Source organism: Mustela erminea, chromosome X (assembly GCF_009829155.1).
Source record: "Mustela erminea isolate mMusErm1 chromosome X, mMusErm1.Pri, whole genome shotgun sequence".
Classification (NCBI taxonomy): domain Eukaryota; kingdom Metazoa; phylum Chordata; class Mammalia; order Carnivora; family Mustelidae; genus Mustela; species Mustela erminea.
In genome coordinates, this window is record NC_045635.1 from 28,729,965 (window position 1) to 28,802,053 (window position 72,089).

A 72,089-nucleotide genomic window follows, 5' to 3' on the forward strand; every position below is an offset into this window, starting at 1 on the left:
AAACCACAGAGAGCATTTTATTTGACTTTAAATGAGGTTTCAAAAATGGTCTGAATTTAGAGGAGGATTACAGAAAAAGAGTTGATAGAGGGTTACATCACATATTACATTTAATTTTTTAAAAAGTGTTTAAAAATTCCAAAGTGAAATTACTTGAAAATAGCCTCTAACCCGTATTGTATGTATTAAATGGGATTGCTTACACATACCTATAATATGTTGGATTCAAGCGATGTCTCAAAATAACTAAAGCATTCATATTTCCTTAATCATTTTTTAGGAGAGTAAAATTTTTATTGTTAAGATTCAGCCTTAGCTTTATTTTTTAGATTTATTTGGGATATTGGGAAGTCTATTGAGTTACTAACCTGAGTTTCCTATGTGTGCAGGTGTGTGTGCATAGGCCTTTTTCATGATTAATTATATTTGTCTTCAAAGCTACATTTAAAAAAAAAAAACATTTATTTTTTAAAGTAATCTTTACATCCAACCTGGGGCTTTGAACTCACGACCCTGAGATCAAAAGTCTCATGACTGAGTCTTTCAGGTACCCCTAAAGCTATATGTTTCTTGTCACGTTCATGAATGAAGTACTTTTTAGGCTTTCAAAGTTCTGAGGTAATACCTTTGAGAAGGAGAAGAGAATAAGACTAAAGATGGGTATAAATCCCTATTTTTTAAAAACAAAGAAAAAAGGCGGATTTGGGAGATAGGCTACCTCAACAAATCCTCAATTTGAAAATAGGGAAATCTAATAATACAACTGATTCTTGAAAAGGAGGTCTGCAGAACAAAATATTAAATCTGTAGACTGAGACAAGTCTAGAAGTAGCAGTTAAATCCATTAGAAAAGATAAACTGTGTAAGGTTCTAACCTCCACTATATAGTCCCCATTTTTTAAAATTTTCATTCAGTTATGGGGAGAAGAATAAAATGAAATAATTTATGGTTCAAACTAAGTGAAGTTGAACTTGAACTAGCTTGGTGTCGGTTCTGACCTTGACTGAAGTAGGGAATTGTGACATTTTCTCTTTGCTCCCCCCTCCAATCAATTTTTCCCCACTGTTAGTACAGCTACCTTATAACACAATATTCTACTTTCCTCCTTCTCAAGAGTTATAACATGGCTGCCATTCATTTATTTTAGCAGTAAGCCCTAATCACCAAATGCATTATTGCTCTTATGATTTTGAACAGCTATTTATTACATCCTGGGGAGAATGAAAATTAAAAGATTTTATTTTATTTTCATTTAGTCCTTCTCTAATGTTCTCTCCTTTATGTAGATCCAATTTTCTGACCTACATCATTTTCTTTCTCTCTGAAGTACTTCTGACATTTCTTGTAAGGCAGATCTACTGGCAACAAGTTCCCTCAGTGTTGGTTTGTCTAATAAAGTATTTATTCCTCCTTCACTTATGTAAGATAATTTCAGTGATACAGAATTCTAGGTCGGTGGATTGTTGTTGTTTTCTTTTAATGCCTAAATATTTCACTCTACTCTCCTCTTGCTGGCATGAACCCAAGCCATTTTTATGCCCCTGTTTTTGTTTTGCTCTGTGCCTCCAAGTCTGATCTTCATACATTTCATCACCTCCCTTGCTGACTATTCTTTGTTGATTTTGGCCAATGGGTGGCACACATATCAAACAGAACAGCAGGGAGAGAGAAAGGCTTTTATTCCCCATTCCACTCCATCTTCTTTGAGCCTTATGTCTTACATTCCTAAGTCTCCTGTTAGGAATCCACTCCTCCATTGCCCTATTTCTTACTGAATTTAGAAAATGCTACCTCCTTTGCTTGACCCTTCAGACTTAGGAAGGCAGAGACATGTAAAAACATCCTATAGCTGGTAACCTATAGGCACCCTAACAGCCCTTTTATTTCAAACTTGCCCACACGTCGAAAGTAGTCCCATTACTGGGTTTTCTTGGACCATTTGTGTCAGGTCCTATCTCTCGCTGGGGTCATGGCCAATACAGGGAGATCAGAAATATCAATAGCTTCCCCCTTTGAAGTAATAAGGTATAAGATAAAAATGATTGGGATTCATATTAACTTTAATAAAATGTTTCTATATATATAAACAATCTCTACATTTTCCATGGCTTTATCTGGTGGCTTTAGTATGAAATATTTATCACCACTTAAAATAAAAGTTTGGCACCTCCATACTGATTTGTATATGAAGTTTTCCCTCCAGAAGTAAGGACTGAAAGCAATGGACTGTCTCAAAATTTAAAACAGGAATCAGGTAATGATTCTCCTGTTGACAGTATACTCTGGTCACTGATAAAAGGTCTAAAATTATCTGTGTGCCTGTGTATGTATGAATAGGCCACTCTACACATAAACAAATGTCACTGTGTAAGAACAGGACAGATCAAAGACCTTATTACAGTGTTGCAGAATATGTAGCAAGTACCCAGTGGCCTGATTCCAAACTGTTTTATTTTTTTCAGGCCTCTATGCCCTAAAGCTATCAAATAAGCTAGCACATTTTCCCACAGCACTTAACTAAAGAGATGCTTTAAAATCAAAACTTAAAAAATATATGTCATCGGGGTGCCTGGGTGGCTCAGTGGGTTGGGCCGCTGCCTTCGGCTCAGGTCATGATCTCAGGGTCCTGGGATCGAGTCCCACATCGGGCTCTCTGCTCGGTGGGGAGCCTGCTTCCCTTTCTCTCTCTCTCTCTCTCTGCCAGCCTCTCTACCTACTTGTGAACTCTCTCTGTCAAATAAATAAATAAAATCTTTAAAAAAAATATATGTCATCATAAGAGAAACATTTTAATAAATATGGACCACTATAGAAAAGAGAAGCCAAAATGGCCAATTTTATTTCTCATCTCCATAAAGCTGGGAATTTTATATAACTATCTTAGCTATCAAGCTTGTGTTTTTCCAGGTTATTACCTGTGAAGCTGTATTAATCTGAATGTTTTAAATTAAGCTAAATAATTGATTAAATGGAGAAAATGATTCAGATCCTTCACAATTTATGTAAAAGAATGTCTCTAGGGTTTTCAATTACTTAAGAATTCATTTCTTCTTCACTTTTAAATTTAGTACACTGAGTTCTAATTAATTTGTTGTCCATTTTATGATCCAGGGATTATTCATAAACATTAGAATATAAACAAGGACCAGTCTTCATTTTACAACATGAATCATAAAACTGTAGGTTAAAGAAGAGTGATTAAAAAACACCCTGATGCATGACTTTAATGTAATTAGAAAGATGTTATGCATTCATGAAAAATTATAGGTCTCTATCAATCCATCTATAAACAATTATAACCTTATCATTTAAAATTACTGCAACATCAAAAGTAAAATAAAATTTCTGCAATATCATACACATATGGTACATATTTAGCTACAGTGATTGAAATTTTTAAAAAGTGGTTCCCTTTCAAAAGTACAATTTTCGGCCCTTTTCTGTTTTCCCCTTCTTTTTGTAATCACATGCATAATAGACAATAACACCATTATAAGTGTATGAGAAATTAAAAAAAAAAAACACAATCTAATCCCAATGCAAAGCACTGTTAAAAAAACAAAGCACCATGTAAGGAATCAGATTTTATAAGTGGGGAGATATGCTGTGTTAATGGATTGGAAGACTCACCATGGCAAAAATGTTGATACTCTCTAGACTGATGTACAGATTTAATGAAATTCCTACCAGAATATGAGCAAGGTCTTTTTTGTAGATACAAAGAATCCCATTCTAAAATTTATATGGAATGAAACAGCCCTGTCACAGCTAAAACAATCTTGACAAAGAAGAACAAAGTGAGAGGAATCATACCACTCAATATTAAAACGTACTATATAACTGTAGTGATCAAGAGAGTTGGAAATGGTGGAGGGAAGGGTTATATAGATCAATGCAATGAAACAAAGAACCCAGCAATAAACCTGTGCAAATACACCCAACAAGTTCTGAAGAAGCTGTACAAGCAATCCAATAAAGGAATGGTATTCTCTTCAAGAAAGGGCACTAGAACAAGCAGACATTGACAAAAAAAAAAAACCTGACTTAAATCTAACACTATGCTAAACTAATACAAATATTAATTATACAACTATACATCTTTTAGAAATATATATACAAGGTATTATTTGTGACTTAAGTGAAGACAATTTTTGCTTGACATACAGCATAACCCACGAACAGAAAAATCGATTAAAGAAATTACATCAAAATTTTAAGTTTTGCTGTGCTGAGGAACCTGTTAAGATAAAATACTAGGGCACCTGGGTAGCCCAGTTGGTTAAGCACCTGACTCTTGATTTCAGCTCAGGGTCAGGATCTCAGGGTCCTGTAAGGTTCCATGGTTAGCAGGGAGTCTGCTTCTCCCTACTCCCTCTGTCCCAACCCCTGGGCTCATGCACACCTTCTCGCTCTCTCTTTCTCTTTCTCAAATAAATTATTAAAAAAAAAAAAATAAGAAAGCGGGCAGCGCCCGGGTGGCTCAGTTGATTAAGCATCTGCCTTCAGCTCAGGTCATGATCCCAAGGTGCTAGGATCCAGCCCCATAGCGGTTCTTTGCTCAGCGGGGAGTCTGCTTCTCCTTCTCCCTCTGGCCCTGCTCCTCTCTCTCACATACACTCTACCTTTAATAAATAAATTTAAAAATCAATAGAAAATGAAATACAAGTTACAGACTTTTAAAAAAATCTGCATATCTCCTGTAAAGACACAGATTTAGTAACTAGAATATATAACTCAGAAGTCAGAAGTAAAAAAAAAAAAACCTCAGAAAATAGGGCAAAATTTGTAAAGATACATTCTTCTGAAGAGTATATACAGACAACAAATAAATACATTAAAAATATAGTCATTATCACTAGGTATTAGAGAACTGCAAATTAAAGCCACAGTGAGACAAAACTACAAACTTCTCAGAAAAAAATAGTGAAAACACTAAAAGCTGACAAGGATGTAGAGAAATTGGATCACTTATACATTGTTGGTGAGAATGTAAAATGCTACACAGCCATCTCTGGAAAAGAGTTTCATAGGCTTTTAAAAGCAAGCGAACAAACAACAACAAAACAAAATATGAAACCACCATATTACCCAGAAATGCACTCATGGGCATTTTTCCCAGAGAAATGAAAATTTATCTTTACACAAAACCCTGCACATGATGGTGCATGGGAGCTTTCTTCATACTAACTCCAGACTTAAAACAACTAAACAATCTGTCGAACGAGGTTTAATCAACTATGGGATATCCATATTTAATGAATCAGCAATATATATTAGCAAGTACCAAATGATTTATCTTACATATGGAATCTAAAAAAAAAAAGAGCAAAAAAAACCACAAACAAACAGACTTATGAATACAGAAAATAAACTGGTAGTTGGAAGAGGGGAGGGGTGAGGAGGAATGGGTGAAATATGTGAAGGAGATTAAGAGGTACAACCTTCCAGTTATAAAATAAGACAGGAGGATGAAAAGTACGGCATAGGGAACACAGGCAATAACACTGTAATAACTGTATGCTGACGGATGGTAACTATACTTATTGTGGTAAACACTGCATACTGTATAGAATTCTTGATTCACTATGTTGCATACCTGAACTATAACGTTGTATGTCAACTCTACTTCAATTTTTTTAAGTGGATTTTTTGTTACATGCAGTAGCTTATATGCATCTCAAGAAAACCAGGCTGAGTGATAAAGCCACCTCCAAAGTAGTACATTCTATAGTACTCCACTTGTATAATATTTTTGAAATAACACAATTACAGACATGAAATACAGATTCATTGTTGCCACAGGTTAGGGAGGGACAGGACAGGGTGGTAGGAGGGAAGTAGGCATTGTTATAAAAAGGCAGCAGGAAGGACCCTGTGGTCATGCAAGGGATCTGATTTTTGACTGCACTGGTGGAGGCACTATTCTCCATGTTTTAAAGTTGCATTGAATTCAACACAGACAGACAGACAGACACATACACACACACACACACACACACACCCCAAACAAGCACACAAATGAATACAGGAAAACTTGGGAACTCTAAAATGGATTCACTCTACAATGTCATGATACTGTACTATAATTTGCAAGATATCAGCAGTGAAGGGGAATTGGGTAAATGTTATGCAGTATCTGTTTGTATTATTTTTTACAATTGCCTATAATTCTACAATTAACTCCAAAGAAAATGTGTAATTAAAACAAATCTTTCATGGGGCACCTGGTGGGCTCTGTCGGTTAAGGGTCTGCCTTGGGCTCAGGTCATGAGCCCAGGGTCCTGGGATAAAGCCCCATGTTGGGCTCTAAGTGGGGAGTCTGCTTCTCCCCTGCTCCTTCCCTCCCTTGCTTGTTCTCTCTCTCTCTCTCCTCTCCTTCAAATAAATAAATAAAATCCAAAAAAAGTATCTTTCTTGAGCTCACTCTGCTAATGTTACAGCTGGGACTCAAATGCAGGTGAGAGGCAATGTCCATGCTTGTTGCCACTGCTCTCTCCTGGACCTCAGAGGTTCTGGACACAGGAAGGTAGGCCTAGAACTGGACTGCAGGCACAATCCAGCCATCCCACCAATTTCTTACACTCTAGGCTATCATAAGATTTTAAAGGCACCAATGGCTTAGAAATTGCTTTTGGGAAGGAATTTAGATCTTGTGATCTTGTTAAATTGTACAAGAATGTAATGGTCAGGACCATGCTACCCACCTCTGCCACCTAACTGGGCTTGTGTGTGTGTTGGGGGGCACCCGTGTGTGTGTGTGTGTGTGTGTGTGTGTGTGTGCGCACGCGCGCACGCATTTGACACTTTGGAGATGTAACCTTTCCATATCTCAGTCTCATCAACTGTTAAAAGAGGGACTATAACTATGCCTACCTCACAAAATAAACAATGAGTTCATACCCATGATGTACTTAGAAAAGCACTGGGAACATAGTAAACTGTATGTGTTAGCTAGCAGTAGTGATACTATTATGGGTGTTGTACATTCTGATTTCAGAAATGATAAATATGAAAAAATATGCTTTTCAAAAATGAGGGAATACAGGCAAATCAGTAACCTGATTCAATGGCCACTAACCACTAGATTGTACTTGTTGTCTTAAAATTTCAACATTTATGTCAACTAAACATTAGCCACCTCTGCCGCTGCTAGTTACCTTTATCTAAAATCCCAGAGGAAGAGGTTTTGTCCCTCCCATGTATTCCTAAGTCTGAGGCTACTGGTAGCTACTTCTCTGGGTGGGGTGCCCTCCCTGTCACTCTCGGAGACTGTTCCTTGTGAACCTGGCTCATTACCAAGCTTATCACCATGTGGAGCCACCATGTGGACAGTGGTCTTTCCTGGTGTCAGGCATCTGCAGGCCTGGGTCCCAGCTGTCAGGCAAAGTTGAAGCTGGCCTCACCACTCACCCCTGTGGTCTCCACAACTCCTCCACACATATCTGTGTAGGAACATTGGATTTGCTGCAGGGGTGAAGGCAGGGAGAACTAAAGAGAATTAGGGTGGACAGGAGGCAAAACTGTGAACTAAAAAAGGGCTTTTGCCTTAGTGTTATGCAACAGAAGAGTATGTGAGAATGACAGCCTACACAGGGTCCTTGTGGACTGTGTCCCATTTCTGTGTTTGCTCCTCCATATTGAAGGCTATAGTTACCCTCCTAGAAGGCCTCCATTTTCAAAGAGGGAAATACCATCTTCCCTTAGGGACATTCTATCCACTAATAGCAAAATTTGAGTACTTACTATGTGCCCAATATTGATGTAAGTACCTTATCAGTATTATCAACTAGATTTCATTGATTCTCAGATGAGGTATTTGACATTTTTATATTTCTAAAATTGAGTTGTGTCTTAAAATCATCAGTGTATAGAGTTTAGGGGTCCTTTTTTTTTCTTTTGTAGTGGTATACAAAATGATACTCTATCTTATAATCAATGATTTCTTAGATTCAATGAAACATGGCAACTGAATCCTCATAACTCCATCAGATAACCACTCACTTTTATCACCATTTGATAGATGATATAATTGAAGCTCAGTGAGGTTATGCTGGTGGAAATCTGAAGGTTGCTCAAGGACACAACATTAGTAAAAGGTAGATATGAACATAGGCAGCCTGACACCATACCCTTAGTATATCGTTTTCCCCTCGGATTTATATATCTCCCAGAGGCCCCATTTATTATTAAGGATAATTCAGATTAATTCATACTGAAATACACAATGAAGAAACATTTTCCAAGTTGCACACAACCTGCTCATTTGCCCCTGCCAACTTATGTTAAGTACCAGTATTTTGTTTCTCCTTGCCCTTTCAGAACATGCCCTGGAAGGCACTCCAGAAGCATAAAAAATGCTGTCTTTGCAGAGACACCTACCAGAAAGAGGACAACTCCTTTGACACACTAAATGCTAGCAAACTCTTGATTTTGGCGACCTGATCAGACTCCAGGACAGGACAATTTCCTGAAATCTCTAACAATGGAAGCTGAGTGATGATTTACATTCTTTTTGTCCTAGAAAAAACTCCTGGGATGATGAGGATAGGAATGGTTATTGTCCTTCAATTACATATATTTGTAAAACTACTCAATGTATCTTGCTGACTAAATATGAATACTTTATCAACTCATTCCCCACCTATCTGTGATAGAAAAAAGGAAGTTCAATACAAGTAATTAAATGTCTCTCAACATGTTTATGCATCAAAGTCAACAAAACACTAGAATACTTCAATTGAGGATACACGGTGTTAGCCCCCTTACCAAAAATCTGAGGGGAACAGTTGTATGACAGGAAATAATTTAGTAGTTTTAGAGCAGTCTATTCTAAGAATTTCAATATGCTTATCAAATGTGCAGTTGGTCTTCTTCCTTTTGCTACACAAACATTTGTGAAATAGGATTTTCATACCAGTGAGCAGTAACAACCAAATATAGGAATAAAGGAAATACTTCATTGACATGGGGATTGTTGAACTTTGTTTTGGATATGAAGTGAACATGGGTATTAAAAAAAAGACCATCTCAAAAAAAAAAAAAAGACCATCTCACAGTTCTCATTTTTTAGTATCTTGTGCCATATATACTTTGCATGAAAGCATAAATATGCATCACTTTACCTTAAAATATTTTGTATTTTTGTAAGTTTCAAAGATTTACTTCCTCTACTTAAAAATTCAGTAGTAAAACATAAATCAGCATGTGAATCACCTTCTTTCTCTCTCTCATGCACACACACACACACACACACACACACACACACACACACCATGGTACCTATCATTAGCCTACAGAGTTTTTAAGCTAAACATAATAGTTACCAAAAGGGATTCAGAGTTCTTGAATTGATCTCAAATTAACCTGCAGACCAGTTTCAAATGAATTTCCATTCCTATAATGTGAAAATTTTCCCATGACAAAACTTTCAGTAGGAAAAAATTCATTCCTTCTTGAGTCTATCATTTGCAGAGCACTATGGTGTATCACTTAGAAAAGGATCTAAATTAGAATTTTTCCCAAAACCCATAACCAGGTTATAAAATACAGAATTCAAAAGGGTACTGATGTTTGAACCCATTAAATTATATATATTAAATATGTGCAGTTTCTAGTGTCCCAATTATACCTCAATAAACCTGTTACAAATAAGGGTATTGATGAGTTCATCTTGAGGTCTGTATGCTCTTGAACTCATACATTTTACACCACTGAAGACCATCCTCTCTTTGCTTTGTTCTAGCTCACATGTCACATGTATGCTCTGGCATTGAAAATGCTCTATATCAGAAAAAGAAACTGCATATGTGTATGTGTATATATATACATATACATATGTACATATATATACACATATATATGTATTTATCTATATCTATCTGTAACACATAGATACAAACACACCCATAAATGCAGCGTTGTATGTGGGATGTGTAGAAGGTATCTGGCACTGTACATTACATGTTAGCTATTGTTCATTTTAGAAAATTCTTGTGGCATATTGAAACATCATCCCACTGTGATGTAGGTAGGATCATTTGCATTTTGCTGATAAGACAATGAATACTCAGTGAGTTAAGAAATTTGCCCAAAGTTGGAACGGAGGGTTTTTTAAAATTTAAATTCAATTAGCCAAGGTATATTACATTAATTTTTGATCTAGTGTTCAGTAATTCATTAGTTCAGCATAACACCCAGTGGTCCTCATATCACGTGCCCTTTTAATGCCCATTATCCAGTTACCCCTTCCCCCACCCACTTCCCTTTCCACAAACTTCAGTTTGTTTTCCAGAGTCAAGATTCTCATATGGTTTAATCTCCCTCCCTGATTTTTTCCCATTCAGTCCCCCACTCCCTGCCCCAACCCCTACCTCTGTACTACTCCTTATGTTCCACACATGAAAGAAACCATATGATAATTGTGTTTCTCTGATTGACTTATTTCACATAGCATAATACCTTCCAGTTCTATCCACTGAGGTTTTTGAATACTGTTATGTCCAACTCTAAATCTTTTTTTTTTAAAGATTTTATTTATTTATTTGACAGAGAGAAATCACAAGTAGACAGAGAGGCAGGCAGAGAAAGAGAGAGGGAAGCAGGCTCCCTGCTGAGCAGAGAGCCTGATGCGGGACTTGATCCCAGGACCCTGAGATCATGACCTGAGCCGAAGGCAGCAGCTTAACCCACTGAGCCACCCAGGCGCCCCCCAACTCTAAATCTTATGCTTCTTACTATCATAATCTTTATGAGGATTTGAGATAATGTTTAAAAAATCTGTTGAATTAAGGATTGGGCAGCAATTACCAAGGTCATTAAATGCTATCTAGGTTTAAGTGACAACTTTAATCAATACTGAAAATATGGGGAACCTAGTGGCTCATTGTGTTAAAGACATACTTTTTTAAAAATTTTATTTATTTATTTGACAGACAGAGATCACAAGTAGGCAGAGAGGCAGGCAGTGAAAGAGAGGGAAGCAGGCTCCCTGCTGAGCAGAGAGCCCGATGCTGGGCTTGATCCCAGGACCCTGGGATCATGACCTGAGCAAAAGGCAGAGGCTTTAACTGACTGGGCCACCCAGGCGCCCCAAAGACAGACATCTTTGGTTCAGGTCGTGATCTGAGGGTCCTGGGATCAAGACCAGTGACAGGCTCCCTGTTCAGCAGGAAGTCTCCTTCTCCCTTTACCTCTGCCCCTACCCTCTCACTTGTGCTCTACTCTCTCTCAAATAAATAAAATCTTAAAAAATATATTGAAAAGACACTGTCTACATATACCCTTGCTACTTATGAAGAAACAGCATCACCTTGCTAAAAATGCTGTATCTCAGGCATACTGCAAGCCTACAGTATCAGATTTTGAAGTTTAACAAAATCCTCAGGTGATTTGGGTTTAAAGTTTGAAAAGCACTTATATATACATCTGCTATTCTCCAGTTGCAGGAAAACAGCAAAATAAGGAATATTAACCAATCTAAACATTTCATATGCCTGAAACAAGTGTGGAAATCCCTGTGTTATTTCTGAAGAGATTTTATAACCATTCAGAAACTTGTACTAGCCCTGACCTGATGAATATTTGAGCTTAAGTAAAAAGGAATTTCAGAATAAAATCAATTTTTAAAAACTTCTTGCTTTTTGTTAAATATATTTTTTTAATTTATTTATTTGTCAGAGAGAGAGAAAGAGCAAGAGCAAGCACACGCAGACAGAGTGGCAGGCAGAGACAGAGAGAGAAGCAGGATCCCCACTGAGCAAGGAGCCAGATGTGGGACTCGATCCCAGGACGCTGGGATCATGACCTGAGCTGAAGACAGCCGCTTAACCAACTGAGCCACCCAGGCGTCCCAACTTCTTGCTTTTTAAATACTGTCATTCCTGGCTAACCACAGGTATGGATAGTTAGGTTTTGATTATATAAGGTAGATTACATTAATGAGCAAGAAAGTCATCAAAATCAAAATTTTGCTACTACCTGTGTAATTTAAAAAAGCATGTTGACAATAAAATGATCATCATAAAACCTGAAATACTCACATACAGATGTCAGCTTTCTCACGTAAGCATGGAGTCAGGTTGGATTAGTCAAACATAGTTAAAGCAAATAAGAGCAAAACAGAAAAATAAATATTTTTTAAGACTTTGAGTTCAGCTCTATTTATTCTCTGAGTTTACAAATAGATAATTTAAATTAAAACAATACTTTAGCTTGGTTTGTTTTCTCTTTGAATTGGTCAACTGTGGAATAAATTGTTTAATTGGATTAGTAGTTTTGTAATGGAGAAGGCAACATCTCAGAATTTACTTCCTCCAAAGACTAATACAGAAGAAATCAGTATCCACCCTGTTTACAGAAATATAGTTTCTTGAGTACAACTGAATTTATCTAATGTTGTACAACTAAAATGAAAAAAAGATTATATCACATTTGGTTGTGTTTTCACATGGCCTGACATAATCCAAATGAAGCTTCATTTTATAATGCACTACATAAGTAAAGTATACTGGAAAGTTCTGCTTTCTTGAAGCCATGCAAAATTATGGACATTGGGGAGGGTATGTGCTTTGGTGAGTGCTGTGAAATGTGTAAACCTGGTGATTCACAGACCTGTACCCCTGGGGATAAAAATATATGTTTATAAAAAATAAAAAAATTAATTAAAAAAAAACTGTTTTCAGGACACAGTATCAAGATGTTCTTGTGATTTGAAAAAACTTTTCAAACATATTATGATAAATGGGGGTAAATACAAATTTTTGGCCTACTCTTCCTGCCACCACACACAAAAAACCATTTTCTTTGTCTATTCTGTTATCAGATCTAACTTTTCTCTCATTCATAGTTTTAATTAATAAAAAACTATTTACCCTAAGAGAAACTAGCTTGATTTTTATTATAATATAATTTTCCCCCTGGAATGTGGTTTACAAACATAAAACGTTTTGTTCTTTCATTATTGTTTTGAACTAATCTAGTTCTGTAATACTTGCTTATCATAAATTGTACTAGTACATAAGCTACATGTACATGGTTATTTTTTTAGGGCTCAGGAAAGTGAGAAAGAATTAAAAAAATCAATGATCAAAAAACAATTTCTGGGAAAAAAACAGAGAGTGAATGGAAATAATTGGAATATTCAAAAACTTAATAAAATGGCATATATTGTATTTATCTTCTTTCCTGATAATAACTCACAAAAATCACCCTTTTTTCTATTCACTGACCGTGAGATAAAAGGAGAATTTACAAGGTAAATCAGATTTGTTCTATATTGTCTTCTATTAGTTTTCACTTCATCCTCTTTATTTTTAATGTAAGCAATGTTTTATGATGAGGCTCAAGTTACCAAAATAGCTAAGAGGACAAAATAGCTAAGAATTTTAATAAAATTGCATGCAAGTGCTAGAGTGTCAGTTTAAATGAGTATAGAAGCTATACGTATCATAACAGAAATAATCATAATTTCCCAACTTTTTAATGACTTTTGGGTGATTCTAACTTTTTCAGGAAAATTCTCCACATCTGGTGTATTTTGTAATCTACAAGGAAGACAACAAAGACTGTGAATGTTTGAAAATGTAGTCTGTTTCAACATTGTATAGATCAGAACACAAAACTAAGCATTTTTTTTTCTGGTAAGAGAAAAAGCCATTCAGAAAGATTACAAGTCTAGTTTCTGCAACTAAAATCACTGTAACATTGATTTAGCTTTGTTTTAAATCCATCTGGGAAATCCTAACTGGTAGAAAAGTAAAATGTCAGAGATTCTTGGTTTCTAAGCTTGCTAAGGCCTGTGGTTGCCTAAACTATAAGGAGTATTATTCATTTCTGTATTATATTCTACACAGTTAACTCTGTAATTAAATTCTGTAATATATATGTATGGATGTGTATATATACATATAGAAGACAAATATATAAATATGCATATAAGTATGTATTTTCTATTTTTTTCGATGTAAGTTCTGGAAAACAGGAAACAATGCTTTTTTAAGTATTCATTTATGAATATGGATATTTCCCTCAAAATATCAAGTGTGTTAAACAGTGGAGAAAAGAAAGCTACTCATATAGGGGCACCTGGGTGGCTCAGTTGGTTAAGCATCTGCCTTCGGCTTGGGTCATGATCTCAGGGTCCTGGGACTGAGCCCCACATGGGGCTCCCTGCTCAGCAAGGAGCCTGCTTCCCCCCTCCCTCTGCCTGCTGCTCTGCCTACTTGTGCTCTCTCTATTTCTCGTCAAATAAATAAATAAATAAAATCTTTAAAAAAAGAAAGTTATTCATATCAAAAATATTTCAAATATAATTACAAACCCATCACATATTCAAAATTATATTCCTTCGTATATGTACACAGTAATGCAGTTGTGAAGAAAAAAATAATTTTAGTTTTAACTTGGCAGAGACAGACTCTGTACCTTGAGATATACAAAACAGTACCAGACAAGAGGTGCATAGGTAACCCTAAGAATAAAACTCACATATTATTTGTGGGGGCTAAGCCCTTTGAAAGACATACTTGGCTTCCTAATTAACAATGGTAAAGATTAAATTTTATGTAAATCCTTTGGAATCCAAGTGCTTACTTTTTCTTTCTAATGGCTGAATCTATGCTTTGAAATGTTATGTTCCTATATTTTATTGTTTGCCATCTTTAATGTATTTGTCCAGAAAGCAAAATAAAACCAGATGACACCAAAGATTAAGAAAAGTCACAAAAATTGAGTAACTGATTTAATTTAGTGCACAGTATAGCAAGCTATTTCTCTGTCTACATTTCTCAATGCCTAATTCAAAAATAAAATAATAATCTTCACACTTGACCATCCAGATTCCTCACCTTTGTTATTAACAGAACTCTAATGCTGCTCATATATCTGGAGGCATCATGCTCAGAGAATATACCCATCCCAGAAAAACAAATCATGATTGGCCCAGGGAGTCACATTGATTCTGTTCCTTATTGCCAGTGACTGGCCAGAATGGAGTCATACTGACATGCCTAAATCAATGACAGGCACTCTACTTCTGGACTCCTTAGTACATAAGATAATGCACCTCTATTTCAAAACTACACTTAATCGGTGTTCAGGTCTATGGAATTATATGCTTTATATGTATAACACATAATTATTATTAATTATATATATATTCCATTAATTCCATTTATATATGTATATATATACACATAAATAAATAGAAGAAGAAAATGCAGTCATTTTGTGATTATTTATAAGAAACCATAAGACTAACAAACATCAAGGTGGCTATCAGAGAGATATGTTGACAATTTTTTAAAGTAGTTTTTTCATCTTCTTATCATATCTGCCTATCTCAGTTGCATTTTTTTTTTTTTACCTCAAGTTGCTTTCCTTTGCATACCACATTTGCCGATAACTCTCTCTTCAATAACAGTCACTTGGCTGTTTTGTCTGCCCTCCACAGCTCTTTGTTTCTCAGAGTTACCAAGGGACAACTGGGTAATTTCATTAATGGCTAAACTATTTGGAAAGTTGTGTTGCACATTATTTCTTTTAAAATGTGTGACCTTCATGTTGGCATTAGGAAGAACAGGTCCTCCTTGAGAATTGATGGCGATTTGGGGATGCACTTGAGGTTTAAAGTTTGTACTCTACTCATGAAGAGTCAAAGATAAGATATTTAATTTTATAGTTATACAGGACCTCATTTTAGTGGTCACAAACTTACATGGCAATTGAGTTACTTACAAAAAAAGTCATGCATCTTGTGATGGTTAATTTTATGTGTCACTGTACCAAGATATGGGATGCCCAGGTAGCTGGAAAAACATTATTTTTGGATGTGTCTATAAGAGTGTAACTAGAAGAGAATAGCATCTGAATCACTAGATGGAGGAAAGAGGAAACTCTCTTCACCAATGTTAGCGTGCATCTAACTCTTGGCGAACTTAGTAGAACAAAAAGATGGAGGAAGGGTGAATTCTCGTTCTCTTCTTGAGTTTATCCTCTCCTGCCCTTAGATATGGGAACTCCAGCTTCTTGGGGCCCTCAGATTCTGGCTTTTACTCCATTAGCCCCTCAGTTCTCAGTCCCTTGACCTGTCTGGGATCTATCCCCTTTGTTTCCTGGCTTGCAGGTCTTTGGACTCACTTTACTGAATTATACCATCAGTTTTCCTGGTTTTTCAGCTTTCAAATGTCACATTGTGAGACTTCTCAAACTCTGTAACTGCATGAGCCAATTTCTGTAAAAAATCTCCTCTTACTGGGGCACCTGGGTGGCTCAGTGGGTTAAAGCCTCTGCCTTCGGCTCAGGTCATGATCCCAGGTTCCTGGGATCGAGCCCCGCATCGGACTCTCTGCTCAGCAGGGAGCCTGCTTCCTCCTCTCTCTGACTGCCACTCTGCCTACTTGTAATCTCTGTCTGTCAAATAAATAAATAAAATTTAAAAAAAAAAACTCCTCTTATATATGTACCCATCTATATATCCTACTGGTTCTGTTTCTCTGGAGAGCTCTACTACATGACTTCCAGATTTTTTTTTTAATTTATTTTTTATTTATTTTCAGCATAACAGTATTCATTGTTTTTGCACCACACCCAGTGCTCCATGCAATCTGTGCCCTCTCTAATACCCACCACCTGGTTCCCCCAACCTCCACCCGCCCCCGCCACTTCAAACCCCTCAGATTGTTTTTCAGAGTCCATAGTCTCTCATGGTTCCAGATTTTTTTTTTAAACAACAAACACATACACACAAATTTTAAAAATCATCATATAGAAAATCATATTGTTTGCTTAATTTAATATTATTTAGGTATTTCCTCATCATTAAATAACCCCTGATAAGTATTTATAATCCTATATAAAAATGTGGAAAAAGACACTTGACTGTATTTGTTCAGGAAGAATGTTAAATTTTAGCCAGTAACAGATGATCTCTTTTAAAATCTACATTCTTGGGATGCCTGGATGGCTCAGTCAGTTAAGCGTCTGCCTCTGGCTCAGGTTATGATCTCAGGGTCCTGGGACTGAGCCCCACATTGAGCTCCCGGCTCAGTGGGTACTCTGCTTCTCCCTCTGCCCCTGCTGATCCCCCTACTTGTGCTCTTTTTCTGTCTCTCAGACAAATAAATAAAATCTTTAAAAAAATAAAATCACACTCTCAGTCACTTTGAAATGAGGATGTGACAAAAAGAAAATCAACCTAAAACTAATAATACTGACCATCAAGGTCCATATCCTGTTAAGAAACCATACTTATACCCAGTCTAGTATTTACATGTCAACTACATACTAGGAATAATCATTTAACTAGAAGTTTGGTCAGGACCAAGAGTAGCAAATGGAACTTTTTCTATATGTGTATCAAGACAAATTTCGTCTTGATGACAATCACTTAATAATGAACACACATACCCCTACACTGATTAAACAGAACCAGAAAGTCACAGAAAGGCAGCCTGTGCAGAAAGGGAAGTGTGAGAAATCATTATGGCATTAAAAACTTCATCCATTTAATAAAGGGTCAAAAAAGAGGTTTATTATTTTAGAGGTGAACCAAACAACTGCCAGTGAATGATCTTTAAACTACTGGGAAGTGTGGAGGTGTTTACAGTTAAACTGAAGGGAAAAAAAATATGTTTAGCAACAACTTCTGATCCATGAAACAGGACAAATGTGTTGGGCAAAAGAAAAACTGGGAGGATTTTAAGTGAACTCCCCCATTTAAGTGCCAAAATTCTGATGGAATCTTGCATTTCACAACAGATGTCAGCAGTGAGGAAATAAAAATTTCACCTTCTCCCAGAGTCCTCTCATCTGGGAAACCGATACATCCAGAAAGTACTAAGAGCATTTTTCCAACTCTATTTGGATCATCATTCTTATTAGTTTTGTTAGTTTAACCACAATTTATTCACAGAGAAAACCAGAAAATGCCATCATTAATTAGCAATGGCTCCTGACTAATGTTTTATGATAATTTGCAAACCAAATCTGAATATACCTAATAACATCTGCCTTTTAATAAGAAACTATCCATTTAAAAAAAGCTTTTATTCCTCTTCTACTGTTTACTTTTCCATAAATAGTAAACAGAAAATTCCATTAAAAATTATTTTTCATTTTTGTATTTGAATATTTGAGAATATATTCCCAGTATTCTTTTTTTAAAAGACTTTATTTATTTATTTGACAGACAGAGATCACAAGTAGGCAGAGGCAGGCAGAGAGAGGAGGAAGCAGACTCCCTGCTTAGCAGAGAGCCCAATTCGGGGCTCAATCCCAGGATCCCTGGGATCATGACCTGAGCCAAAAGTGGAGGCTTTAATCCACTGAGCCACCCAGGTGTGTGCTCCCCCCCCCAGTATTCTTGACATATTTGTGTATCTTATATCATTATAACAATTATGTATATATTTGTTGTATTTTCTACCACATGGATTTGGTTGTCTGCAACTTAAACTATTTATATATATATATTTTTCCCACAATGTATTTCTTTCCTTTTTGTTACAGCTTAGACACTTTTAAAATAGATTTGATAACCCATGAGCTGGGGAAGGGACAGAGGGAGAAGCAGACTCCCCACTGAGCAGGGAGCCGGATGTGGGGCTCCTGGGATCATGACCTGAGCTGAAGGCAAATGTTTAACAAACTGAGTCACCCAGGTACCCCCTACATAATGGAATAACCCAGCCATAAAAAATAATGAAATCTTGCCATTTGCAAATGATGTGGATGAGCTACAGTGTATTATGCTACATGAAGCAATCAGTCAGAGAAAGATAAATACCATATCATTTCACTCATAAGTGGAATTTAAGACATGAAACAAATTAAGAAAGGGAAAAAAAGAGAGAGAGGCAAAAGAAGAAATAGACTCTTAAATCTAGAGAATAAACTGATGGTTACCAGAGGAAAGATGGGGGGAGATGGGTGAAACAGGTGATAGGGATGAAGGAGAGCACTTGTGATGAGCGCCAGGTGATGCATGGAAGTGTTGAACCCCTATATTGTACACCTGAAACTAATATTACACTGTATGTTAACTCACTACAATTTAAATAAAATCTTTAAAAAAAAACACTGGCATCAAAAAAATTTTTTGAAAGACCCTTTTATGTTCATTTAAAAACATAGGGAATGCAAAATATGTCATATATTTGACACTATATTCAAAGAAACTTCTTGGAGTGATACTTGATCATGAGCAGACATTTACCAACTACCAAAAAAAAAAAATCATATAACATCAGTCAAAAGTCATCAGTCAAGTCATTAAAATCACCTCATATTGTTACAAACCTAAATAAATACCAGAAGAATTCTGAATAAATATCACTACTATACTGAAAAAAACAAAAGAGAAATAATTGTTATATTATTTGAGTTAAATGAACATATCAAATTTCTAAACAAATGGAGAAACCACTTTTTATCCGAGAATAACAATGTTAAAGATTACCTTTCACATTTTCGGGAAAAGTATTCCAGAAACACTTGTTATTGTTGGTGACAATCAAAGAATTTAATATTAGTCAAATGTGATTACACCTTCTTAAAACTAACTACATAACAAACACCACTGGATTCTCTTAAAAACAAAAATGGAGATAACACCAACAGGGAGACTAAGGAAAGGAGATATATGTCTGGTTTTGATGCTCCAGTAACTTCGAAGCTTTAAGCAGGTCACTTAACGCCTCTGACCTCCCAGTTTTCCCATCTGTAAACAGATTGGATGATCTTTCAAGTGAATTCCAACTGAAAAATTCTCTATGTCTGTGGCCTACCCTGAAGAATTCTTCAATTGAATAAAATGTTCACTTCTTTAATTTTTTTTTAAAGATTTTATTTATTTGGGGCGCCTGGGTGGCTCAGTGGGTTAAGCTGCTGCCTTCGGCTCAGGTCATGATCTCGGGGTCCTGGGATCGAGTCCCGCATCGGGCTCTCTGCTCAGCAGGGAGCCTGCTTCCCTCTCTCTCTCTCTCTGCCTGCCTCTCCGTCTACTTGTGATTTCTCTCTGTCAAATACATAAGTAATATCTTTTTTTTAAAAGATATTACTTATGTATTTGACAGACAGAGATCACAAGTAGGCAGAGAGGCAGGCAGGGAGAGAGAGGAGAAAGCAGGCTCCCTGCTGAGCAGAGAGCCCAATGTGGGGCTCGATCCCAGGACCCTGGAATCATGACCTGAGCCGAAGGCAGAGGCTTTAACCCATTGAGTCACCCAGGCGCCCCCATTTCTTTAATTTTATACAATGCTACACTGAAAACAGATTGATAAAATACCCTATCACCTATTAGTGATTTTTATTAACTGAACTATCATAAAAATGGCTGAACTTTTGACTAGTCCATACACATCTGCCTTCCTAGTAAAGTTTTTTAGTGGCACAGAACTCTGTGAAATCGTAGAGGTAGAATTTTAAACCTCTATTACTCTATTCCCTATTCAGTCAATCTATGCCTGGGACTTCTGATTCAGAAGACTTCAAAGATTGCATCCTCAGAGACATGTCATCACAGACTAATCCTCTCCTGTCCTGTACTCCTCATGCCTTTAGGACTTGTATCTGAGGCTTAAAATTATCCTATGGCTCCCTGTGTTGAATGGGTATTAGGTAAAGACTGATTTCTGGGTGATTATAGGTACCAAAGGAAAAAAACTTCAAATTTTAAGTAGGATTCTATTTTTTGACTTTTACTACTGACAGTTTAATCATAGGTTTGAGCCAGATTTTAGATTTCATAGACACTTAAGTTTATTGATAGTCTCACAGGCTCAGTTATACTTCATAATATTTATATCCATAATCAAGGGAAAGTATTTTACATATTTATATACAAAATATAAATGATCTCATATGTCCCCAATTGTCTAATTATTTCCATCTGCATATACAACATACATTATGTGGATACAGCAACATATTTCTTTCCAGATATTTCTGGTCTGGTTTAAAATATGAACAAACAGGTACAACTGAAGACATAACACTGAGTAGTCAATGTAATATAGTATAATAGATATTTAAAAATTAGTTTTCAACAGCCACACAAATAGAAGAAAATATGCTTTAGTTTGATGGTAACACTCTTTAAGCCTCAAGCAGAACTGTATTTCTCTAAAATATTCTTTTCTTAGCAAAGTATGGCTTCTAACTTATGTGATTAATCAAAATCCTTCAAAACCAATTTCATTCTGTGCTAGATGAGAAGAGGTATAACATGTATATTTGAGATCAATCATAAACTACACGTTAATTCTGATTTAAAATAGAAGCTGACTTTTCCACTGAGAATGTGTATCTGTCACATCTCTGAAGGAAAAGATATTCACATTTTAATTTTCAGGTTTCAGAGATCAATGTTTACTAGATCTTTGTTTTTTGTTTCATCTGAATATGTGCCTTGAGAAAGACATTTGAGAAAATGATGAAGTATACCTTACACAAAGTTATTTCCTCCAGATCTTAATTATTAAATGGTAAACACAATGTTTTACTTTTTAATAAGAGATACAGTATTTTGATCTTGAGATTATACATACCACTACTCATTTTTCCTATTGCTTCTTATATATGAGTTTCTTCCACATTAATGAAAAGCTACATTAGATGTCTTTAGCCCCTTTATAAATATATAAATGAGTTACACATTCCTAGTCATAATTTTATATGTGCAAAATTTCTGAGATTTTAAATGTAACTTACTTTCAGTTTTCCTATTTTCAAAAAATAGCTCCTGTTTTAGTGTGATTAATGGGTTTCTGGAGGCCAAGGGGAGAAAAGTTATCTATCAGGAAGGAACAGTCCCTGCAGGAAGGAGGGTGCTGTCTGCATTTAATGTAAATAACCACTTCCAGTCCCTTTAATTAAAAAAACAAACAAAACAAAACAAAACAAAACAAACAAACAAAACAGAAAAATCTGCACTCCTAACAAAAAATAAAACTTTCTTTTCCATATTATATTTGATTGCACAAAACCATTTTGTGTGTAGAGATGGTCCTTCCACCAATTATTTTTAGCATCATGCTATTTTCATTTAGAAAGGTCAGAGGAGTTCTTTGCTCAAACCAATGTGATTTTTCTAATAAGCTCACCATGCTAAGTGATCCAACAGAATTGCTCTGTATGTTAATAGGGAAAGTAAATGGCATTACTTGACAGAACTATTCCTTTAATGGTGGTTCATTCCAAGAGATTAATTTCTCAGTATTTGCCTAGTCCCATATATACACTATTAAATATCAACTGTGGCATCCTTCTTATTAGATTCTATAGTCTGCTCTTTTGTATTAATATTTGGAAACAAAATGTATCACTCCATCTGCTAGTAATCATGATGATGAAATTATGTGATACCATCCCAGAAGCCAATCCAATGTATCAGAATGCCATCCCTTTTTCTTACAGGATGTTCATTCCAATATTCTATTGTGCATAGTCACTATTCTTCCAAGCCTCTTGCCCTCTTTTGTTTAGTTAGTGGCCAATTCATTATCTGAGGAATGCATTTTGCTTTGTTTGTTTTCTGGCGGGTACTGAGGATGAGTAAAACTGAATCACCCTATCACTAAAGATTGCCATAGCCTCAATGCCCTCTTCCCTCTAGCTGCATTTACAGAGACTCCCAGCAGAACAAAGGATCAAACTATGGTATCTACAGATATAGTCAGAATGCCTTCCAGACAGGGGATCATTCACGCAGCAACTCTTCTTATTACCAGGTTCCAAGAGTCTGAGGAAAATGTTCCATTGTTTCCTACGGTTATTAGACTATTGGCTCCTAATGACATTATGGATATACAACTCACTATTGCTTCAGCACAGTGTTTTATGCATGATATTTTAAGAACTGTATAAAATACAACATTAGAATTCTAAAGTGAAAAATAATGGCATTATGGCTCATTACATCCTACATTGTGGTAGTCTGAACTGTGAGTAACTATACTGTCAACTTGCTCTAAGACATCTGCTATAATGTTTTACACAATGTCTTTTATTCCATAGATATAGCCACATCAAAGTGTTCCAGTTTGGAACCATATTGTAAATGTTTAAATCTGTGATCACACAGTCACCTGAGAACTACCTGCACCAAAAAATTGATCAACACCACCACCCAAAGTTCTACTGGTAGTAACAGTTTTGATCAAACACAAAACAACATACTGAGCATTACAATATCATTTTCCAACATTATTAATATCTTCCTCATTTGTTTTTTTTTTAAAGATTTTATTTATTTATTTGAGAGAGAGGAGGTAAGAGAGAGCATGAGCGAGGAGAAGGTCAGAGAGAGAAGCAGACTCCCCGTGAAGCTGGGAGCCCGATGCGGGACTCCATCCCGGGACTCCAGGATCATGACCTGAGCCGAAAGCAGTCGTCCAACCAACTGAGCCACCCAGGCGTCCCTTCCTCATTTGTTTAGAGAGAGAATTTCAAAGATTTCCCAAAGACATTGGGAGAAGATGCTATAAAATTTTATGGAAAAATATATTTTTTTTCTGGTGAAATGACTCACAAATGAATGACAGCATGTGGCCCCAGAGATACCTCTCTCCATGTTAGCCTGGGGTGTCCTTAAAGTCCTTGTATGAGTATATCATATGATATTCCAAGGCTGTTTGCTGCCATCACCACCAGCATTATTCCTTCACTCCCATCGAAGCTTTGCTCATAACCAAAGATCACCTGCCATTGATGACTTGTTCAGAATTTAATTCTATTATGTAGTATGTATTCAATTAAGACTCATGCTGGGGCAGGAATCTCTTGACTTCTGTGACTGCTTATTAAATAGCCAAGATGTTGTATAAGGAACAAGTGACAAATTAACAAACAGGTACGAGGCTTTGAATATCAGCCAGAATAATACCAGGTTGAATTAATTATCATATTAAATATATGTAGAAAGGCAAAATAAAATACCTGCTATTATATGGACAAATCTTATTTAAATATATTATCATATGGTTTTGTTCATTTGTGGAGCATAAGGAATAACACAGATGTCATTGGGAGATGGAGAGGAGAAGTGAGTTTGGGGAAATCAGAGGGGGAGATGAACCATGAGAGACTGTGGACTCTGAGAAACTAAACAGGGTTTTGGAGGGGAGGGGGGTGGGGGGTTGGGTGATCCCAGTGGTAGGTATTATGGAGGGCACGTACTGCATGGAGCACTGAGTGTGGTACAGAAACAATGAATTCTGGAACACTAAAAAGAAATAAAATAAAATGAAAAAAATTATTCAAAAAATATACATGTTTGAAGACAAGCAGTTTTAAAGGAATTATTGTACACTCATGGGCATAGGCTACTGTACTGTGCATGTTTTAATACTGGGTTTAAAACAACATGTTTTGTGCTGGTAAATATTTTTTTAAGTAGACTTTTTTCTACAGTTGTTTTAGGCTCACAGAAAGATTGAGAAGAATATAGAGAGATTTCCCATGTATCCCTTGCCCCACACAGCACAGCCTACCGCACTATCAAGATCCCACACTGGAGTTGTACATTTGTTAGAGGGCATGAACCTATAGTGATAAAGGATCACCCACAGTCTGTAGTTCACATTAGGTTTCATTTCTGGTGTTGTACATTCTACAGATTTTGAGAAGAGTATAATGATGCATACCCACCATTACAGTATCATAGAGTAGCTTCACTGCTCTAAAATTCCTCTGTGCGCCACATAGTCTTCCCTTCCTCCAAACCCTGGCAACCACTTATCCTTTTATTGTTTCTACAGTTTTGTTTTTTTCAGAATGACATGTGGTTGGACTCAGAAAGTATGTAGCCTCTTCAGACTGGCTTCTTACACTTAGTAATATGCATTTAGGTTTCCTCCATATCTTATTGTGGCTTAACAGCTCAATTCTTTTTAGTGATGAATACAGTCCCATTGTCTGGATGGACTCAGTTTATTCATCTATCAACCTACTGAAGGATGACTTGTTTGCTTAAACCTTTGGCAATTATGAATATGGCTGCTATAAAAATTTGTGGGCAGGTTTTTCTCTGGACATGTTTTCAACTCATTCAGGTAAATATCATGGTGTGAAATTACTGGCTTATATGGTAAGAATTTTTTTTATGCAAGTACATTTTGTTTATTAAGAAGCCACTTTTCCAAAGTGGCTGTACTTTGTGTGCCCAGCAGGAAACAATGAGAATTCCTGTTGTTCCACATCCTGCCAGTACTGGATGTTAGTATTCTGGGTTTGGCCATACTCCTATGAAGGAGTGTACTGGGCAAATACTTTTTAAAGCAATAATAATTTTTGTTTTCCTAACATGCTGTTTTCTAGTTCTTCAAGAAACAGTGAAACAGTCCCCAAACCCCAAGACTGAACAGGAATGCGTTTTCACATTCTTTTATCTAGTTAATTTTCAATAACATGACAATGGCATTGTCCTACCGAAAAGCCTTCAAACTATGTCTTTTCATAACACCATCAAAGAATTAAAAGCAGGAAACTGACTAGAGAAAAATAATGAATCTTGAATCAGGTAGGTAGTTCATTAAGACATCATTACTGTGGGAAAATGCAAAATATTATATCAATATTTTCTATTATATTTATGTCAGTATTATTAGAAAATTTATCAAATGACTTACTGAATTAAGAAAATGTTTTGTATTATCATAATAAAGCCTGTCAAAAATGAAACAGGATTGCTTTATTGTTACATATTCTTAGAGAATCTATTCTGTTTTTCTGTGCTGATCACTTTATATACATATTATTAAAAAAATACTTATTGCGCATCTATTTTGCTGATGATAGCCTTCAAGGCATTGCAGTACACGAGTTGTCTATGCCTGCAAGACCCCTCAATGTTCATTCCTTCAATGAATATTTGTGGGCTTAATTATCAGTTATCACATTAAGTGACACTCATATAATAGAAAATTACAACAATAACAAAGCATACATTTACAAGGCCACTCCTAGCCCTCTACAGCCCGTATTCTAGAGGGTCATGTAGATACAGAAAAACAGCACAGAGGAGAATCATTTAATCCAGGTTTATCTGTACTAACTCAAATTCCTGCAAAATTATCAAACAACACTTTTAAATTTGGATACTAGTCTCTTGGCTAGAGAGATAGAGACAAAACAGAAAACTTTATGTTAATTTTAGTATGTCAGAACAATACACGTATGTTGCCTCATAAAACATAAGGAAATCTCTTATTAACATATTACTAGTATAGGGTTACCTAGGTGGTTCAGTTGGTTAAGTGTCTGACTCTTGATTTCAGCTCAGGCCATGATCTCAGGGTCATGAGATGGAGCCCTGCGTCTGGCTCCTTGCTCAGCAGGGAGGCTGTTTGAGATTCTCTTTCACCCTCTCCCTCTGTGTCTCCTCTCAATGCACGTTCTCTCTCAAATAAAGAAATAAATCTTTAAAAAAATTATTAGCATTATGTCTTTGGAGTCTAATTTTGACTTTGTGAAGTTAATGAATACCAGTTGATTAAACAGGAAATGTTGAAACCTCTATAATTGAGATGACATGACAATTTCATGCCTTGATACATATCACCTGTTTAAAATACAGAGCACTGATCTAGAAAACATAAAAAGAGAAAAAAGAGAAAAAAATTCACACAGTAACACAGCAGGGCTTAGACATAAACTTGGCACTGCTGTGGATCAGACACTCCAGCTGCAGTCCTGAAAGGTTCTCTTCCCCAGACTGACAGTGTCCCTGCATTTAGGCTCCTTCACTAAGAGTCCACATATGAGAGAAGAACCAGAGTTAAGATCACTGCTTGAAGTCACAGGTTAAAGTAAAGGTCTACCCAGTAATCATTCTTGAAAGAAGAAATTACTGGAAAATTTTGCTGACCTGCCTCCTGAGGCTCTATCTTTATAGAAAACTATTAAACTAGAGATATGGGAAGAGAGAGAGAGAGAGAGAGAGAGAGACAGACATACCGCGATGGCAGAAAAAAACCCAAAGAAACTGACTTGAGCACTGAGCCCTCAATAACTTTAATTATCACCGCAAAAACAGACACCCCAACATGCTGGTCCATTATCTATATCTAGACTGCTATTTCACTGCACAGATGAGGACAGCAATAAATAGGAATAAAGGGAGGAATAAAGAAAGGAAAAGAAATAACAAAAATAATGACAAAAATGTATTAACCTGAAAGGATCCAGAAACCTGTGATCAAATACAAGCCTAAAAAAGATAGAAATTCACCACTAACACCAAAACCAGGAGCACAATGATGGAGCCCTGGATTCAGTCGAGATGAAATTGTTCTCACAGAAGTGTCTGAGAAATTAAAAGGATATGTTGAGAATTTTCAGTAATAAAATTAAAAGAGAAAATCCAATAAAAAAAGAATTTGGAGTTATAAAATAAAAGCAGGGAGAAAGTGCATAGCATAATTTGTTACCTATGAGAAAGAAACTGACTATAAATATTGGAAATGGCAAATGTAGTAAAAGAGTCAATTAAAAAATTAAACATGATAGAATATCTAGATTTCACAAAAGATAAAGTTAGTGAGCTAGAAGGATAATAATGAAGAACTCATAGACAACAGAACTCGGGGAAGCAAATCAATTAAAAAGAGAGAATTTGAAAGATGTGAAAAATAGCCACTAATATCCAAAAGTAAGAGTTCTTAAAGAAGGGACTGTGTGGAATTGCAGAAAACAAAATTTAAAAATAGTACCTGATAATTTTACAGAACTGAAGATAGACAAGAGCACTCAGTTCTAAGTGCACTATGAATTAATTCCAAGCAGGAAAAAGATAAATTTACACCCAGATACATTGTAGAAAAACTGCAGAACATCATGATAAAGGAACACATCTGAAGACTTATATTAGGAAAAAGCAGGTTTTATCTAAGAAAATGATTATCACACTGCAAAAGATCTAATCAGCTGTGACTTTGTGGCTGAAAATAAGAATAGAAAATAATATGTTCAAAAGAGTATGAGAGAAAAATGCGCTGACTACAATTTGAACCACAACTATTATCAGAGTATTTTCAGACAAAAACTAAGAAAGATTATTACCTCCATATATTCTCTGAAAGAATTCATGAAAGCTATATTTCAGCAAGATGGAAAGTGAATCCAGAGCTTTAAACAGTTTTTATTGGGGTGCCTGGGTGGCTCAGTGGGTTAAGCCTCTGCCTTCGGCTCAGGTCATGATCTCAGCGTCCTGGGATCGAGCCCCGCATCGGGCTGTCTGCTCAGCAGGGAGCCTGCTTCCCCCTCTCTCTCTACCTACCTCTCTGCCTACTTGTGATCTCTCTCTCTCTCTCTGTCAAATAAATAAATAAAATCTTTAAAAAAATAAATAAATAAAATAAACAGTTTTTATTAATGTTAAGAGCAAGCAATGGAATCAGGCAAAATTATAATAATAAAAAAAACTTAAAATGCCACTTCTCTCAAATTAATATAATCCATATAAATATTCAAACACTTTTTTAAAATGGGGGCTTTTATCAATTTTGCCTCTAATTCATATACACTCAAGTGACTAAGGCTATCTTAGAAAATTGTGAAGAACAAGGTAGGGTGCTCTGTCTTACCACATGTCAAGGCTAATTACACATCTACATTAATAGAGATGTATGGTGTTGACAAAGGAATTGTCAAATGAAGCAAATAACAGAAAAGAATGTTGAGGAATACATATGTATATATTAATCCTGATATACTGTAGAGGTAGTACTATACATATGTAAGTAGGGAAAAGACAGATTTTAAAAATTATGTTAGGACAATTGCTTCTTCAGTAAGAAAAAAAAATCTATGGATAAAAACATCACTAAGAGTGACGTGCAGATTTATTAAGATATGTAAAAGTAGAGTAAAACTTGACTATTTTAACAGAATACATAAAAGGAAATAACTAGAGCCATAACTCAATCAAAACATTGGCAGAGGACAAAAGCAGGTAATTAAAGAAGAGCAAATACAAAGGCCAATGAATGTAAAAGATCTAGTATCATTAAAAAAAGGGAATTAACATGAGATGCAATTTCACACTCATCAAATTAAGAAAATTAACCATGTCAATGGCTAGTTGATAAAGATGCAAAACAAAGGGGATGACTACACCACGTTGTAAACATAAACTGATATAACAATTCTTTTTTTAATTGTGTTGTATTAGTCACCATACAGTGCATCATTAGTTTTTGATATAGTGTTTTGTGATTCATTGTTTGCATATAACACCCAGTGCTCCGTGCAATCCTTAATACCCGTCATATGAGCGCGTATGGTAAAAGTTCTCATATTCTCAATCATTTTATTTGTGAGACTTATTTCATCATAGTCAACATAACATAAATAAAATAGCTCCCTTTATGTTTTTAAGATTGTATTTATTTATTTGAGAGAAAAAGGGGAGCACGAGCAGGAGGAGTAACAGCGGAAGAGGGAGAATCAAGCTCCCCACGGAGCAGGGAGCCCAATGCAGGGCTGATCCCAAGACCCCGGGGATCATGACCTGAGCCAAAGGTGGACACTGAACCGACTGAACACCCCAGGTGCCCCAAAATAGCTCTCTTTAAATAAGAAAACAGGTGGCCATGACCTATCCTTAAGAACTAATTCAAGTGTTTACTATGTCCTTTTGAGAATTCTTTATTCATTCCTAATAAAGAATCCTGTTTATTTAGTATACACTTGTTTTCTTTGTTAAAGGCAATACTTTCAATTATAATGCCTTATCAACATGCATTGTTTCAGATTCAAAAGTGACCTTACTCTAGTTAGAAAATAATTTTTTTCATTCTATAGAAAACTGCTTTGTTTTATTATTTGAGCATAGATTTTGAGTTATGAAATCTTGTTTTTTGTGGATTTATTATTTTCCTTTGTTGCTAGTTAGATTTTAATTTATATATAGTCTTTACCCCTTTAAGTGAATGGTTAGACTTCAATGCACCATTCATAACACTATTATTATATAATGCTAATGAGACATCTTTATAAAAAGACGAATAAAAAAATGAACATAGTCCCACATTCACATGGTCCCAGGGGTTGGACTGCCAGTCTCCTCAGAGACTGCAGAAGCCAGAATCATGCCGGGACAGGTGTTTACAAACAGGAGTTTGAATTGAAAGGAAGGCAGCTAAAACTGTAACCAGAGGAGATATTATGCTTCCAGAAAAATCTCAAGGAAAAGTATGGTAAGCAACACTAGTAGCTGTTGGATCAGGCTCTAGAGGAAAGGGTGGAGAACTTCCACCTGTTGGTGTGAAATTTGGAGATCAAGTTCTCCCAGAATACGGAGGCAAGAAAGTAGTTCTACGTGACAAGGATTGTTTCTTATTTAGAGATGGTGACATTTCTGGAAAGTATGCAGACTGAAATAAATCATTATCGAAATGGCATCAAGTGAAGCCGTCCATTACAGTGAAGCTGTGAAATCTTCCATCATGTAAATAATTTGCATGTCTTTCTTTTATTATAAACTAATAACATCAAAGTGAATGACATCTAGGGCCTCTAAAATTTAGTTTCAGTGTACTGATATAAACATTACCAAATAAAAATGCACAAACAAAAAAAAGAGATGAATATGAAACCAAGTGATAGAATATCAGCACAATTATAATAATAGCAACATAACCTTATGAGAAGTTGTTTACAAAGTTAAATTTAATTTATGCCCCCAAAGTACTAAGAATGATATCAATATGTACTTCTGAGAAACAGGGATTTCTAAGAAAATGAAATTGATGTGTAAAGTACTTACAATTCAAAACTACACTGAAGTCCTAATTTTCTTTTAACAACTTGCACCAACATGTGAGAACAAAAGTCTGTATACAAATAATCTTGTGCTTAAAATCTTCTCTCAAGCCTAATCTATCAAGTGAAAAAATATGTTAAAATCCATTCTATGGACTTTCACACTGGTGCCGTGCCTGTAAAAGGTCAAAGAATAACAATATTTAGCACAATTTTTGAAGGAACCATTAACATATTACAGATTTTGGCACACGTGTGTGTGTGTGTGTGTGTGTGTGTGTGTGTGTGTGTATGTGTATAGCTGTTGAATCTTATTCTGCTAGAACAAATTGCCTAATATACAGGTTTTTTTCCTGGAAGAAATACACCATTCAGTCCATGGATAAGGTCCCACGCCTGCTAGATAAGTCTAAAAAGAAGAACCAAATATCAAAAGTTTGGCAGTGAGTGAGACTTGCATCTTTTAAGAGGCCAAATGATAAATATGATGGTAGAAGCACAGTCACCTCAGGAATGCATGTCATGAGTTAGGAAGGATGGGATTTTAAGACCTTCGAGGTAAATAATATTTCATCAGAAAATTCATCCAGTTTGTTGTTATTTCCTTACTTATGTATTTTTTTTAAATTTTTACTACCTATGATAAAGTCATATCTTAGAATTTTGACCAGGGCATAACTGTGACCACACATAACATTAAGGAGCAAGACAAAGTCCTAGTTTCTCTAGGGTTAGAGTGTTCAACAATGAAACAGTAAAATACACTTAAGAACAAAGTAAAAAATCAATGGAATCAGAGTTGAAGTTGAGGGGTTTACTCTCTTTTTCCTATGTACACTACTTCCCTTCATTGTGAATCTTGAACATATGCATTTTTGTAAAGATCAAGAAAATTCCTTTATGTATATTAATTCAAAAACAGCTGCAAACTAATCAATATTCAAACAAGTTAGCAGTAAAAGAAAGAAGGAGCAAGCAGTATTCTCTTTATGGTCATGGGTTGTGAGAACAAGGCTGCACCGTGGCAGGATAGGTTTGGTATTCCAGCATGGAAAAGTAATGACAAATTCTTTGAAAATAATTTCATAATGCATTCAATTAAAACTTAAGCCTACATAATGGACAAACAGGAGCTTGTGGCCACAGAGGTCTAGAAATGTGAGAAGGGCAACCATGGAATACAGAAAAGTTATGTAGAAAATAGGAAGGAAATGATGGCTTGGTGAAAACAACAAGTGTGACAACCAGGATGGTGTACCCAGTTCAGACTGTCTACTCGTTTGATGTATCATTGACCTCTGAGGCTAAGGAAGCCTCTAGGCTAGGTCTAGAGATTTTCTATGTTCCCTAGAGAATCGATCGTAGACTGGGGAAGTCTATTTATATGCCTACTGTTTTTCTGATTTTTGCCTAGATCCTTACTGTCACAGGTACAGAAGATGAATTCAATCCACCCTGTGGCTAATACTTGGAACCAGAAAGGTTTCTAAGCATGCTCAGAAGACACCATTACAAAAAAAAAAAAAAAATTATAATACTTATTAGAGGCTGGCAAACGACTACTTTTTATTCTTTGCCACAACAGAAAATAAAACTAACATATATTGTTCCATAGGCCCCTTGTGAACTTATCCACATAAAGCTGCTGAGAATTTGAGTTAATAATTCTTACTTCTCTATTTTGCATTTTAGTTGAAATCCCAGTGCACTTTAGCAAAAGAGGATCAAGTAAGTTATTGTTGATTTAAAAACAAATTCCACATCAACAAAGCTACATCAAATTCTAATATCTCATTCGAAGACTCAGTTTTACCAAATGTAAATTCATGACATGAAATAACTTAATATACCAATATGGGTTCAAAAAACCACCTAAATCTCTCAATTTTTATATCATGCATTCTAGGTTATTTAACGAAAACTCTTTCAAGTCCTAAGATTCCATTCGAATGGAATTCCTAGTTAAAGCTCCTGAACTTATTATAAGCTTAATCAGCAACATAGCTTTTAGTTAACATAAAATATACAACATGATATTGACAGATCTTTTCAGTAGTAAATATTAGCGCTTTATGAACAACCAAATTAGTCACTTTTTTTCCAGACATAAATACCCTTGACATTGAGTTTAATGCTAAAGTGTCTGACTATTCTTGAGAAACATCAAAATATCAAGAAATATCAAAGTTCTACTATATCTAGAATACTGCTATTTTATTGAGATACATACATAAGTCACTTAGTCTAGTGAGGGATCCAAAATGACCCCTCCAGCCTTTTCTTTCTCAAAGCAGCCTAGATCTGCCCTTATCTCAGTGATCCCCTGATTTAAAGGAAACTTCCCTCCTTTGAGACAAATAAACCACCATTCATCTCTCTGCTATCTCTCCAACCTCTGCTTATTCTAAGGACAGTTGATAATGTTGCCAATACAAAGATATACAAGTAAAGTGTTTTACATAAAAGATGATTCTTGGACCAGCAAAGTTTGGGGTTATTAAAAGTACAGTGTTTTGTTTCTTGAAATGATCCAAGCCCATTATGTTCTTTAGAGAAAACTTAAACAGGAAAACAGAAACCTACAAAACTATCTCACTGAGTATAATATTCAATATCTGATTAAGTAAGAGTCAGAAGTTTAACAAAGGTGAAGGGCAGTTAACGTGAAATAAGACGAGTCAACAAATACCAAATGAATGCAGACTTGAGGAGAAAAACAATGTCTTGGGGATATATTCTCATTCAGTGACAGGAGAGAGAGGTACTAGTTCAGCGAGGGGGTCAAACATAATTCAGCATGAGCTGAACAAAGAACATTAGGAAGCATTTTTAGTTCTATAACAATAAGCATGTAGGGCCAGACTGTTACTTGAGCATTTCTACTTGAAAGGAAACAGCTCAACAAGTAAGGAGTAATAAGAAACAAATTGTAAAGCACAGACAAAAAGTATGGTATGCAGAGAATATATATGCCAGACACATATTACAGAGCAACTATTACCATTATTTATGTCACAGTGTTCCTTTTTTTTTAGTGAAATATAGTCTATGCACAATACTCCATTAGTTTCAGGCATACAACATAGTAGTTCAACAGCTCTATATTTTATGCTCTGCTTTTCTCAAGTGTAGCTCCTGTCTGTCACCATGCAACACTATTACAATACTATTGACTGTATTTCCTATGCTGTGCCTTTTGTTCCCACAATTTACTCATTCCATAATTAGAAGCCTGTATCTCCCATTCTCTTTCAAACTTTTTGCTCACCCCCACCCCTCCCCTCTAACAACATTCAATTTTTTCTCTGTATTTATGGGTCTGGTTTTGCTTTTTGTTTGTTCATTCATTTGTTTTACATGTTAGATTCCATATATAAGTGAAATCATACGGTATTTGTCTTTCTCTGACTTTTTTCATTTAGCACAATTTCCCTTAGATCCATCCATGTGGTCGCAAATGGCATTCTTTTTTTATGGCTGAGCTGTCAGAGCTTTGAATTCAGGTGAGTTTATGGTTGAAATTTATGTGGGGGTGATACAGTGTGTGTGTATTTGTGTGGGGGTGTTTTGTGACAGACTTTAATACCTCTATAAATGACTTGACTTTATACAATCATTAAGGATCTGATAGGGGTCTGTAACTGTTCGGTTATACTTTACTGAATTTTATGAGGGGAATTATATGGTTTAGTGGTATTTGCAAATTTGGAGATTTGCAAAGGTCTCAAGACATATATCTTGGGGCTGCTGAGAGTTTGTTTTATACATGCGTAAATGATCTGGCTCCATATGATTTTCTTTACTATAGCTTTATAATCATCCACCAAAATGGAGAGTAGCTACAGGTGATGGAAGGAGGCTATACTTTCTCTATCCTGCCCTGTACAACACTATACTTGGTTTATGTCTCTGGTGCAATAATGCTTATGCTTTTCTTTTGCTTTTTTATTCCTATTTTCTGGTTCTCATTGTTTCAGATATTATTAGCAGGTATTAAAAAGAAAAAAGATTTTTGCTCAAGGGTTGAAAATATCAAGAAAAAGCAAATGGTCTTTTTTTTTTTTTTTTTTCAAAGCCCAAACTGGCTTTTGAGCAACACAGTGGTAGATCTGAGTAAATTAAGGTTCAGAGTTTATCCTCCAGCAAGAGAACAGGAAACAACATTGAGAAAGAATGACAACCCCACACCACTCTAGCCACTAGCATAGCAGAGGAGAATCACCAAGGCTGAGGACAGGAAGTGCACAGCGTATCCATATTCTCTGTCCAACCTGGTATGAATTACCCCAGTGTGTCCTTCTGCTTCTTTAATACTTTGAGGCAATTATAATCAACTTCCTCCCAAAGAAGGGAAAACACAGGGACTCCCAGACGATGGTGAGGCTTAAGAGACTGGAAGAGATTATGCTGAGTGAAATAAGTCAAGCAGAGAGAGTCAATTATCATATGGTTTCACTTATTTGTGGAGCATAACAAATAGCATGGAGGACATGGGGACTTAGAGTGGAGAAGGGAGTTGGGGGAAATTGGAAGGGGAGGTGAACCATGAGAGACTATGGACTCTGAAAAACAATCTGAGGGTTTTGAAGGGACGGGGGATGGGAGGTTGGGGTACCAGGTGGTGGGTATTATAGAGGGCACGGATTGCATGGAGCACGGGGTGTGGTGCAAAAATAATGAATACTGTCATGCTGGAAATAAAAATAAATAAATAAATAAATAAATAAATAAATAAAGACAAAGTCTCATCTTAGGTACCTGGAAATAAAGTGAATAGCAGCAAAAGGCCCACCATTATGCTTGTTATCACCTAGAAAAATTGTAACAAATACCAAGAGTATCTAATCATATGGTCAATAGCTGGTCTTCATAAAAAGAGAGCAAATACAAGCAGAAATAAGGGAATGATATATAAACAACAGTAATTCCAATGGGAATAGCTGAATAAACTATTAGTTTGAACAGAAAGAATAAATATAATAACCACTGCATTCTTTTACTGTATAAGTTATAGATACCACAAAAAATACATGAATAAAATGTTGGCTTTACTTTTTGTTTAAAAATAACCTCAAATTTTTAATATCTTGGCTTAAAAAAACAAGGACTTTTGCCACCCAAACTAAGATTGATTTATAACTTTAATATTCCAAGTATCTTAAAAAGGTATGACTTATAACAATATTTTAATGTTAATCCTCTTTTCTTAAAGATCTAAAAAATAGGAGCACCTGGGCAGCTCTGATGCTTGGGTGACCCGCTCTTGGTTTTGGTTTAGGTCATGATCTCAGGGTCCTGGGATTGAGTCCTATATAGGGCTCCCCATTCAATAGGGAGTCTGCTTGAGGATTCAATTTCTACCTCTCCTTCTGTGCCTTCCCCCATTTGCACTCTCTCTCAAATAATTGAATAATTTTTTTAAATCTGAAAAAGAAACTATAACAATTACTGACAGTGAACATTTATTGAATATGAAGTAAATGTATAATATTGTACTGAATGCATTACCAATATTAAGTTATAATTCTAATATTTTCATAGTGTAAGAATTACTACATATTTTTTCTTTTTCTTTTTTTATTTTTTTCCAAGATTTTATTTATTGATTTGACAGAGAGAGAGAGACCACAAGTGGGCAAAGAGGCAGGCAGAGAGAGAGTGGGGGAAGCAGGCACCCTGCCGAGCAGAGAGCCTGATGCAGGGCTCGATCCCAGGCCCCTGAGATCATGACCTGGGCCGAAGGCAGAGGCTCAACCCACTGAGCCACCCAGGTGCCTTTTTTTTTTCTTTTTAAATACCAAAAGTACCAAGGACTTCTCTAAAAAATTAATCTCATTTTATTGCTATTAGTACTGCTTATTACTTAATATTTTACACACAAATAACTATTGAAGGTCTAAGAAATTAATGATTCCTATTTTAACCTAAAACTGAAAAAAAAGGGACTCCTGGAATACTGAATATTTGTCAGTACTACATTCTGTGAGCAATTACCTATTTATTTATTTCTCTGTCTCTCTCCCATGTCTTTCTCATAAGGTTGAAGTAAGTCATCAACTTACTGAGTCAAGGTAAAATATTTTTCAAGAGTCAAGGCTGAAACTACGCTTATGTGGGGGAGATGACTGCAATTTTTGCCCTATATTAGGATCCCTGCTTAGGACAATGGCATTAAAATCAGAACCAGCGCAAGCAAACTATAATTAGAGGTGGAGCCACATATGATCTATGTGTCTCCACAGTGGTCTCGGGAAGAACAGAGACCATGATGGGTCAAATCATGTTTGTGAGAAAAGACAAAAGGAAGAAGAGCAACGATATGAGGTGAGAAAAATAAAATGGAAACAATTAGAAGTGATCTTTATGACTCCAGTTGGGGGTTTACCACAGATGCTTTTACCAAATTAGTTAGTGCTAAAGCAAAATACAGTGATGAAGGTTACTCGGATTTATCCTAATTGGCAATGTGGGATAGTAATTAAGGTTGCTTTGAATTTTAAAAGGGTTAGACTCTAAGTGAGTATAAAAGTCGACATTCCTACCAAAGGGGGACATTGGACTTTAGGAATGAAAAACAAGCAAGGAAAGAGATGGAGACAAGTTTTGGATACTGGCAGGTTTTTTGTTTTGTTTTGTTTTTGATTGTTAAATTTTAATGTATTCAAGATAGAGAGCAAGAGAGCATGAGCCAGGGAGGGGGGCAGAGGAAGAGAGGGAAGCAGGCTCCCCAAAGACCAGGGAGTCTGACATGGAGCTTGGAATCATGACCTGAGCTGAAGGCAGATGCTTCACCAACCAAGCCACCCAGGTGCTCCTGGATACTGGTAGTTTTAGGGCCTTTCAGTATGCCTTTGGAAAATTGAGAAATCCAGAAATAATTAAAAACCCATAGATTTTAATCAGCATCAGGGTAAAAATTGTCTTGTTCACTAGTGTACTCCTGACACAAAGGTATCTCACTCTCTCTAAATACTGCTTGAATGACTGACTGATTGCACATTCTAAACTGCAGTACTGGTATCTCCCACCTTTAAGCATTACCCAGAGATGGTAATAAATAATAAAGGTAATGGGTTGCAATCATACCCTCAATCCAGACCTAACTCACAGCAGAGCTCTGAACAGCAATGAAACATCCACCAGTGACCATGTTCTGACAGGTTTTTAAACTTGTCTAAATTAAAGTTCCAAAAGGATACTTCTAACTTCGGTTAGGATCTCAGAATAATGCATTTTATAAATAGCAAGAGAATTTTTTTTTAAAGAAGCACTTATCATGCAAGAAAAAGGACAACACTGCTTCAAGAATAATGATCAGTCAGTGGCACCTTCTTAATGAGAAGATTTATATCCCATTGTTTCCAGTTTAAATGTCAGTGTGCATACATATAAACATTTGGAAAAACAGGTTTCAATAGTTCTTGCTATGTAAAGGTCATATAGACCTTGCAAATATTGCTACATCTCCAACTAATCTTATCCATTTCTTGAGGTCAAATATGAAATCCACAACCCAGAATTTTCAACTTCTGATAGCGGATCCAACAAATTTCACATTCCTCTATTTTTAAGAGCTCATATGAAGCCATATGCAATTAGCATATGTTCTACTGTGGTATGCTCTGTCAACACCAGTTCTATGATCAACGACACACCCTAACTGTTGAATCATCAAAACGTTACAGCAGTAATTTACAACTTCAGTTATGCGTAATGTGAAGTAATATGAATGCCTGCCCTCTGTAAATATGAGAGGCAGTGTGTTTAGCTCCACATTTTATTTTGCTTTCAGGATTACACTACTCACTAACTCCAACAAAAGCAATATAATAAGAAACACTGCCTCACAATACCACAGCTCTGTCCATCAGTTGCAAAAATTCCCCATCTAACACCAGTGCCAGAAGAAGAATCTTATTATGTTAATTCAGTGATTGTATATGGATTCACATATTCAAGTATATGTAAAAGAATACAAAACAAACACAAATTAGATAAGCAGTGAGATTACTGAAGTTTTTTTTCAAAGATGTTAAAGAATGTGTTCAAAATCATCCAACATAATTGCATCATTATAGAAAGCAAGGCAGAATGTATATGATTAGCTCAAGGTCACACAGACAGTACATTCTAGAAAATTCTCTGTTAATCTTTGACTAAATATTTTTACCATTATACTTCATTTTTATACTGGCATTAATTACCACCAATTCAGCACTAACTATAACTTGAAAGCTTTAAAAGGACTTCATTGAAAATATTTTGAAAGCTTGTCTTGCTGGAGTGGTAAGAGATGAGGTGGGATCCAAGGTGGCCTGAGGGATCAGGGAGTCTGAGCTAGATTAGATGCATGGGAGACATATGCTGAAGACTTACGAGCAAAAGGAAAGATGAGAAAAATATATTTTTAGCAAGGTTAATTTGTTATTAATTTACAGGATAAGGTGGAGAAAACCTTGCCATCAGTTGGGTCAAAATTAGAGTACTGAATGAATGAATGCAATAGCTAAGATAAGCCTCTGTGATTTGAGGTTTCCAAAATAAATGACCCGCAATAATTACACAAACACTGAAATTTACCTTTAAAATAATCTTTTAGTACTAGTAATCAAAATGTGGGGCTCACTTAGCACAAACGGTTTCAAACTCCACTAATGTAATCTACCATAACTGAGGAGCTCATAACTGGGGCTCCAGACTGGCATATGTTATATCAGTGCATCTGTCAACTCCAGGATGATTAGAGAGCTTTGGAATTTTGTTCAAACTTTTATTACAAGGATTCTAAGACTGTTGCCTTAATAACAAAGAAGCCAGCATTCTGAGATATGGGCAGCATGCTGGCCCCTGCCCCCGGCAATGAATTCGTTAAATAAAACCAAGTGCTTGCTTTTATATAGCCTTGACTCACCACAGGTCTGTGCTCTCCTACATAATGGAATTAGAGCAGAGTCTTTTGTTTGTTTTTATTTTCAAAGCAAGAAGCAGTCTCCAATCCTATCCTGAATATAAAACTGATACTAAAGGGAGCTGTTTTAAGTCATACGGTTTGACTGAATCAATATATGGGACAGCCTAGTAAATGCTATTCTTATATGCATTCAAGAAATAGGCATTTCTTTTATTATTTATTGAAGTGTAATTAATATATAATATTATATTAATTTCAGGTATACAACATAGTAACTGGACACTTTTATGCATTGCAAAATTGTTACCATAATAAGTCTGGTTACTATCTGTCATCTTACAAGGTTGTTATAAGTTTATTGCCTATATTATTGACTATATTCCCTGTGTTGTACATTATATCCCCATGATGTATTCATTTTAGAGCTGGAAGTTTGTGTTTATTTTTTTAAGTTTTGGGGTTTTATTTGTTTTGTTGGTTGCTTTGGTTTGTTTTGTTTTAAGTAGGCTCCATTCCCAGCATGGAGCCCAATGTGGAGTTTGAACTCACAACCCTGAGATCAAAACCTGGGCTGAGAAAAAAGTAGGACACTTAACTGACTGAGCCACCCAGGGATCCCTGGAAGTTTTTATTTCTTAGATTCCTTCACCCATTGCCACATGCTCCCATCCACACTAATCCCTCTTTCACTCTGGCAATCACTCTGGCAATCTGTTCTCTGCATCTGTGAGTAGGAGATCTGTTCTATTTTTTTTTATGTTTGATTTGCTCTGTAAATTCCACATATAACTGAAATCATGCAGTATTTGTCTGTCTTTGACTTATTTCACTTAGTATAATACCCTTAAGGCCTATTTATCTTCATTGCCACAAGTGGCAAAATTTCATTCTTTTTTATAGTTAAGTAATATTCCATTGTGTACACACACACTACATCTTCTTTATCCAAACATTCATTGATGGACAATTAATGTTTTTTCCTTATCTTGGCTATTGTTAATAATGCTACAATAGGGGGGAGGAGTCAAGATGGCAGAGAAGTAGCAGGCTGAGACTACTTCAGCTAGCAGGAGATCAGCTAGATAGCTTATCTAAAGATTGCAAACACCTACAAATCCAACGGCAGATCGAAGAGAAGAAAAACAGCAATTCTAGAAACAGAAAATCAACCACTTTCTGAAAGGTAGGACTGGCGGAGAAGTGAATCCAAGGCAACGGGAAGATAGACCCTGGGGGGAGGGTCCAGCTCCCGGCAAGCGGCGGAGCAACGGAGCACAAAATCAGGACTTTTAAAAGTCTGTTCCGCTGAGGGACATCACTCCAGAGGCTGAACCAGGGTGAAGCCCAAGCAGGGTCAGCATGGCCTCAGGTCCCACAGGGTCACAGAAGGATCAGGGGTGTCTGAGTGTCACAGAGCTTGCGGGTATTAGAACGGGAAAGCCAGCTACAGAGACAGAGCTGACAGTAAGATCACAGCTCGGGGTTACCTTGAACTGGTCGCAGGCTCGGTGAGCTCGGAGCGCGGCGCGAGGTCAGGCAAACGGGAGTTACTGAGAGCTGTTCTCTGAGGGTGCACTGAGGAGTGGGGCCCCGGGCTCTCGGCTCCTCCAGGCCGGAGACCAGGAGGCCGCCATTTGTATTCCCATCCTCCGGAACTCTACGGAAAGTGCTCAGGGAACAAAAGCTCTTGAAAGCAAACCCGAGCGGATTACTCACCCCAGCCCCTGCTAAGGGCGGTGCAATTCCGCCTGGGGCAAAGACACTTGAGAATCACTACAACAGGCCCCTCCCCCAGAAGATCAACAAGAAATCCAGCCAGGACCAAGTTCACCTACCAAGGAGTGCAGCAGAATTCCAGAGGAGAAAGCAAAGCACGGAACTCATAGCTTTCTCCCCATGATTCTTTAGTCTTGCAGTTAATTTAATTTATTTTCTTTTTCAATTTTTTTTTATCTTCTTCTGCTAAATTTTTTAAACTTTTACCCTTTTCTTTTTTAATATTTTTAACTAGATTATCTAATACATATATATTTTTTCTTTTTTATACTTTTTCATTATTCGTTTTCTTTTTTTAATTGTTTCTTTTATTTTTCTTTCTGAACCCCTTTTTATCCCCTTTCTTCCCCTCACGATTTGGGATCTCTTCTAATTTGGTTAAAGCATATTTTCCTGGGGTTGTTGCCACCCTTTTAGTATTTTACTTGCTCCTTCATATACTCTTATCTGGACAAAATGACAAGGCGGAAAAATTCACCACAAAAAAAAGAACAAGAGGCAGTAACGAAGGCTAGGGACCTAATCAATACAGACATTGGCAACATGTCAGATCTAGAGTTCAGAATGATGATTCTCAAGGTTCTAGCCGGGCTCAAAAAAGGCATGGAAGATATTAGAGAAACCCTCTCAGGAGATATAAAAGCCCTTTCTGGAGAAATAAAAGAACTAAAATCTAATCAAGTTGAAATAAAAAAAGCTATTAATGAGGTGCAATAAAAAATGGAGGCTCTCACTGCTAGGATAAAATGAGGCAGAAAAAAGAATTAGTGATATAGAAGACCAAATGACAGAGAATAAAGAAGCTGAGTAAAAAAGGGACAAAGAGCTACTGGACCACAAGGAAAGAATTCGAGAGATAAGTGACACCATAAGACAAAACAGCATTAGAATAATTGGGATTCCAGAAGAAGAAGAAAGAGAGAGGGGAGCAGAAGGTATACTGGAGAGAATTATTGGGGAGAATTTCCCTAATATGGCAAAGGGAACAAGCATCAAAATTCAGGAGGTTCAGAGAATGCCCCTCAAAATCAATAAGAAGAGGTCCACACCCTGTCACCTAATAGTCAAATTTACAAGTCTTAGTGACAAATAGAAAATCCTGAAAGCAGCCCAGGAAAAGAAGTCTGTAACATACAATGGTAAAAATATTAGATTGGCAGCAGACTTATCCACATAGGCCTGGCAAGCCAGAAAGAGCTAGCATGATATATTCAGAGCACTAAATGAGAAAAAAAATGCAGCCAAGAATACTATATCCAGCTAGGCTATCATTGAAAATAGAAGGAGAGATTAAAAGCTTCCAGGACAAAAAAAAAAAAACGGAAAGAATTTTCAAACACCAAACCATCTCTACAGGAAATATTGAAAGGGGTCCTCTAAGCAAAGAGAGAGCCTACAAGTGGTAGATCAGAAAGGAACAGAGACAATATACACTAACAGTCACCTTACAGGCAATACAATGGCACTAAATTCCTATCTCTCAATAATTACCCTTAATGTTAATGGGCTAAATGCCCCAATCAAAAGACACAGGGTATCAGAATGGATAAAAAAACAAAACCCATCTATATGTTGCCTACAAGAAACTAATTTTAAACCTGAAGACACCTCCAGATTTAAAGTGAGCGGGTGGAAAAGAATTTACCATTGCTAATGGACATCAAAAGAAAGCAGGAGTGGCAAACCTTATATCATATCAATTAGATTTTAAGCCAAAGACTATAATAAGAGATGAGGAAGGACACTATATCATACTCAAAGGGTCTGTCCAACAAGAAGATCTAACAATTTTAAATATCTATGCCCCCAATGTGGGAGCAGGCAACTATATAAACCAATGAATTACAAAATCAAAGAAACACAATCAACAAAAATACAATAATAGTAGGGGACTTTAACACTTTCCTCACTGAAATGGACAGATCATCCAAGCAAAAGATCAACAAGGAAATAAAGGCCTTAAATGACACACTGGACCAGATGGACATGACAGATATATTCAGAACATTTCATCCCAAAGCAACAGAATACACATTCTTCTCTAGTGCACATGGAACATTCTCCTGAATAGATCACATCCTCAGTCCTAAATCAGGCCTCAGCCAGTATCAAAAGATTGGGATCATTCCCTGCATATTTTCAGACCACAAGGCTCTGAAGCTAGAACTCAATCACAAGAGGAAATTTGGAAAGAACCCAAATACATGGAGACTAAACAGCATCCTTCTAAAGAATGAATGGATCAACCAGGAAATTAAAGAAGAATTGAAAAAATTCATGGAAACAAATGATAATGAAAACACAATGGTTCAAAATCTGTGGGACACAACAAAGGCAGTCCTGAGAGGAAAATATATAGTGGTATAAGCTTTTCTCAAGAAACAAGAAAGGTCTCAGGTACACAATCTAACCCTACACTAAAAGGAGCTGGAGAAAGAAGAAGAAAGAAACCCTAAACCCAGCAGGAGAAGAGAAATCATAAAGATCAGAGCAGAAATCAATGAAATAGAAACCAAAAAAAACAATAGAACAAATCAACGAAACTAGGAGCTGGTTCTTTGAAAGAATTAATAAGATCGATAAACCCCTGGCCAGACTTATCAAAAAGAAAAGAGAAAGGACCTAAATAAATAAAATCATGAATGAGAGAGGAGAGATCACAACTGACACCAAATAAATACAGACAATTATAAGAACATTCTATGAGCAACTCTATGCCAGCAAATTTGACAATCTGGAAGAAATGGATGCATTCCTAGAGACATATAAACTACCACAACTGAACCAGGAAGAAATAGAAAGCCCAGAAATAGACCCTCAAGTCTATGGCCAACTAATCTTTGACAAAGTAGGAAAGAATGTCCAATGGAAAAAAGACAGCCTCTTCAATAATTGGTGTTGGGAAAATTGGACAGCCACATGCAGAAAAATGAAATTGGACCATTTCCTTACACCACACATGAAAATAGACTCAAAATGGATGAAGGACCTCAATGTGAGAAAGAAATCCATCAAAATCCTTGAGGAGAACACAGGCAGCAACCTCTTCGACCTCAGCCACAGCAACATTTTCCTAGGAACATCGCCAAAGGTTAGGGGAAGCAAGGGCAAAAATGAACTATTGGGATTTTATCAAGATCAAAAGCTTTTGCACAGCAAAGGAAACAGTTAACAAAACCAAAAGACAACTGACAGAATGGGAGAAGATATTTGCAAACGACATATCAGATAAAGGGCTAGTGTCCAAAATCTATAAAGAACTTAGCAAACTCAACACCCAAAGAACAAATAATCCAATCAAGAAATGGGCAGAAGACAGGAACAGACAGAAGAAGACATCCAGATGGCCAACAGACACATGAAAAAGTGCTCCACATCACTCGGCAGCAGGAAAATACAAATCAAAACCACAATGAGATATCACCTCACACCAGTCAGAATGGCTAAAATCAACAAGTCAGGAAATGACAGATGCTGGCGAGGATGCGGAGAAAGGGGAACCCTCCTACACTGTTGGTGGGAATGCAAGCTGGTGCAACCACTCTGGAAAACAGCATGGAGGTTCCTCAAAATGTGAAAATAGAACTGCCCTATGACCCAGCAATTGCACTACTGGGTATTTACCCTAAAGATACAAACGTAGTGATCCAAAGGGGCACATGCACCCGAATGTTTATAGCAGCAATGTCCACAATAGCCAAACTATGGAAAGAACCTAGATGTCCATCAACAGATGAATGGATCAAGAAGATGTGTAATATATACACAATGGAATACTATGCAGCCATCAAAAGAAATGAAATCTTGCCATTTGCGACAACATGGATGGAACTAGAGCATATCATGCTTAGCGAAATAAGCGGAGAAAGACAACTATCATATGATCTCCCTGATATGAGGAAGTGGTGATGCAACATGGGGGCTTAAGTGGGTAGAAGAAGAATCAATGAAACAAGATGGGATTGGAAGGGAGACAAACCATAAGTGACTCTTAATCTCACAAAACAAACTGAGGGTTGCTGGGGGGAGGGGGGTTGGGAGAAGGGGGGTGGGGTTATGGACATTGGGGAGGGTATGTGCTATGGTGAGTGTTGTGAAGTGTGTTAAACCTGGCGATTCACAGACCTGTACCCCTGGGGATAAAAATATATTATACATTTATTTTAAAAAATTAAAAATTAAAAAAGATAATGCTACAATAAACATGGGTGTGCAAATATCTCTTTGAGATACTGATTTCACTTTCTTTAGATATATACTAAAAAGATACCTAGATCACATGGTACTTCTATTTTTAATTTTTTTGTGGAACTACCATACTCTTTTCCACAGTGACTGTACCAATTTATATTCCCACAAACATTGCATGAGGGTTCCCTGTCCTCAGTACTTTTGCAAACACTTGTCTATTGGACAACAGGAATTCTGACAGGTATAAAGGGATATCTGATTGTGGTTTAGATTTGTATTTCCATGATGATTACTAATGTTGAACATCTTTTTATGTACTTGTATGCCATCTGTAAGGCTTTGGAAAAAAATGTCTAATCAGATCCTCTGCTCATTTTTTAATCAGTTTTTTTTGTTATTGTTGTGGAGTTGCATGAGTCAATAATTATCCCTTTTTTGGAATATTCAGATAATAGATTTGCAAATACCTTCTCCCATTCAGTAGATTGCCTTTTTGTTTACTTGATTTACTTCATTATGCAGAAGCTTTTAGTTTAGTGTAATCCCATTTATTTTTCCTTTTGTTTCCCTTGCCTTTGGATTCAGACCCAAAAAACATCAGTTAAGACCAATGTCAAGTTGCTTAGCACCTATGTTTCTTCCAGTATCTTTATAGACCTTAAAGTCTTAACCCTTTTGAGTTGGTTTTCGTGTGCAGTAGAAGATAATGGTCTAGTTTTCCTTTAATATTGAAGAGACTCTCCTTTCCCCAATGTATATTTCTGTTTTCTCTGTCATTAATCAACTGACCATGTATTTGTAGTAAATCTCTAGACTCTCCATTCTGATCTACATGCTTGTTTTTATAACAAAATCTACTGTTTTGATCACTAAAAAGTTGTAGTATAGTTTGAAATCAGGAAGTGTGATATACTCAGATTTGTTCTTTCTTAAGACTGTTTAGCTATTCAAGGTCTTCTAAAGTTCCATATTATTTTTACGATTATTTGTCTAGTTCTGTGAAAAACTCTATTGGTATTTTGATAGGGATTGCATTGAACCTATGGATTGCTTTGGGACGTATGGACATTTTAACAGTATTGCTTCATCTAATCCATGAACATGAAATATTTTTCCATTTTTTAATGTCATCTTCCATTTCTTTCATCAGCGTTTTATAGTTTTCAGAATATAGGTATTTTACCTCCTTGGCTAAATTTATTCCCATGTATGTTAGTCTTCTTTTTTTTTTTTTTCATTAATATTTTATTTATTTGAGAGAGTGAGCAAGAGAGAGCACAAGCCAGAGGGGTGAGCAAAGGGAGAAGCAGGCTCCCTGCTGATCAAGGAGGCCAATGGGGGCTCAATCCCAGGACCCAGGGATCATGATCTGAGCCAAAGGCAGTGCTTAACTGACTGAGGCACCAAGGTGCCCTGTATGTTAGTCTTCTGATGAGATTGTAAATGGGATGATTTTCTTGATTTCCCTGATAGTTCATTATTAGTGTATAGAAATATAAGCAACTTGTGGGGGTGCCTGGGTGGCTCAGTGGGTTAAAGCCCCTGCCTTCGGCTCAGGTCATGATCCCAGGGTCCTGGGATCGAGCCCCACATCGGGCTCTCTGCTCAGCAGGAAGCCTGCTTCCTCCTTTCTCTCTCTGCCTGCCTCTCTGCCTGCTTGTGATCTCTCTCTGTCAACTAAATAAATAAAATCTTTAAAAAAAAAAGGAAATATAAGCAACTTGTAAATATTAATTTTGTATTCAGAAACTATACTGAATTCATATATTCTAATAATTTCTTGGTGGAGTCTTTAGGGTTTTCTATCTAGTATCATGTCACCTGAAAACAGTGACAATTTTACTTCTTCCTTTACAATTAGGATGCCTTGGGATCCAACTATTGGGATATCATCAAAGTAGAAAATCTTCTGCACAGTGAAGGAAAAAAAATCAACAGAACTAAAAGGCCACCTATGGAATGAAGGAAGGTATTTGCAAATGACATACATGATAAAAGGTTAGTATCCAAAATATGTAACAAACTTATAAAACTCAACACCCCCCAAAAAAATACTCGACTTAAAAATTGGCAGAATATATGAATATACATTTTTCAAAGACATCCAGATGGCCAGCAAACACATGAAAAGCTACTCAATATCACTCATCATCAGAGAACTACAAATCAAAATCACCATGAGATATTACTTCACACCTATCAGCATGGTTAGAATAAAGAACACAAGAAACAACAGGTGTTGGTGAGGACATGGTGAAAAGACAAAACTCTTGCACTGCTGGTGGGAATGCAAACTAGTGCAGCCCTGCTAGAAAACAATGTGGAGGTGCCTCAAAAAGTTAAAAATAGAACTACCCTAAGATCCAGCAATTTTACTAGTGGGTATTTACTCAAAGAATACAAAAACGCTAATTTGAAGGGATATATGAACCCTAATGTTTATGGAAGCATCATCTACAATAGCCAAATTATGTAAGTAGCCCAAATGTCCATTGATTGATGAATGGATAAAGAAGATGTGGTACATACATACAATGGAATACTACTCAGCCATAAACAGAATGAAATCTTGTCATTTGCAAGGACATGGATGGAGCTAGAGAGTATAATGCTAAGCAAAACACATCAGAGAAAGAGAAATACTATATGATCTCACTAGTGCATGGAATCTAAGAAGTAAAACAAATGAGTAAAAGGAAAGAAAAGAGAGAGGCAAATCAAGAAATGGAATGTTAACTATAGAGAACAAACTGATGGTTTCCATAAGGGAGTTGGATGGGGATATGGGTAAAATAGGTGATGGGGACAAAGGAGGACACTTGATGTGATGAGCACAGGGTGTTGTATGGAAGTGTTGCATCACTAAATTGTACCCCTGAAACTAATATTAAACTGTATGTTAGCTAACTGGAATTTGAAACTTCAAAATATTTATGTGTTTAGCATTTATGTTGGTAATCAAACTAAAAATAATGTAAACAATAAAAATATCTCAGTTCACTGAAATATTTGAGAATTTAATATGTAGACATATTTTCTGATTTAATGAAAACTGTCAAAACAAAAAATTTCCATCTTATTAAATAGTCGACCAGTATGACAAGTATATAATGACAAGTATATAATATATATAGAATACATATGTAAATATATATATATATATATATATATACTCATTAATTACACATGTCTAGTTTGCACAAGGTAGGAAGTACAATATACAGCTACCACATTTCCTAATATATTAAGTGTTTTAGTCAAGGTCAAGATTGGTTGTTAATGAGGAACTCAAATTCTGAGTTAAACATATTTGGTTTGAATATAAAAACACATTAAGACAATCTATTTTTCCCATCATTAGAATGTTTTTCTAAAGGAAATAATAATACATAGCAAATAATTCATGAATTTTAGATGTTACTTTCCAAAATCATTCCAATTAAATATAGGACAAACTATTTAAAAATGTTTTAACATAGTAACATACAAAGTAATTTTTGCTGAACCACTTCTTCTCTTTTTTCTGTTTTGTCTATGATTTTTAAAAATTTATTTTCAGCGTAACAGTATTCATTGTTTTTGCACCACACCCAGTGCTCCACGCAATCCGTGCCCTCTTCAATACCCACCACCTGGTTCCCCCAACCTCCCACCCCCCGCCCCTTCAAAACCCTCAGATTGTTTTTCAGAGTCTATAGTCTCTCATGGTTCACCTCCCCTTCCAATTTCCCCCAACTCCCTTCTCCTCTCTAACTCCCCTTGTCCTCCATGCTATTTGTTATGCTCCACAAATAAGTGAAACCATATGATAATTGATACTCTGCTTGACTTATGTCACTCAACATAATCTCCTCCAGTCCCGTCTATGTTGCTACAAAAGTTGGATATTCTTCCTTTCTGATGGAGGCATAATACTCCATAGTGTATATGGACCACATCTTCCTTATCCATTCGTCCGTTGAAGGGCATCTTGGTTCTTTCCACAGTTTGGTGACCGTGGCCATTGCTGCTCTAAACATTGGGGGTACAGATGGCCCTTCTTTTCACTACATCTGTATCTTTGGGGTAAATACCCAGTAGTATAATTGCAGGGTCATAGGGAAGCTCTATTTTTAATTTCTTGAGGAATCTCTACACCATTCTCCAAAGTGGCTGTACCAACTTGCATTCCCACCAACAGGAACCACTTCTTTTTTTATGTTAGATACTTCCTTCTAAGCTTTTTATTAAGGTTTACACAAACTTTCATAATCTTGCTGAAACATTTTTATTTACTACTAATGCCTTCTTCAGTTTGGGTACTTAAAAAAAAACATTCTCTACCTCTCATATCATAGCCCTCATATACCTCATATACCTCATATACCTCTCATATCATATATATATATATATATATATATATATATATATATATTTATATATCTGCTACTTTGGTTTTCCATCTCATGTCATTGCGTAAGAAATTCAGAAACAAAGACTCCCTCCCTTCCTCCCTTCCTTTGCCCTAATGCTAACATGGAGCATAGCACAAAGAAGTTCCCAAAAGACTCTTGTTAAATAGATGGGTATTTGACAAGAAAGAGAGTAAGTAAAAATAAAATTATGAGCGAGGAGCAGTTTTTTCCTTTGACAATCATAGTTTAAATTCAGTGAGGGGTATTAACGATGCCACATAAATGACTTCTTATTTCACTGAAGTGTTTAATAAGGCCTTTAAAACAGTACTTCATGGCATCCTGCTCATCAAAGCAACATTTGGGACTCTTTTTGGTTCCCAATAAGTGATAAATAACAACAGGATTTGAGGTTTGCATAAGGACCTAAGAAGGAGAGTTAGCTAAGCTATTCTTAAGTGCTCCTTTATAACTGGGCTGATATAATTTTAGTTTATAATGTCTACAATTTACACAGGTATATTTTCAATTGACTCCTTTATTAACTTATATATTTTTAAAAAGAAAACCAAATACAAAACCTTAGATAATGTAAAATAATACACTTGTAATTTTTATCATCACTCCCTTATTAAAATCATAGTTTACAAAGAGCTTAAATTACTCTTTACTTTTTGTATGTTGTAATGTCAGGGAATGATGAACTTGGTACAGTTCATGTTCTAATACTACATAGTGATGGATTCCTGATTCAAAGTTTCATCCTAAGAGGAAGAAAGATATGCATAAATCCTCTGAAACACTTTTTTCATTTGTATAGGTTTTGAAAACTAGAGGATCAAATGACAAAACTTGGAATTCTTTCTGCCCAAATAGTGTGGGGCATGGAGCACACCAAGTGAGAGAGAGACATAGGAAGGACTGCCCAACCCACAGTTTGTCTCCCTTTTCTGAAAACTGTCACCTTCTCCATTCCAATAAACCTATAAGCATAGTCTCAGGTGTCATGTTTGTACTGCATGACAGTGCCTTCCAGCCAGGGCTGACTGGACCAAGATTATCAATACCTGACTCAAAGTGTGACACACACATGCTCCCCTTGGAGGGTTTTACTCGAGATACATCAATTGCGAACTTGAACACTCAGTCATCCTTAATAGCAGACAACTAGGCCCACGTCCCCGCCATTCCTACAGCTTGATTATTTAATTATCCTTGAATTCTATTACTATAGAAACCACACACACACACACACACACATGTGCACATGTGCACAATTTGAATTCCAAAGTGTATTTGATCTGCTTTTTTATCTATTGCAAGGATGATATATTATTAATATTCACAACATGGCTTGAAAATCAGGTATATTTCAGGAAGAAAAGATGATGCTACTAGAGAGATTGAAGTAAATAAGAAACAAGGGTATTTTGAAAAACATACAGTAGACCCCCTTTATCCATGGGGTATATGTACAAAGACCCCAGGGAATGTCTGAAACCATGGACTACCAAACCCTATAGACACTGTTTTTTCCTATATGTACATACCTATGATAAAGTTTAATTTATAAATCAGCAGTGAGAAATTTACAATAATAGTAAAATAGAAAAACTATAGCAATACACTGTAATACATTATGTGAATATCACCCTTCAAAGTGTCTTACAGAAGTGTACTCATCATTCGTGTGGTGATGGGAGATGCTACAATGCCTATGGGATGAGATGAAGAGAAATAAATGACAGGCACTGTGATGTAGTAACACCATTGACCACAGATAACTGAAATCACAAAAAGCAAAACCGCAGATAAGAAGAGACTACTGTATGATCACGTTGTATGTAGAATTTCTTCAAGAAGCCTGGGAACATATAAGTATTGTGTTCTATAGATAAACCTGAAAAGGAATGCATAGGAAGGAATGCTATATAATGTTCCTCCACGTTATACTTTTATATCAATAAAAACTTTTATAAAAATTCTTTTATACAACCACACTTTTTACATAGAACTTGAAAATAATGTATAAATTCTACCTCATTTTTTCAATTTAAAAACAGTCTTTGACATAAAAGAAGTTCATTATTTTTTTTTTTTTTTTTTTTTTAAAGATTTTATTTATTTATTTGACAGAGAGAAATCACAAGTAGATGGAGAGGCAGGCAGAGAGAGAGAGAGGGAAGCAGGCTCTCTGCTGAGCAGAGAACCCGATGCGGGACTCGATCCCAGGACTCTGAGATCATGACCTGAGCTGAAGGCAGCGGCTTAACCCACTGAGCCACCCAGGCGCCCCAGAAGTTCATTATTTTTTTTTGAAGAAGATAAAATCAGGTAGAGAAGTCCAGAATTATACAAGTACACATGTATACATATCCAAGGAATCATAATTACTAATACCTTGTCCTATCTAATTCAGTGTTCATAACTCAATCCTAAATGAAAGCAATACAGACATGTTGGAAGAGAGTTTTTCTCTCATCTCGAGATCTGTTCTTCTATCCCCCCCTCCTTCATAGGTGGTCATCAGATGTGAATTTTATGCTCATCAATCCAGTCTAATTGTTCTATCTTCCACATACATTTCTTTTTTTTTTTTTGGATTTTTTTATTTATTTGTCAGAGAGAGAGAGAGGGAGAGAGAGCGAACACAGGCAGAGGCAGAGGGAGAAGCAGACTCCCCGCCAAGCAAGGATCTCGATGTGGGACTCGATCCCAGGATGTTGGGATCATGACCTGAGCTGAAGGCAGCTGCTTAACCAACTGAGCCACCCAGGAGTCCCATTCCACATACATTTCTATATCCAAAACCAATACATGGTACTGTGTGTGTGTGTGTGTGTGTGTGTGTGTGTGTGTGTGTGTGTGTGTATCCTTTACCAATTTACTTATGTGCTAGGTGCCCTTCGCAGAACTAAGCAGCTGTCCAGAGCAATCCATATTCCCCTCCTCATATTGTGGTAGTACTGCTGAGGGAGATGCTGTTCACCCTCTAACAACATTTCATTGCCTTTCTCACATCCAGTGTGTGCTTATTTGATTAGTTTCTCCCAGTGGAATATGAGTGGAAGTAATTTGTGTCAATATTGTGTTTGAGATTTTTTGGTTTCACTTATTTGTGGAGCATAACAAATAACATGTCTTTTCTACTCTTTCTTTTCCATCCAATGGCTGAATGCAGAGGATTCTGAGATCAAAGAGATGGTGGATCAAACAGACAGGAGAGTCTGGAGGCTTGCAATGCCCCATGTAGGAAAGCCACATGCTGCCATGGACTGGAACATGAGCATGAAATCCATGGCTGTTAACTCTCTGAAGTTTGGGGTTTGGTTTGTTTTAGCAGCTAGCATGAAAATAATGTGTATACTAGCATACTTTCCCATCATTCTAAGATCTTCTTCTTTTTTCTTCAACATTATGTATTTGGCATAGATCATTACTATGCCATGTATATATAACACAGAGTTTCTCAAAAGCAGCACTACTGACATTTTGTCCTGGACAATGCTTTGGTATCAGGAAAGGAGGGCTGTCCTTTGCATTCTAGGATGGTCAGTAGCATCCCCGGCTTTTACGCACTAGATGCCAGTAGAACATCATCCTCTGCAGTCATTACAGTTAAAAAAGTCTCCAAACTTTGCAAAATGTCCCCTAGGTAGCAATAGCACACTCAGTTGAGAAAAATGCCTGTAACACATCCCTTTTAGCTACTCAACAGCATTCCATCACATGCATTAAGGATATTTATGGTATTTTCACTATTAAAACATTGCTGCAATCAACAGTTGCAAATGATTTTGAGCCAAGTTGTGCTACTCATATTAATTATCTGAGAAGTAGCTCCTTTTCTTCCATACCAGAAAAGGAAAGCACTAAATTATATAGTTCTGAAAAATAAGGGACGGATAAATGAGGGGAGTAAAATTTAGAGTGTTAAACTGGTGCAAAATGACACTGAATTCTACATTGGGATATGTTCATTTCTTATTTGTTAATTAATGGAATGGATGCTTTTAAGTTATGAAGATTAGCCAAATGGCCTCAGTATCTATTTCTTTGGTATTCCTCTATGATTTTTACTTTCTCCAAATGAATCCCTACCATCCAACTAATCTTCATTTCCTGTCACTGCTCTCTGAAATATATACTTTCATCTGAGGCCAACAGACTTGCTTAAGCCACCTGCAGAAGTGAAAGGGACTACCAAAAAGAGAATTTTCATCCACTGATGATAGCATGGCCTTTATGACTCTAAGTTTAGCTTAAGGACCAGAAAAAACAGATCTTTACAAAAATACTCCCTCAAATGGAAGTACACAGATTATTAATTTAAAGTCTTCTAAAATGGTGATGTTAGATCCAAATTCAACAGGGCGGGGTCATAAGAAGGACTGTACTTCCTGGAACTGGACACACCTTACCATATGTCTTTAGTGTCTTGCTCGCCTATGCCACTGATGACTCTGATGGGCCAAGGCAATCTATACTGCCAAGTAGAGTATCTATTCATGTTTATGTGGTCATCTAGCTTTTGAAAGTCCTTGGTTAACTAACTTGGAAACTCTGTCTAAACTGATTGCATAGGTAAGCACAGTTTCTTCTACCCCAATCTGTGCTTGACCAGTAACTCTGTACTCCTGACCTCCTGTCCTCTTCATAGCTAACAGCATCAGACTGACCCCCCCTTAAAAGTGTACATCTCATCATTACATTCTCCCCTAATCCTTCAGTGACTTCCTATTCACCTTAGAATGAAGTTAAAAATCTTTCTAGACTCTGGGGCACTTGAGTGGCTTAGTTGGTTAAGTGTCTGTCTGACTTTTGATTTCCCAAGATCATGAGATCAAGCCCCAAAGAAGGCTCCATGCTCAGTGGGGAGTCTGTTGGAGACTCTCTCCTTCCCTCTCCCTCTGACCCACTCCTGCTCTCAATCTCTCTCTCTCTCTCTCAAATGAATAAATAAATCTTTAAAAAAAATATTTCTAGACTTGAAAGTTCCTTGTCAAACTCTCCTACTTCATTACATCGAACTTATCCCAGGCTAACCCCTAAGCTCCAGAGGTACTGACTGAGCCTCTTTGAGTTTCCTAAGTTCACCAACTTGTTCAAGCTCGAGGGCATTTGTATGTGTTATTTCTCTGTAGTAAATGCCCTCCCCCTTCTTCACTTCAATTTTCATAGTTTAGAATTTCTCAACATAAATGTCAAGGTCACTAGGTCATTGAGGATTATAAGTACTTCAATAGTTTATTGGTTTCATTGTTTTATCCTTGTGGTATATGTGAATTATCTTTTACCATGCTTGGAGCCCAAAAGAGCTCTGTTACTGAAAACACAAGCAAATGTGACCTGAGCTGTAAACAAACTTGCACCCAAAGACTCAAGAGAAAGATGGGACTGTGAGGTTTCTGAGTTTCTGTACTCAAGGTCAAACAAGGATGACTTTAAGCTCGATTCACTCTATTTTGACCAAATTATCATTTTTTAAAATCTCACAACAACAAAATATACCTACAGCTCTTTATTAAAAAGTTTTTATTGTTTAAAATGTTGCATGAAAAACAACTTTGTATCTCAAATGTAAATAAAATTTTCTGGGCCCCAGACTTTCATCTTTTCTTTGAAAACAACTCATTTCATAGCATGATTTTTAAAAATCTTGTACAGATATTCTTTCATAGAAGAGTCAGAAGTCATTCTGTATTAAATGGACAGAATATTTGGGCAGAATATAAGATCTGAGTAATTTTTTTAATCTAGGGAAAATTCGGAATAGGATGTTGGAGATTTTTTTTAGATTTCACACAAAAAGGCACTACTCACATTTAATATGTTTTTTTAATTGTATACACTTTCCATAACACTTTCTATACCAATTTACATCTTTTAAAAAAACCTGTATTCTAATTTGGTTGACAATAAGGGAATTTTTTAGATGGTTTCTCAAGGAGGACCACAGTTTTCAATTTAAGACTAAATTAAGATGAGGGGTGCCTGGGTGGCTCAGTTTGTTAAATGTCTGCCTTCGGCTCAGGTCATGATCCCAGGGTCCTGGGATGGAGCCCTGTGTTGGGCTCCCTGCTCAATGGGGAGTCTGCCTCTCCCTCTCCTTCTTCTCTCACCCCTACCTCTCCATGCTTACAGACTCCTGTACATTCTCTTTCTCTTTCTCTCTTAAATAAATAAATATTTTTAAAGAAAGACTAAGTTAAGGTGAATTCATAACAGAAGACATTTTTATATCTGTCAACCAAGACTCTTTTGTTGGAGAATACTCATTTAGGGTCTGTGTCCCTCAATATAGCATGCCAGATAGCTTTCCATTTCACACCCGAAAGGGTTTCTATGAGAGTTATTAACAAAACAATAGTTCACATTAGGCATTTGTTTCCTGGTATGATAGATTTTTGGATATCATCATTTCAAGAATGATTTCTTGAAAAAACAAAAGCAAAACAAAATCGAAACTGACATCCAGAGTCAGTGCCACTTTTCTGTAGGATAAATAATGATTTAAGAGAAAATAATTTTAAAATGAGCTCCATTGAACTCCAGATACCTATTTTCTACTACTTACTGAACTAATTCTGCCTCAAATTTGACATTACAAGAATCTAAAAATAAAGTACATACGACTTCAAATCTGCTTCGCTTCAGGTGTACCCTATCTTAAATGAAAGTGCCTTTTACTACCTCTCCTATCAGATTTTTCAAGTCATCTAGGATTTCTCTCCCTCCCATCATTTAATCAAGACTCAACCTAGACAGATTCTGCTAGCCAAAAGTTTTCATTTTAAAGTCGAATGCCCTTATTTCAGTCCAAATCACAGTATTTCCATGATTAGACAATCATTCTGACTTCCTAACTGGTGTCTGCAACCTCACTCAGACTGGTGAGCCTCCAATCCCCATTCAGATATCCTCTGTTCCCACTCAAGTTCCTTTTCCACATGGGAGTCAAGATGATCTTCAAAAGGATAGAAAATGATTATATCAATCCACTTGACTAATCCTCAGCAGCGGTTCTCTATTTCTCCTGGAATAAAATCCAAAATGATAAACAATCTGTAGGGTGCTGCATGAAGTAGTCTCTATTTATCCCTTAAAACCAATGTCAGTTTACTACTCTTTCCCCACTCTAGCCATGTTTGCCTTTCATTCCTGAAATGTACTTTCTCCTTTACATCTCAGGTCTTTAAGACATGCATATCTGAAAAAGCAGAATGCATCTTACCACCACCTCAAAATAATATAAACTAGAAAAGTACATCTCATATCCTTATTTTATAATCAATTTTTATCTTCAAGTGAATTCATGACACCCATAAACTTGGCTATGGGTGGAAGTTTTTGTTTGCTTGGTTCATGTGATCACAAAATAATGTAAAGTTGCCAAAAGAGTAAATTTGTTGCCTCTTAAATTAAAAATACATTGAGGCCTCCCTCATCCTAAAATAGAAAATGCATCTCCATAAACAAAAGTTACCTCCTTTCAGTACGAAAATCATTTTTCTCAAACAAGTAGTATATTCTCACCCATTTCCCATTAATCCTTCTATATTCCTTCTAATCACATTAATTATTTTGTGAATTCATTGTATTGTTCTAAGTATAAAAGTTTTAAATTATAGAATAGTAATTTTCACTAGAAAAAGGTCTTAAAAATTACCCATAACTATATCACAGAGATACACTCAATTATTTGAAGACCATCTCCAAATAATACTCCACTATAAGAGTCTCTTTGTCTTACATTGTGTGTCTATCTTACATTCTTATTCAATATACCTCATCCTAAACATTATACTGCAAATATTATTTTATAATCTATTTTCAAAATTCTTCAATATGTCACAGACATGTTTCTACTTGTATTTATAAAAATATGGTAATAATTTGATGGCTGCACAATTTCCTGTTCATCACATTGTCATAACTTATTTAACTCTATTTTTTAGGGAATATGTAGGATGTAGCCCATGTACACAATACTGCAAATTTAATGCACATGCCCATTTTAAATTTTAATTCATATTGCCTATATAATCTCCAATATACTTCTAAGAATTTACTTACTTTTCCACCAGTAGTGTATGAGAATCCCATTTTTGCCAATGATGGAATAAGTGATGACTGTGGGTTTGTTCTCAGCCCTCTACTCAAACTTCTATAACAGTCTTATAAGTTTTTGTCATTTCTCCATTCTCTCCTACTCACCTTTGAAACAAATGAATTTAGAGTACACTTTGAAATCCTTTTTATAAGGCTCTAAGTCTATTAAATTACATTCACTACCAACAAAAGATGCAGATTTCTCTCAACACTATCCACCTATTGGAACCTTAAAACTATTTTAAAATAGTGATGTAGGTAAAATCCACATTGAAATCAATCAAAAGTATTTATCCTGAGTATTGTGTTCCATAATTAGTAATGTCTTATCAACAAAAGATCCTAAGTTAACACTTAGAGATCTATAAAGTTCTATTTGATTTATAAATAAATATACATATTTGGAAGATCCCCAAATAATGCACTGTTTCTATTCCAAAACTTGATTTAAAAGTTATTCCCTTCAAATTTGTAATACAAATTACTAGTGGGGGAAAACCTCTAGGCTAGGCCTTCCTAGCCTAGTTTTGGGTGAAAGTACACCCAAAACATTAAAATAGAGTTCTAGGTTTTGGGTTCTGGAAATAGTCGACCACATTGTACAATGAATGAAAGAAAGAAAAGGGGAAGGAAAAGGGGAAGGGAAAAGGGAGACGTAGAAAGAGAAAAGATGCTGGGACAGAATTCTTAAGTATATCTTTTTGAGTTTGCTTTCATCCATTGCCTATCAAGCTCTGTTTTGATCTGGCTCCCACACTACTGTCTGAAGTCATTTCCCACTCCTTCTCTTTCTACTGCTCTCTCTAGCCACACAAGCCATATTTTTCTATTTCTTGATCATGCCAAGTTTGTCCTTCCCTTTGTACTTCCTGCACTTCTGTCTTAGTTCTTTGATCCAGATCATCATATATATTGATCTGTTTATTATTAGTTTAGCTCAAATAGCACTGCTTCATAGAGACCCTCTCTTCTTTTTTAATTATGAAGAGCTGTTAAAAATACAGATTCATGTTCTTTCCATTGTATGATAATCATTCATAATCATATTATTAAAAATGTGCTTATTGACTATTTTACTTTGTTAGAATATAAGCTCTGTGAAGCACAGCATTGTCTCTTTTTCACCCTAAACTTCCCAGTGACTAAGAGAGTACTTTTTAACTGCCCATAGAAGGTTGTCAATGATTCTTCCTGGAATTCACCGGGATTAGAGTTTAGCTCAAAGTGACAGAAAACTGAAAATAACAGATGCTAAGAGCAATGGAAATTTCCTTCTCTCTCAAACAAGAAGACACAGTTGAGAAGCTGTAGAGTGGCCCCATGAACATCTGAGACATAGAAAATTTGTATTACTGACTTGTCTTCTTCAACATGTGACTTCCTTTTATAGTCCAAATGGCTACACCAGCCATTATATTTCCATTCCAAGTTGAAATGAAGAAGGATGAGGAAGATGGGAGAAAAAAAAGACCATGATTTATCTTTCTAGAACTTGTACACATGAATTCTGATTCTGGCCCAATTGTAAGAGCAAGACCATACAGCCATACCCAACTGCAGTGGAGGGTGAGGAATGTACATTTTCCTTTGGAAAAGTAGGGGCTTAGCTAAAAATCAGTGATTATATTTCTATAAAAGAGGACAGATCTTGGGGTGAAACTGGTCATCTCTGCTTCGCTTACTCATGGTTGAATAAACAATATCCTGTAATACTTTTCTCACAGCCAAGATTCTCCAGATACTGACTGTTCTTAAGTTATCAATTAAAGCCCATTAAACACTTCTGACTTTGGGTTAAACATTTAATATGAATATATTTTCCCTCTTCTACCCCAAACAAATAACTCATAGTATAGCTGATATTGAGTTATGTGTCCTAAAGACAAATATCTGCCAAAAATTTTCACATTAATGTGTAGACTGATAACCCCATATATAAGCAGGGAGAGAATTATATTATATAACATGTAAGAGTTAGTGAAGAGTTAATATACTATAAGAAGTGATGTGAAAATAACAAGACAGCACACAGCAGGAGATTTTGGGGGGGAACATCACTTGGATCCCTTCTTGGGCTTTGTTTGGGATTCTTTCCTTGTCAGTCTTTCCAAGTCGTTATATTTTTTTAAAAAAGTTTTATTAAGACATGAGTAACATACCACACAATTCATCCATTTAAAGTGTATACATCAAAGGTATTTTGTATATTCACATAGTTTTGCAATGATCACAGTTTCATTTAAAACATTTTTGTTATCTTCTAAAGAAATCCTATACCCATTAGCAGTTACTCCCAACTTCTCCTTCACCCACATGCTTTCATCCTTAGGCAACCACAACTATACTTTCTGTCTCTACAGATTTGCATATTCTACACACTTCATAAATGCAATCATATTTTATATGGTGTTCTGTGGCTGGGTTCTTTCACTCAGTACAATGTTTCCAAGGTTCATCCATGCTGTAGTATATATTAATACGTCTTTACTTAACATTTCTCCATTTAGCTGATACATCACTTCTATTTATCTCCTCTAGAGCTAACAGATATTTGAGTTTCTTCCTTCTGGCTATTATGAGTAATGCTGTTATGTATATCCATGCACAAGTTTTCATATGGATGTATATTTTCATTTCTCTTACACATAACACAGGAGTGGAATTGCTGGGTCATATGGTAACTTAATGTTTATAATTTAGAGAAACTATCAAACTGTTTTCAGAAGTAGGAGCACCACTTCACATTCCCATCATGGTGTTGGGGATTAAAAAGGACACTTGTTGGGATGAACACTGGGTGTTATATAGAAGTGACGGATCACTAAATTCTACTCCTGAAACAAACAGTACACTATATGTTAACTAACAGGCATTTAAATAAAAACTAGAAACAAACCAAAAACAAGAACATGAGGATTCAAATTTCTCCATATGCTCATCAACATCAGTTTGTTTTTGTCATAGTTATTAAAGCCATCTGAGTGAATACAAAGCTGTACCTTGCTGTGGTTTTGATTTACATTTATCTGATAGCCAATGATGTTAAATGTCTTTTTATGTGTTTTCTTGACAACTGGAGACCTTAGATCTTCTTTAGAGATATGTGTATCCAGACACTTTTCCCATTTAAAAATATCAATTATTTAATTTTTAAAATTTTGTTGTAGTTGTTTACATATTCTGAATACTAGTTCTTTGCCATATAGATGATTGCAAAAATTTTTCTAATTTTGTGCACTGTCCTTACCATTTTCTTGATAGTACCATCTGAAATGCAAGATTTTTTGTTGTTGTTCCTGTTGTTATGAAATTGCATTTTTTTTTTGATATCTGTACTTTTGGTGTCATATCTAACATATCATTTACTAAACCAAGATCAGGATTACTCAAATTTTATTCTAAGATTTTTATAGTTTTAGGTCTTTTATCCAGTTGTATAGTTCATTTTGAGTTAATTTTTGTATATGATGTCAAGTAGGGGTCCAACCTCATTTTTGTGCATGTGGATCTCCAGTGGTCCCATTATCATTTTCTGAAAAGATGATTCTTTTCCATTTTTATAATCTTGGCCTCTCTCCCTTCACTCTAATAAGTCACTAAATGTGTCAGAAACAGGCACTGCCAATAGGAAGTAGGGCTGGGGCATATTTTTGTGTGGGAGAAGTTTGGGGGGATTAACTTTTATTTAATCAAGGTAATTTAAGTCATAACTACCATTTGTGGATAAGAAAATGGACATATATACTTAGCATTTATAATTTCTGCTTTATTATATATATGTTGAAAATGTCTTATATTTAATACTAAATACTGAGATGTTTAATACCAGAAAAACTTTTGCAAAGATTTTTAAGAAATTTTTAATTTCACAGTTGATAGTCCTACTTAACATATAGTTTATCTTTGGTGAAGAAAATTACTTCAGTCTCATTACAAGAAAAAAATAATAAAAGGACACTAAAGTACCTTAGTGATTTGGAAATTAGCTTTTATGACCTTTGGCAATATATTATAGAAATCATTCAAGCAGTGTACACTATTTCAAGTGCATAAGCAAAAGGCAAATTCTTGAATTGTTTGGTAAGTTTCTACTTATGAATATTTACTGGAGAAATCTACTAAACATCAAGAATTAAATGAATGTAAGAATGTAAGAGTCAAACAAAAAGAGTTAAACTTCTGGTTAATTTCTGGTTTTAGAAATAAGAAAGAAGCTCAGCCACCATCTGCCAAACCAGCCACTCCAAATTTGGAGCCACTGGGAAGAAAAATCATCAGAGAAACTTAGAATTTGTCACCAAAGTAGCCTAGAAGCAGGAGAGGCAAGATGGTGGAGGAGTACCAGGCTGAAACAACATCAGATCCCAGGAGTTCAGCTAGATATGTATCAAACCATTCCAAACACCTACAAACTCAACAGGAGATAGAAGAGAAGAGCAGCAATTTTAGGAACAGAAAATCGACCACTTTCTGAAACATAGGGCATGCGGTAAAGTGAATCTGAAACAATGGGAAGACAGACCGCGGGGGGGCGGGGGGGTGCTGGTTCCCAGCAAGCAGTGGAGCAGCAGAGCACAAAATCAGAACTTTTAGAAGTTTGCTCCACTGAAGGACATTGAGCCAGAGGATAAGCAAGGGTGGAGCCCTTGAGACGACACTGTGGTCTCAGGTCCTGCAGGGTCACAGAAAGATCAGGGGTGTCTGAGTATGGCAGAGCTGCCAGGTATCAGAACAGGGAAGCTGACTACAGACACAGAGCTGAAGAGGGAGCTTTCAGATTGGGGTTACCTTAAACCATGATCCAAGGCACAGTCAGGCCCCTGCTCTTGAGCAGGGGCCCCAGATGTGGCCTATCCCAGGAGACTCACCTTCCTGCTCTGGGAGGAGCAGCACAGGAGGAATCTGCTGGGTTTGGAGACTCCAAATGGGGCTGTGCACCAGAGATAGAAACACTCGGTCACAGGCCAGGTGAGCCTGGAGTGCAGTCGTAGATTGGGATACAGGAGTGATTGACTACTTATCTCTGAAGGTGCCCTGAAGAGTGGGGCCCCAAGCTCACGGCTCCTCCTGGCCAGAGATTGGGAGGCTGCCTTTTTCATTTCCATCCTCCAAAGCTCTATGGTAACCGTTCAGGGAACAAAAGCTGTGAGAGCGAACCCGAACAGATTACTTAGCCCGGTCCCTGGTAAGAGCGGTACAACTCTGCCTTGGGCAAAGACATTTAAGAATCACTACAACAGGCCCTTTCCCCAGAGGATCAGCAAGAACATCCAGCCAAGACCAAGCTCACGGATCAAGAAGAACAGTGGAACTCCAGAGCTAGAGGAGAAAAATACATAGAATTCATGGCTTTCCCCCCATGATCCTTTAGTCTTGCAAAGTTAAATTTTTATTTTATTTTATTTTTTTCTTATTCTACTTTTTTAACATTTTCTCTTTCTTCTTTTAACTTTTTTAACTAGTTTATCTTAACAATAACTTTCTTAAAAAAATCTTTTCAAATATAGTCATATTTTATCCCTTCATTGTATTTAACCTTATTTTTTTTAATACATATAGCTTTTTTTTTCCCTAAAAAAATTTGGGATACAATTTCTTCTAATAGATCAAAACATACCCTAATCTAGCAAATGGCTTTGTTCAGTCTCCAGCTTGAGCACATTCCCTTCTCTTTTTTTTTTCTTTTTCCAACCAAGTTATCTTATCAATTCTTTTTTTAGATTTCTTTTTAATTTTCATCTTTATACTCATATTCTATCCCTTCATTGTGTTTACCTTTACTTTGTTTATATATCAGTTTTTCTTTCTTCAAAATTTTGGGAGGTAATTTCTAAGAGACCAAAATACACCCCACATCAAGTGGGTGGCTCTGCTCTATTCACCAGTCTAATATATATCTATAGATATAGATATAGATATAGATATTATTTTTATATTTTTTATTTTTTATTTTTATTTCTTTTTTCCCCCTTTCTTCTCCCCTGGTTTTGGATCTCTTCTGATTTGGTTAGTGTACATTTTTCTGGGGTCCTTGCCACCTTTTTAGTATTTTATTCTCTCATTCATATATTCTTATCTGGATAAAATGACAAGGCAGAAAGACACCAGAAAAAAAAATAAGAAGAGGCAACACTGATGGCTAGGGACCTAATCAATACAGATGTTGGTAATATTTCAATACTAGAGTTCAGAACAACAATCTCAAGGTGCTAGTTGGGCTAAAAAAAAAAAAGGCATGGAAGATATTAGAGAAATGTCGTCTGGAGAAATAAAAGCACTTTCTGGAGAAATAAAACAACTAAAATCTAACCAAGTTGAAATTAAAAAAAAAAAACCTTATTAATGAGATGTAACCAAAGATGGAGGCTCCTACTTCTAGGATAAATGAAGCAGAAGAGTGCATTAGTGATATAGAAGACCAAATGATGGAGAATAAAGAAGCTGAGCAAAAGAGAGACAAACAGCTACTGGACCATGAAGGGAGATTTCAAGAGATAAGTGATACCATAAGATGAAACAATATTCAAATAATTGGGATTCCAGAAGAAGAAGAAAGAGAAAGGAGGACAGAAGGTATACTGGAGCCAATTATAGTAGAGAATTTCCCTAATATGGCAAAGGGAACAAGCATCAAAATCCAGGAGGCACAAAGAACCCCCTCAAAATCAATAAAAATAGGTCCACACCCCATCATCTAATAGTAAAACTTGCAAGTCTTAGTGACAAAGAGAAAATCCTGAAAGCAGCCCAGGAAAAGAAGTCTATAACATACAATGGTAAAAATATGTTGGCAGCAGACTTATCCACAGAGACCTGGCAGGATAGAAAGAACTGGCATGATATACTCAGAGCACTAAATGAGAAAAATATGAAGCCAAGAATACTATATCTATCTAGGCTATCAATGAAAATAGGAGAGATAAAAAGCTTCCAGGACAAACAAAAACTAAAAGAATTTGCAAACATCAAACCAGTCCTACAGGAAATATTAAAAGGGGTCCTCTAGGAAAAGAGAGAGCCTAAAAGTAGTAGACAAGAAAGGCACAGGGACAATATATAGTAACAGTCACCTGAAAAGCAATACAATGGCATTAAATTCATATCTTTCAATAGTTACCCTGTGGAAATGGACTAAATGCCCCAATCAAAAAAACAGGGTACCAGAATGGATAAAAAATCAACACCCATCAATATGCTGTCTACAAGAAACTAATTTTAGACCCGAAGTCACCTCCAGATTTAAAGTGAGGGGGCGGAAAACAATTTACCATGCTAATGGAGATCAAAAGAAAGCTGGGGTGGCAATCTGTATAAATTAGATTTTAAGCCAAAGACTATAATACGAGATGAGGAAGGACACTATATCATACTTAAAGGGTCTGTCCAACAAGAAGATACAACAATTTTAAATATCTCTGCCCCTAACATGGGGGCAGCAAATCATATAAACCAATTAAGAACAAAATCAAGGAAACATATTGACAATGATACAATAATAGTAGGGGACTACAACAGTCCCCTCACTGAAATGGACAGATCATCCAAGCACAACATCAACAAAGAAATAAAGGCCTTAAATGACACAATGGACTAGATGGACATCACAGAAATATTCAGAACATTCCATTCCAAAGCAACAGAATACACATTATTCTCTACTGCACATAGAACATTCTCCAGGATAGATCACATTCTGGGTCACAAATCAAGTCACAACTGGTACTGAAATTTGGGATCATTCTCTGCATATTTTCAGACCACACTGCTCTGAAGCTAGAACTTAATCACAAGAGGAAAGTTGGAAAGAACTCAAATACATGAAGGCTAAAGAGCATCCTACTAAAGAATGAGTCAACCAGGAAGTTACAGAAGAATTGAAAATATTCATGGAAACAAATGAAAATAAAAACACAACTGTTCAAAATCTGTGGGACACAGTAATGGTGGTCCTGAGAAGAACGTATATAGTGATACAAGCCTTTCTAAAGAAACAAGAAAGGTCTCAGGTACACAACCTAACCCTACACCTAAAGGACCCAGAGGAGGAACAACAAAGAAAGCCTAAGCACAGCAGGAGAAGACAAATCATAAAGATCAGAGCAGAAATCAATGAAAAAGAAAGCAAAAGAACAATAGAATGGATCAATGAAACTACAAGCTCATTCTTTGAAAAAATTAGTAAGATTGATAAACCCTGGTGAGAGTTAGCAAAAAGAAAAGAGAAAGGACCCAAATAAATAATTATGAATGAAAGAGGAGAGAAACAACCAACACCAAAGAAATATAAACAATTATAAGAACATATAATGAGCAACTACACACCAGCAAATTGAACATCTGGAAGAAATGGATGCATTCCTAGAGACATATAAACTACCACAACTGAACCAGGAAGAAATAGAAAACCTGAACAGATGCATAACCAGTAAGGAGATTGAAGCAGTCATGAAAAGTATCCCAACAAACAAGAGCCTAGGGCCAGACAGCTTCCCAGGGAAATTCTACCAAACATTTAAAGAAGAATTAATACCCTTCAATGGACGAATGGATAAGGAAAATATGGTCCATATACACTATGGAGTATTATGCCTCCATCAGAAAGGATGAATACCCAACTTTTGTAGCAACATGGATGGGACTGGAAGAGATTATGCTGAGTGAAATCAGTCAAGCAGAGAGAGTCAATTATCATATGGTTTCACTTATTTGTGGAGCATAACAAATAGCATGGAGGACATGGGGAGATAGAGAGGAGAAGGGAGTTGAGGGAAATTGGAAGAGGAGGTGAACCATGAGAGACTATGGACTCTGAAAAACAATCTGAGGGGTTTGAAGTGGCGGGGGGGTGGGAGGTTTGGGTACCAGGTGGTGGGTATTATAGAGGGCACGGATTGCATGGAGCACTGGGTGTGGTGAAAAAATAATGAATACTGTTATGCTGAAAAAAATAAATTTAATTTAAAATAAAATAAAGTAAAATAAAAGAATTAATACCTATTTTCCTGAAACTGTTCCAAAACATAGAAATGGAAACACCCAAACTCATTTTATAAGGCCAGCATTACCTTGATCCTAAAACCAAAGACCCCATCAAACAGGAGAATTACAGACCAGTATCCTTGATGAACATGGATGCAAAAATGCTCACTGAAATACTAACCAATAGGATCCAACAGTACAGTAAAAGGATTATTCACCACGACCAAGTGGGATTTATTCCTAGGCTGCAAGCCTGGTTCAACATCAACAAATCAATCAATGTGATACAATACACTAATAAAAGAAAGAACAAGAACCATATGATACTCTCAATAGATGCTAGAAAAGCATTTGACAAAGTACAGCATCCTTTCTTGATCAAAACTCTTCAAAGTGTAGGGATGGGGGTACATACATCAATATCATTAAAGCTGTCTATGAAAAACCCACAGTGAATAGCATTCTGAATGGGGAAAAACTGAGAACTTTTCTCCTAAGGTCAGGAACATGGCAGGGATGTCTACTATCACCACTGCTATTCAACATAGTAGTAGAAGTCCTAGCTTCAACAAGCAGACAACAAAAAGAAATAAAAGATATCCAAATTGGCAAAGAAGAAGTCACACTCTCACTCTTTGCAGATGATATGATACTTTATGTGGAAAACCCAAAAGACTCCACTCCAAAACTGCTAGAACTCATACAGGAATTCAGTAAAGTGTCAGGATATAAAATCAATGTACAGAAATCAGTTGCATTTCTATACACCAGCAGCAAGACAGAAGAAAAAGAAATTCAGGAGTCCATCCCATTTACAATTGCACCCCAAACCAGAAGATACCTAGGAATAAACCAAACCAAAGAGGCAAAGAATCTGTACTCAGAAAACTGTAAAAGTACTCATGAAAGAAATTCAGGAAGACACAAAGAAATGGAAAAACGTTCCATGCTCATGGATTGGATGAACAAATATTGTGAAAATGTCTATGCTACCTAAAGCTATCTAAACATTTAATGCAATCCCTATCAAAATACAAGAGATTGTTTTCAAAGAAATGGAACAAATAATCCTAAAATTTACATGGAGCCAGAAAGAACCCAAATATCTGGAGGAATGTTGAAAATGAAAGCCAAAGGTGATGGCATTACAATTCCAGACTTCAAGCTCTATTACAAAACTGTAGTCATCAAGACAATATGGTTCTGGCACAAAACCAGACACATACATCAATGGAACAGAATAGAGAGCCCAGAAATAGACCTTCAAATCTATGGTCAACTAATCTTTGACAAAGCAAGAAAGAATGTCCAATGGAAAAGACAGTCTCTTCAACAAATGGTGTTGGGAAAATTGGACAGTCACATGCAGAAGAATGAAACTGGACCATTTCCTATAATGAACCACTGGGATTTCATCAAGATCAACAGCTTTGTCCTAGCAATGGAAACAGTCAACAAAACCAAAAGACAACTGACAGAATGGGAGAATATATTCACAAATGACATATCAGATAAAGGGCTAGTATCAAAAATCTATAAATAACTTATCAAACTCAACATCCAAAGAACAAATAATCCAATCAAGAAATGGACAGAGGACATAAACAGACATTTCTGCAAAGAAGACATCCAGATTTCCAACAGACACATGAAAAAGTGCTCCATATCACTCGCCATCAGGGAAATACAAATCAAAATCACAATGAGATACCACCTCACACCAGTCAGAATGGCTAAAATTAACAAGTCAGGAAACAGCAGAGGATATGGAGAAAGGGGAACCCTCCTACACTGTTGGTGGAAATGCAAGCTGGTGTAGCCACTCTGGAAAACAGCATGGAGTTTCCTCAAAAAGTTGAAAATAGAGCTACCCTATGACCCAGAAATTGCCCTACTTGGTATTTACCCTAAAGATACAAATGTAGTGATCTGAAGGGGCACATGCACCCGAACGTTTATAGCAGCAATGTCCACAATAGTCAAACTATGCAAGAACCTGGATGTCCATCAACAGATGAATGGATAAAGAGGAAGTTATGTATATAACACACACACACACACACACACACACACACACATATGTGTGTGTGTGTGTGTGTGTGTGTGTGTGTGTTAGAGAGAGAGAGAGAGAGAAATGGAATACTATACAACCATCAAAAGAAAAGAAATGAAATCTTGCCATTTGTAATGACGTGGATGGAACTAGAGGGTATTGTGCTGAGTGAAATAAGTCAATCAGAGAAAGACAATTATCATATGATCTCCCTGATATGAGGAATTTGAGAGGCAGTTGGGGGGTTCAGGGGTAGGGAAGGAAAAAAAATGAAACTTCATAGGATCGGGATGGAGATAAATCATAAGAGACTTAATCTTACAAAAGAGACTGAGGGTTGCTGGGAGGAGGGGAGGTGGAGAGGGTAGTTGGGTTGTGTACTTTGGGGAGGGTATGTGATATGAGTGCTGTGAAGTGTGTACCCTGACAATTCACAAACCTGTAACCCTGGGGCAAATAATACATTATATGTTAATAAAAATAATAAAAAAACTGGAAACAAAAGAAAAAAATGAGAAAGATTAGACACTTTGAAATTAAAGTTGTGTTCAGGAGCTGGCGTTTTTACTGCCTCATGAGAGCCAAATATTACATTTCAAGGAGTTTTGCAAGCCTACTATTAAACACAGCCCTTTTAATAATTAAATTATATAAACTTACAATTAACTAAATTTTATTAAAGCACCAGTAATAATAAGTTCAACACCTTACCACTTCTTAATGATTTTACTACTACATTTTATTACTCCCTATGCTTGTGAGGTTCTTCATAATTTTGTATCAGGGTAGTTAAAAATGCTATGATATGCTACTATACTACTCTTCCAAAATCCACACTCAGCTGAGTCATGTTAGTAGTATGAATTTGGACATGGCTGAAGAATTTAAGTCATAGAAATCAGCAAACACTGCAAATCAGGACTTGTCTGTTTTTTTCTTCAGTAAGCTCATTGTTAAAATTTTAGTAGCACACGACATACACACACAGGAATAGATACAGGCATAGGTAATAGATAGAGATTTACAGAGACATGTAAATATAGATATTGATAGATATAAATATATAAATTCAGCTATCTATACCAGCAAGAAAAATAAATGAAAACTGAAACTGAAAATGTGTCAGCTCCATACAAATGAAGAAAACGTGGTCAATACATATAATAGAATATTCTTCAGAAAGAAAAAGAAGGAAATCCTGACATATGTCATAGCATGGATAAACTTTGAGAATATTATGCTAAGTGAAATAAGTCAACAGTAGAAGGCCATAGACTGCATGATTCCACTCACATGTGACATCTAAGCTCCTCTAACTCATAGAATCAGAACAGAGAATGGTGGTTACCAGGGGCTGGAAAGGGAGGGGGAAATGGGTCATGCTGTTTAATAGGTATAAATTTTTCAGGCAAGCAAGTTTTACAGATCATTTGTAGAGTATTATGTTTATTGTGTTTATAGTTAACAACACTGTATACTTAAAAATGTGTTAAAAGTGAAGATCTCACATTCTCTATTTTTACAAGAAAAATAATAGCAATAATAAGCAAAGTGAAAATAATGGCTTGTTCTAAACAAATTGAGAAATGAGCCTAGAGTATGACCATGAGCACTATGGTAACACACAATAAACAGACCACATCTACAGAGGTCTACACAGGGCTGTTGTGAAATCAATTTATTAGACATTGACAAAGTAACTGACTACTTCCATCACTTTCTGTGCTAGAAAGTACAATGAGTCAGAAACAGTAACTACAAATAGGAAGCTCAAATTCCACAAATGGACATGGAATTTTATAAGCCATGTAACAAGACAGAACTATGGTGGATGAACTAGTATTTTTTTTAAATATTTTTATTTATTTATTTGAGAGAGAAAGAGGAAGAGAGAGAATGAGATGGGGGAGCGCCAGAGGGAGAAGCAGACTTCCCCTTGAGCAGGGAGCCCAATGTGGGATTCAATCCTGGGACTCTGGGATCATGACCTGAGCCAAATGCAGTTGCTTAACCTACTGGGCCACCCAGGTGCCCACTAGTAATTTTAACATTAGAAAAAACACTCTTTATTGAAGAACAATTTATATATTATGAACTTTATTGTTTTAAGCGTACAATTACATGATTTTTAGTAAATCTGTATAGTTGTATAACCATTGATGTAAATGTTTTACATCATCCCAGAAAGATCTCTCATGCCCATTTCCATTAATTCCCAATCCTACTTCTATCCCCAAGTGACCACTTACCTCTTTCTGTCTAGATACATTTGCCTTTTCTGGGCATTGCATATAAATGTAATGCACTCAGTTCTTGGCATAATGCTTTTGAGGCTCATCAATGTTATAGCATGTATTTTTTTTCCTTTTTATTGCGAAATAGTATTCCATCTCAGCATTATTTTTTCAGTCTGTTTTGCTAGGGCAATATATATTTTTTCCTGTTGGTAAGATGATTAACCAAGTAGGGTTTGAAATTTAAATAAAAGTATGATATCAATTCTATAAAAGACTATTTTGTACTGAGGTCAAATATTTGCTCACACCACTCCCAAATGTGTGAAGAGTAATAACCGATCTCAACTTCTTCATGAGACCCCTTCCTGCAGTGAAGAAAGATGAAAACTTTTCAATTAAAGGTATCTCAAGCACTTTCATTTCAAAATTATCTCATTTTGGATTATCTCTGTCTGTTCAGGAGGGTAAAATATCAAGTCCAGTCTCTGCTGAAGGTCAGGCACCTCCTTCAATGGAAGGATGGAATGACTGGTTAGTCTACAGGTTCTGACACCCTCCAGGGTCTTCATTGCCCTATGCAATTTCATCTCACCTACTACCTCCATGGGGTACAAGGCAGTACTATCCAATAGAAACAATATGCAAATCATACATGTAATTTAAAATTTTCTGTGTAAGT

General features: G+C 36.2%; 1 long non-coding RNA gene across 1 annotated transcript; it reads left to right on the top strand.

The window, feature by feature from the left end:
* The first annotated feature begins 34,844 nt into the window (after window positions 1–34,844).
* Window positions 34,845–47,610, top strand: LOC116582707. Its single transcript, XR_004282501.1, has 3 exons — window positions 34,845–35,031; window positions 36,797–37,081; window positions 47,497–47,610. It is a non-coding gene; the product is annotated as an uncharacterized LOC116582707 (long non-coding RNA).
* Window positions 47,611–72,089: the final 24,479 nt, after the last annotated feature.